The sequence below is a fragment of the Argiope bruennichi genome, chromosome 9, assembly GCF_947563725.1.
Source record: "Argiope bruennichi chromosome 9, qqArgBrue1.1, whole genome shotgun sequence".
In the NCBI taxonomy this organism is placed as follows: Eukaryota; Metazoa; Arthropoda; class Arachnida; order Araneae; family Araneidae; genus Argiope; species Argiope bruennichi.
In genome coordinates, this window is record NC_079159.1 from 76,217,422 (window position 1) to 76,289,510 (window position 72,089).

The 72,089-nt window shown below is 28.5% G+C and overlaps 2 protein-coding genes across 2 annotated transcripts in view; both read right to left on the reverse strand.

Annotated features, from left to right (window-relative positions):
- Positions 1-24,029: 24,029 nt before the first annotated feature.
- Positions 24,030-42,040, reverse strand: LOC129984721 (uncharacterized). The gene is made up of 3 exons (XM_056094664.1): positions 41,889-42,040; positions 29,234-30,328; positions 24,030-24,892 (listed from the first exon to the last, which is right to left on the reverse strand). The coding sequence occupies exons 1-3, from the start codon at positions 41,907-41,909 to the stop codon at positions 24,698-24,700; spliced, it is 1,311 nt and encodes a 436-aa protein (XP_055950639.1). The 5' UTR covers positions 41,910-42,040; the 3' UTR covers positions 24,030-24,697.
- A 21,936-nt stretch (positions 42,041-63,976) lies between these two features.
- The window catches only part of LOC129984179 (charged multivesicular body protein 2b-like), a 14,151-nt gene continuing 6,038 nt past the window's right edge, over positions 63,977-72,089 (reverse strand). The window contains exons 8-9 of the mRNA XM_056093987.1: positions 68,121-68,241; positions 63,977-64,217 (exon numbers count right to left, since the gene is read on the reverse strand). Of these exons, the coding sequence (XP_055949962.1) occupies positions 68,140-68,241 (102 nt within the window). The 3' untranslated portion in view covers positions 63,977-64,217; positions 68,121-68,139. The remainder of the gene's footprint in view (positions 64,218-68,120; positions 68,242-72,089) is intronic.

Here is a 72,089-nt window from a genome sequence, read left to right on the forward strand (position 1 = left end):
AGTGGTTTCAGAGGTGCCCAAAGGCAAGTTCCGACCTGTGCTTTTCTTGTTTATTGGTTCATTTTATGTCTTGTTTTTAAGTATTTCTTTCTTCTTTTTAATCTTTTGATATTGTAATTCAAAGCGAATTTGAGTTTTCGTTTTCAAACAAATAATGTCGTATTCACACTGATATTATTCCAAAAATTCGTTTTTCGAACTCATAGGGGTCTGAAAGGTGGAGATTCATCAAAATATCACGATAGGTGTTTTTTTTTTTTTTTTTTTTTTTTTTTTTTTACTATTACAAAATTTTACATTCATATAGTACAAAATAAAAATTCAATATGCTGATTCACAACAACAATGGTTAGCCTATTTCATTGCGAAATCGCCAAAATATTACGAATATATATGTTTTTATACATTTCTTTCAATATTTTCTGATATGTTGTTCATTAGCGACAACAATAGTATTACTAACTGAAACGACAAACATAGAATTATTGAAATTCAAAATTTAATTATTCAAAATTCAATTCATTATTTCAAAATTCCAGTAAGCTTTGAGAATCAAAATAATGGCCTAACAGTGGATGTTCGAAATTATAAGCATTAAATTTTTTTAAACGGTAAATCCTAAAAAGACATTGTGTATTATGTGAAATATTTTTCAACAAATGCTTTAGAATTTTACTAGAAATATAATAGATTGCTGCTATTCAAACGATGTATTGTTAAAAACGTAAAAATCAAAGTGGTGATGAATGAAGCGATATTTGAAGTTTCGAAGACCAAAGTTGAATTTTAAAAATAGATTGTTGTCTTTAAAGAAATTAATATTATTTCTTATTCATCTTGGTCCCATGCAGAAATTAAAAGAAAACGATGCCAAAAGGATATTTTATGATATTCTCGTGAAACTCCGAGATAGAAAAGACAATAAGGAAATGAAAGAGAAATACTGTAGAGAACATACATCTTTTTTAAAACCTTAGAGTTGGGATTTTTTTTTTAATTATTTGTCATCTAGAAAAACCTTTCATGACTTTTAAAGTGCATACACATGAGGCAATGAAATACGGATTTTAAATCTTAATTAAAGATATAAAGAAATTTTGATAACCTAATAATGTTAATGTTTGACTGATTATATTTAATAATTTTAATGATTAATGATTCCTTTCAAAATAAGGAAAAACTACTCATGGATTTTGTAAGTTTTCAAAATATATAGAAATAATGATAATTTCTTTTCTACTATTCAATTCCGATTCATTTGAAATAGATGGGAGTCTCAATGGCTTTAACAATAAAATGTCTAAACTCATAAACCACAACGTACTAACATATTTATGAATACAAATAAAGTAATTTGACTGATCACTTAGATTTAGTGAGTCTAATTCAATTTACATGTTTCTAAAGACTCCTGGCACTAATTAGAGTTAAGTATCTATAATCTGTCACAGAAAGAACTTACATGATTACCTGGAAATTACTTTTTTTTTAATCTTTTCTATAAAATTAAAATATGTTTCTAAACTCCTTTACTCCTTAATGCTGAAAGAACTTACTGACTTATTCGCTGTCAGACTTCTATGCTACCATGATATTCAGCTTTGTGACGCCACATAAGTAAATGGTCTAATGTACATTAAATCCATTGTGGCAAAATGCCCTCTCGATGCGTAATGTGGAAGTCTAGGGAGAGAAATATCAGCTTGATGTTGTCTTCCTCATCTGACCTCGGTTCAACATTTTACGAGTTCTTGCCTAAAGCAGCCTTAGTATTTCTTTAAAACAGAGCCTTAGTATAAATAAACTAAAATTTAAGCAGCTTATACTTAAACCGCAATGAAAAATTGTCTTTTGATGGATGAAAACCCATAGATTTGAGCATACTGTAATGTCTTGATCTAGACTGATCAAATAACGAAGCAGAATTTCCAGACAATCCTTTATTTTACAGCCCTATATATACAAAGAACAACTTGTTCTAATCTTGTTTAAATAAATAGTTATTTACACCTGTAGTAGGAGATACAACAGTCAAAGTCGAAGGCTTTCTTGAAACTTAGTTGTTGGTTCTTGGACTCCGATCCAAGGTCGTTGGTCGTGGGCGTAGTCCAACAGTCCGCCTGCAATTCGTTTCTTCTCTTCCTTAAAAAAAAGAAAGTCTCCGCACTTTATTTTGGCGACAATCTCAGCCTCTTAATTTACATTGGTCATTTGAGCTCTCTTTCGGCCAATCGGGGTTCAGCAATATGCTCTCTCAGCGGCGCCAGTGGGTCGTGGGAAGGTCCTTTCACCAAGAGAAGCATCTAGCATCCAGATGTTTGGACACCCCTTTCTCTTTGAAGGTACTATCAATACCTCTTGGAATAGGAATTCCACATGTGGTCTTTCACTGTAGTCGGTAATGAATAGATGCGAGACCACCCAGGTGGAAAGATCCACCATCTGGCTATCTCGAGGAGTTTAAAAAGTAACAGCGACGACACATCTGGCTGTAAATGTCTTATCAGTACTGGGAAACGGAGAATGTTACAATATATTTTGCAAGTTAGATCCTAAACAAATCTATGATGAGATCAGCAATAGTGAGATCCTCTCGCTGTTGTGACTTGAAATATGGGAAATGGTGATGCCAGCTGAAGCACTCAAATATAACAGTATTCATTATCTATTATTCAGAATTTTTGAGATATTAACCATCTTTGGCAGACAACTGGTCCGACAAAGATATTGGTTATACTTAATTCTTATTAAATAACTGATGCCCACGATTCTGTCAAGCTATCAGATATTAATATTATGTTATTTTAATAACTTTACATATATTTTTTTATTGCATACGTGAATTTTCCTAATGAAGGCAAATTCCATGACGTCATAGCGCTGTGAAAAAGTAATTATCCGGTTCACGTCTCTTCTAACTTTCGCAATATTGAAAATTCACTTTTTAATCCCTTTGTAAACTAGTTGGATATTAAATAAACATTTTTTTCCGTATCTTTCAGCAATGGAAAAAATCTTTTCACATTGATTTATTAAATATTTAATAATCTTTTTTTGAATTTCGAATCAACATTGTAATCTATTTTTGGAAATAAGACAAAAAAATATATATATATTAAAAATTCCCAAAAATCAGGAAAAATTTGCTAAATAACTAAATTTATATCAGTGAAAGAATAATTTCTTAAAAAGATGTAAAAACCAGTTTTTGCAATAATATTCTCAGAAATTACCAAGGAAAACCTAAAACTTTTAACTTAATTTTTAATCAATTAAAATTTTTGAAAGCATTATTTCTAGATGCACATTTTCATCTTCAAGAAAATAAATATATAAGCAGAATTTGATCCCTCCAGATCAAACGCTTTGATCATTATAGCGCCAACAATCACACACATATATAAAAACACATTCAAATTAATTAATAGTTCAGATATTCTTAAGACCGTTTTGTAGCTTTAAATAAGAATATTAAACAAAACGTAGAGTCTCAAAACAAAGAAAGGAAAAACATAGACTTCTTTACTGCAATTCAGAAGGGATAAAATATTACAATATAGGAATGATTTAAGTAGATCTTTAGAATATAAAGTGTATTGTTACGAATCTGTGATGCCGCTTCCCAGCATAGTTGGTTCCATAGGAGGTCTCAGAGCTTGGTGATAAACTTGGAGACTTTGGCGCCAAAATAGATTATACCCGAAACATCGAGAATTGTCCCGATCCGTCCAGTAGGAACCGAGATATGCCTCGAACGTTCCTGATTGGTTGAGAGGCTTCTAGCCCCGCCTCCTGAGGCCTATAAAAGGAGCTGCAGCTGCCGGGGAGACGTCGTGAATTGAGTGGTCGTAGTTGGAAGCGACAGAGAAGAGTAGTCGGAATCGGCGGTAAAGAACTGGCCTTCCAGAAATTAGCGGAGCAGCGACGGAGTCAAGTTAGTGCTGAATTGTGCACTGCTGTCTACAGTAGAGTCTGTTGTGTGCTGTTGTCTGCACGTCTCGGCTGAAGATAATTGTGTGCTGTATATAGTTGTCGTCTTTGTGCTGTCCTGTGTGTCTTCGTATAAATAAACGTCGTTGTTCTATTTTCTACTGCCGCCTGCTGATTGAGTGTTCTCCACACCATATAACTTTCACTATCCAAATAAACCCCGGGAAAATTCGTAACAGTATAATTCAACAAGAAAATATAACAATGGCATTATTTATCAAAGAAAATCTTTATTATATTTCAATATGCTGCAAAGACTAGTAAAATTTATCGGCCAGAGTAAGACAGCAACAGAAAATCAAAAACACACATTGAAGCTAAATTTTGCAACTTAAAAATAAACAATTCCTCTGTTGATACCAGTTCCGCTGATGGTGCTTGTCAAGCAAATTATCCCATGCGTTTAATTACTTAAGCCAATTAACGTCACTTTTATAGACTTTAATTAGTAGAGTTTTATAAGGCTTTTCTTGGAAGTGAATGCCTCGACATCACTTTAAGTTTTCTTTTCAAAGTGTGGTTTATTTACTCAAGTCCTGGAGCTCATTAATCGATCACTTTTAAATAGAAATTCAATAAAAATTACTTTAAACGTTAATTCCTTAATAGCAGCATATTTGCTTCGAATGAAAATTTTAATTGCTACTTTTTTTATTATGATACCTTTGCGACTGCTAATTGCTAAGAAAAGCACAGAAATACATTATTTTTCAACTTTTTCTTCGTTACACTTTTGCTTTTTATGGAATTTTTGATGAAATTCGTAACAATGTGAAAGTAAACTATTTGGAATCGGAAGACAGGTCAGAACGATTTGTACAGAAATATTTCGATGTCCATTTCGTTGAAATTCATCTTTCCTTTGGAAGATTTAATGCGTCACATTTATTGCAATAACACAGTTGAGAATAGCTCATAGCTCCATGAAAGTAATGAGAAGATTTCTTATATTACATTTTTTTATTACTAATTTCTAAGTAAATTAATTTATTCGCTTATTTCATGCAGTAGTGATTCCTTTAAAGTCAGTGCCCATATATTTCTTTTTACTTTTTAACTTTTTCTCAAGATTTTCTGATGTGTTACATTAAAACTTAGATCCATCGTAATGGGTAGGAAATCTGCAGGGTGGCAATTTAAGTCCTGCCACTTCATATTAACTTGAGGACGACGGCAAGTGTTGGCACAAATTTGCTATGCATGTCTTTGTATAGCCCTACATGGTCAGATCGGTTGAATTACCACCTAGCGACAAACAATGGAGTTAGGGTTCCTATGTTGAAACTGATTCAAGGTAATCATACGTTAACTACTCCGACACGGATAAAATCTGAATAACCGGACAGCACTGGCGGAAGCTATGTTTCTGTCCTAAGGGCTCTCATTGACCATGGAGCAACTCTACCTGTATTTGGTGCGTCCTGTCATGGAAAGTGAGTAACCAACTCCGCACCATTTATATAATACCAGGGCAGCGAGAACCAACCACCAAGTTGGAAGCTTTACATTACTATTTTTGAGGAGCCACGGGAAGATAATTGTAAGATAAAAATATGGACCAAAGATTAGAGGAATATATAGTTAATGAAAAGGATAGTGTCAGGCTTCTAAAATAGCATGGGCTTATGTCTCATTTAGCTATATCTCTATATGTCAAATTTAAAATATAAATTAATTTTGTTTGAAAGTACAGAGAATATTTCATATAAATCTTTAGCAGTCATTAATTCTAGCTAACCAGCTGGTCGCCAAAGGCGTCTTAACAACAATAAAATTAAAAATTTCATTTTTTTTTTATTAGCACGAATTTGAAAATGTTGTAAATTATTTAAAAAAATTTTATATTTCGTTGTTGCTCACAATTTCATTTCAACTAATAACAACAATTTTCCCTTGAGTTAAAAAATTTCGATGGAATTCGTTGAATATTACTTTTTTCGTATCTTCCTTCCGTGAAAGAAAATAAATAAATAAATAAAAAAAGATTCAGATCTTGTACTTCAAACCTCTTGAACATCAAGATACTTTTAAAAAAAGAAAAAGGAAATATAGAAATGTGACAAGAGTACTTATATTTCTAAGGGTCTGTTTTTAAGCGTCTTATCTATTTTAGTATTCTTAAAATAAGCAACTTTTATTTGGTGAAAACGATTTAAGTTTGTAGCTGATCTGTTTTTCAAAAATATTTTTCCTTCGGTTTGCTTCATTTTCTTTTTCTTTTTTATGAGTTTCTGTCTTGATGAATTTTTGGCAAAATCCAAATAAAAAGTAAGAAATAAAAAAAATATAGGAGGGAGGTATTCTTTTAAGAATATTTATATTGCTGTTTTCGCTTGAGAAGTTATTGCTAAGTTAACAAGCTAAGAAAAATATCATCTCATTTTATTTTATTTTTTTCCTTCTACTTCACTTTCAGATAGGGAGATTTTTTTTTTTAATTTGCATATATTTTCGTTTTGGAGTATCAATTTTCTGTGTTAAAATAAATCTCGTGAGTGGATTCGCTCGTATATGATTGATTATATAGCTATCTTTTTAAAAATATGCAATTTTTAAAAAAATTGCGTTTATTTTTCTCGTAATATCTATTAAAATTAACAGAAACTTTTCTGGTAAATGCCATAATCAAAAAATACAGAGGATAATTCATTCGAAACCCAACCTGCACCAAAATGGTACTAAATAATTCTTTTAATCACTCATGTTGTTTCATAAAAAGAATAAATAAAAATTCGTATTATTTTATAAAAATATCATTTTGCCTTCTAAATGTTAAATCAAGCAACATATTTAAAACATCTCAAAAATATAATTTGTAAGATTTTATATCAATTTTGGAAGCATATGATGTGTATTCTTTATTTTCTTGTCAAAGGTAAAAATTGACAGTTTTTCATAGATTATTTCGTCCATATATATATTCAAAATATTTCTTCTGAAAAGAAATATTAAAATAAAAATAAATATTATCAGCTTGAGTGACTCGTGTGAAAATGCCTCTTTTAATAACTTTTCTGACAGAGACTCATTTTAGTGATCAATATCAAGCTGCCTGTTGGTTTAAACTTTAGAGGTTTAAATTATGATAGTTGTACTTAAACCTTTAAGTTATTTAGTCATGATTTATAATGATAATTATTTGGTTCATTTTCAATCAAAAATATTTAATTTATTTTGCTTACAGATTTTTCTAGTTTTTCCATGTCCTTTTTTTTGTCAAAATAAGGATTGAAAGAAAAATCTTTCATTACCAAAACCCTCTATATCAATTTCAAATCTAATTTGGTCATACAGCTTCTGAAGTTTTCAGCACTTTTATTTTGATTTTTGAGAAAAACTGTTCTGTTTTTAGCTGGATACAGAAAATTAGCTAATATTGTAAAGACTGCCATTTGTTACTTATAAATAAAAGTACTTGGAGTAGTAATATTTTCCATTTATTGTCTTGTATAAAAAAAATGATAGCCGACAGTTTTAAGATAAATGTAAAATAATAGTTTACATATGACATGTTAATAATTTTTGGAATAATCACCAAACAAAATTGGTAAGATTTTTTTTAATAATTAGGGTCAGTTAGGGTAATTGTGAACGAATATTATAGAAATGTCCATTTTCTCCGATTTAAAATGTTCTTATGAGAGAGCAAATAGTCAATAATTTATATAAGTGTATAATCATGCGCTGGAGGGCTCATTAAACAATCTGCAACTTTTTACCCAAATTAATTTATAAATTAGTTAGTTTTAGTTATGGCAATGTTCATGATTACCCCGGTAGGGTCCCAATTACCCCGGAAAATGTAAGATAACTGAGAACTTGCGTTTTGACTTCTAATAAAAGTAATAAAATGATTTGAAAAATTATTTATATTTGAAATGGTAATAAACTATTCCTCATTACCACATCAATAATTTATTTTACCGCCCATCCCAAGTACTGCAAAATATCAAGATATTTAATATCACGATAATTTAATAGCTTCACTTTAGAGTAATTTATAATCATTCTATTGCACACTTTTTAGGGTAAATCGAGAAATGAAGCTTTACAAAATTGAAACATTATGAGACACAAGGTGAAAATGTATAAGGTATAGAAAGTTACTTTAAAATGAGCCGGCGTCCTGGCATAGGGGTAGCGCGTCTTCCCCGTGATCTGGGCGTCCCGGGTTCGAGTCCCGGTTTGGGCATGGTTGTTCTTCTGTTGTTCTATCTGTGAGATGTGTGAATGTGCCCTCCTGTAAAGAGGGGTTGTGCAAGCGAATGAGTGATGCGTGAGTGGCAAAGTCGGTCCTAGTTGGCGCTGCTATAAAAAATAAGAGACGTTCCCCTCAGGCTTAAATCACTGTCTTCGTAACAGTGGGCTTGTCAGTGGCAAGTGCCATAAGAAACAAACAACTTTAAAATGATTAAAGACTAACAGTTCAATGTAATGCTAAAATTAGAGCTCCATTCTAAGTGACATGTTTCAATCTCCAACAATTTTTTTTGACATTTACGCTGCTTAGAAAAATCTAATCAGCAATAAGATCTGATAATATAGCATTTATATAAATTTCAATAATTGAAAACTATCATTGGTATGTGACTTCGTTCGAGATGAATTTATTGAAAAACTTCCGAAAATTGTCATATGTTTGAATATTTGCATTAAAAAGATTGGAAAAAACATCTACAAAACCAAAATATACTAGTTAAATGGCAAAAGTTTTTTTCTTAATTGTGTAAAAGGGGGGGGGGCTAAAACGTGATATAAATGATAAAATTTCTAGTTGAGTGGTTTATCAAATGATTTGGTTAAAAGTTTGCAGACAGCTTAAGAAATATATTATCGAGTTCCTGAATAAAAAAATAAGCTGTATTTCTATCCATTATTTAAATATTGGCGTTCGACTGATAAATAACACGAAATTTTCAGTTTTTGTCACATTGTAAAGCACTAGAAACAGCTATAAAATATTTCTAGATGAAAAAATTGCTTTTTCTCTACTTCCGGAACTGCAGAATATATTGAGAAACTAATATATCAAATTACAATTAAAAATATGCGTTAGATTTTAATTTATGAGGTTTTTTGTTAAAAATCATTATATACCCTATTTAAGATAAAAGCATCTAAGCATGTAAAATTAAGTTAACACTAATGTAAATGTCAATATAAAAATAAGTGTGACTTCCCAAAGAATAGACTTAGAAACAAAATTCTAAAGATTTTCTTAAAAAAAACTACTGAAACATTAAATTAAAAATAAATACATATCAAATTAAAAATTCTTAAATTTATAAAAAATCGTTTTAATGTAGTCGCCAAATTTAAACAACAACAAAAAATTTGATTTAGTCAAATTGGTGATTTGCCTGTCGCTGTGATGACCAAGTATTCAGACGAACTAATAATAGTCTTTCATTCTTGTACCTTCAATGCAATCAACCAAAATATAGATATTTTTTTTTTTTAAATTCAACCATGAATGATTTGAAAAGCTGCTTTTTCCATCTCCACAGTCTCTGTTTCACATTGAAAGTATTTGATTCATTATGAGTTTTTTAACCTTTTTGAGCTAAAATTCCTTGTTTTTTTCATACTTGATGGCATTCACTATCAATTCGTTATTAATAACAATTTTTCACATTTGCTCGTTCAATTCTTTACATTTGACTCCCAAAATATTTAAAGCACATTAAAATCCCACTATCTTGCATGTAATCGGATCTGTGGCACTCCAATTACAAAGCCAATTTTTTTACCATGAAGCTACCCTGGTCCAGGCATTGCAGATCAAATATTAAAATAAAAACAATGTTTTGTTATGTTAACTTGCGTTTTGTTACCAGATAGTATTGATACTAGATATACTTTACAATAATCCTCTAAAGCAGCGTTTCTCAACCTTTCAGTACTCGCGGCCCAGGTCTCAATCATAATTTTCATCGCCCCCCCTCCACCCCCCGCTTGCAATAAAACGTATATAACAATAATGCATATTGAGTATTTTAGATTCTGTTTTTAAATTATTTTTAATTAACTGCCAAAACAAGAGCAAAAGCGAGCCAACGTTGGCGAGAAACCACATTTGGCATTTTGCAAGCGGATAGTGAACAGATGAAGCGAATGAAAGCGGGGAAAATTTAAATATTATATTTGAAATGAACGCCAAAAAGGGAGATAACGTTAAAAGAATATGAAAGTAGAAAAATTCGTTAATGAAAGTTAACCTAGACGGGGTGAGCTAAATTTAGAAACTGGGAATACACTTTTTCGAATAATAAAAGAAATAAAACAGAAGCACGACTAAACAAAAAAAATATGTTTGTGGAAGGGAATCCACACGACCGATGCCGTCTCGAGCAGGCGAAGAGCAAATGTTTCCTCATAGGAAGAAGAAAAATGTTCGATGACGCAAGTTTCAATTCCTGCCAGTCTCATCCGAATCGATCCTTCTATCTATATCGAATATATCGTGAATGTGTATGTTATATATGTTTTCGTGTTAATTGCAATTCACCATATTAAATACTTACGACAGCAGATTTATGCAGACTCGTGGATAAATTTTTAAGCGGAAGTAAGCAAGAATTAGACAATAGTCAAGCACCAACAAATACACATACGAGCGTGGCTCCGAATATAAAACCAAGAAAATATTCTCAAGAATACTTAAATTTTGGGTTTTTCAGTACTGAAGTAAATGAAGAAGAAAGACCCATGTGTATAATTTGCTCAAAAATGTTGGCCGCAGACAGCATGAAATAAACTTAAACGACGACATTTGGAAACGCTTCATAGTGAGTACAACAAACCCTTGAAAATTCTTCGAATTAAAATTAAAATCTTATAAAAAGCAAAAATTACTTTTTAAAAACTTTGTGCATAAAAAAGCTTTAATTGCATTTTACAAAGTTTCATATAAAATAGCCAGATGTAAAAACCCTCACACTATTAGTGAAGAGCTTATTTTGCCAGCAGCAATTGAGATTGCAGAAACTATGTTTGGAGATAATTTTTCAAAACAATTGCAGTCCATACCTCTTTCAAATGATACTTTTGCTCGTCGAATTGGTGATATAGCTGAAGATGTACAGTGTCAGCTTTTCTCGAAGTTGCGTGATAAATTGTTTTTAGTACAGCTTGATGAAGCAAGAGATAGTAATAAAGATGTTCATTTTATTGTCTGTGTTCGATTTTGTGATAATATGTCAGTAGTAAAACTACTTTTCTGCAAACCAATAGAACTCAAAACAACGTCCCTCGCATTATTTGCTATTTTAAATGATTTTATGAATGAGGCAAACAGTGGAATGGAAAAATTGCGTCGGAATATGCACCGATGTGCTCGGTTCAATGTCCGGAAGATTCCAAGGTATACAAGAACTTGTAAAACAAAAATCGACTCAGTGGGTCTGGATACATTGCATGATCCACAGAGGAGCTTTGGTTTCGAAAGAAATGAGTCCTGGTCTGAATATTGTGTTAACTACGGTTGTAACCGTAGTAAATTATATAAAAATGAGACCCCTGAAATCGATAATCTTTTTTGCACTTTGTAAAGACATGGGTTCAGTACATTCAGCGTTACTATTTTATTGCGAGGCAAGATGGTTATCGCGTGGGAAATTTTTCAACGTGTTTATGAATTAAGAGAAGAATTCGCCATTTTCCTAGAAAAAAACAGACCAGAGGCAGAGAATTTTCGCGATGGTTTATTTGTGATGAAATTGAACTTCTGGGTCGACATATTCGAGAAATTAAATAACTTGAATCTTTAACTCCAAGGAGCAAATAAACATATGTTGGATACGAGTGATAAAATGAATGCCTTTTTTAGAAAATTGGAATTGTGGAACAGAAATTTAAAGCAAAAAAACCTTAACAATGTTTGCAAATGTGGATGCTTGTACTAAAGCTTACAAGACTGAAGAAGAACATGTAAAAGTTGTTTTTGTAACCATTGAAAATCATTTAGCCATGCTGGCAAAGAATTTTAAAAGGTATATTCTTGATGACGACAAACTGATAGCAAGTTACGAGTGGGTTAGGGATTCATTTCATAAGACTCCCGAAGGACTCTCAATTGATGAGGAAGAAAAATTTATAGACTTCACTACAAGTGGCGAAACTAAAAGACAATTTAGTAATAAATCACTATTTGAATTTTGGGCAGGAATAGATGATGATTTTTCTGCACTAAAAACAAGGGCATTTCACATTCTATTACCATTTTCAACATCCTACCTTTCTGAAACTGGATTTTCTGCTGTGGCTTCTTTGAAGACAAATATAGAAACAGAACTGAGATTGGCTATTTCTAATATTAAGCCTTCCTTCGAAAAATTTTGCTCTGAAATACAGGCCCAAGGAAGTCACTAATAATTATTAAATTTGTTTTTAATTTAGTATGTTTTAATTAAGTAAATTTTGATTCAGTAAGTTGTTTTACTTTAATAAGTTATTAAATATGTCGAAATGTATTTTGTTTTCTATGTGTATTGTACTTTCCTTTCAGTCAGTTGATCAATTTTTTAAAATAATATTTTATCTTGGGTATTCTCGCGACCCCCCTCTAGTGTGCTCGCGCCCCCCTAGGGGGGCGCGCCCCACAGGTTGAGAATCGCTGCTCTAAAGTTTAACATTCTGAATTAGTCTTAACGTTTAATAACGTCTACGTTAACGTTTAATCCTCCAAAGTTTAACATTCTGAATTAGTCTTAACGTTTAATAACGTCTACGTTAACATTTAATCCTCCAAAGTTTAACATTCTGAATTAGTCTTAAAGACACTAGCTGAGTAAAAATGAATTTCCAGATTGTAAAGCTTTATTCTGTAACAGTTTGTTGCTATATTTGGTACTTACGTATTAACGCCACCGCAGCTACAGATCTGGCCGGTTTTAAGTGCCGCCAACTTTCAAAATTCAACATCATCTCAGCTACAGATTAAGCTCTTTATTGGCGCATTAGAGCAAAAACCACCAAATCTGTAGCTGCGGTGGCGTTAGTACGTAAGTACCCTATATTTATTTTTTAAAAATTCTTTCAATCAAATCTATGCCCAACGAAGTTTCATATTCCTCTTGATTTATTATAAGGAAAATTCTTTCAATACAAATTTGTAAATTATACAATAAAAACGGAAAAAATTGATTAAGATTTGCTTGTCTATTTTATTTAATACATATCTATAACTACTAAATAAGCTTAAACCTGTTTTGCACAGGTTTATTATATAAAACACGTTTTCATAAAAAATTTTGATACTTTTAAAAAGGCAGCAAAAATAGAATTTTTCTGCTGAATTTTCTTGAAGCTTATTCCTCTTTGCATTGTATCAAATGGTGTTAATATTTCTTTTTCAGAAAATTATTTTAATAACCCCCTTACATTATCATCTCCATCTCTTCCTGTAGTGCCCCCATTATATTTTATAACACTTTCAATCTGCCATGCACCAAAGGATATTTAGGTATCACAACATCTTCATCAAAGAGGAGGGTAGTTAGAAGCTTATATCTTCATCATCAGCTACAGCATCTTCTAGATACTAGAAAATTCAATTACTGAGAAAAGCAACTAGAAAAACTCATTTTCTAGAAATTATCGTTTGTTATATGGAGCGTAAATGGTAAACAAATGTCTTTCAAAGTCAAGGCTCGGAATAGCACAAAAAAAATAAATTTTGGTAAATTGAAAGCTTCGTTCAAGAAAAATCAGTTTAATGGTAACTCTATGATTGTTCAATATTTAATATGTTAAAGCATTCTCATTAAATAGAAGATTTTGTTACGGTGGGTGAGTACTTTGAAAAGTAGATTTTTTGAGAAATTTTATATTCTTAATGTTTGAACAGGCTTCTGTATAAACCATTATGATTTTGTTTCTCCTTTTTTTTTTTGAGGGGGGGGGCGAAAATTACACTGATTTTTGAATTTGCTTTTTTATTTTTAAATTTTATTTTTATTTTTATTACATATATTTTAATACTATTTTACATGTTTAGATGTCATTTTCTCAAATTCTAATTTTTGATATAATTTTCTTATGAAAAAAACCTCATAAATTAAATCTAATTCATATTTTTTTTATAAAATTCAATATAACAATTTCTCAATATGTTCTACAATTCCAGGACTACAGGATAAGTAATCCATTCATTTAGAAATATTTTGTAGTTGTTTTAGTGAATGTGAACACACAATGTGAAAAAAAAATGAAAATTTTGTATTATTTATCATTCGAACCCTAATATTTAAAGAATAAATAGAAATACAGTTTATTTTTTTAGTTCAGGAATTAGACGATATATTTCTTAAGCTATATCCAAAATGTTAAGCAAATCATTTGATAAACCTCTAAACTACAAGATTTTGCTCTATATCTCTTTTTAATTAAAAAAGGGGCACTTTTTCCAATTTATGAAAAAGTTTTGCCACAAAATTGGTGTATTTTGGTTTCATAGATGTTTTTTCAATATTTTTAATGCAAATATTCAAAAATATAACTTTTTTCGAATGTTTACCAAAAAATTCAGCCTGATCGTAGTCTTATAGCGTTTGCAGTGATGTTCGTGTAGAGTGTTGTATAAAGCATTTCATCGCTATTAGAAAAATAAACTCTTTATTTCACTAACAACCATCGGAACAACACAGCTTAGCACACGTATACATAGAACGGGGATTTCCCCGAGCGAAGTATTAACATAGATTGTATTAGGGAAAGTAGATAGGGAGCGCTTTAGAATGGCATGAATGAAAGATGGCGCTGCGATCACTACACGTTCGTTAAATGGAAACTCGTTTATATTTCAAGAAGTAAATTCACATTCAAGTTTTGAATGTAAGAACTACCGTTGATCAACATCCGTTTCTTTCCGTTGTACGGCTTACATCGTCTGCAATTCAATTTTTCGCTAAATTTTCTACAATATATCTCCTTCGATACGAGTAATATCAGATTCCGGTTTTAAAATCAATAAAGACAGTTGGACGTGCAAGGATTTAAGAAAAGTCTTCTATAAAAAGAAAACATAATATACGCGATTTTGACATCATGAAAACAAAAATAACAATTCTCTGTCTCTGACAGTTGAGAGAGTTGTCCAAAAATGTTGTCACATGTTACTAAGATACTTCCTCTATGTGATTGATCATCATAAAATCAGCTACTACTCCCGGCATCGACAGCAGTGCTGTAGAAGACTTAGAAGAGTTGCAATACAGACTTCATATAAGCTTTGTAATGATAAAAAGCAATTACTTAATATTTGTGAAATTACATTCAAAACTAGATTATGTTCCCTTTTAAAATATGCTACTTTCAAATAAATGCAGCAATTTTCCGTAGCACAGTAAAGTTTTGAAAGCTGTCATTCCATTTTGATTCACCCAATATATTAGCTGACGTATTTGAAAAAAATATACGAATTTCTAGAGAATGTAGTAAGAAAAAATATTCTGTGAGAATCTTAGTGAAAACAATGAAATTCAGTTTATTGACATAATATGGCTTTTTAGGTTTCAATGCAAGTTATACAGTGAAGGTTCTGGAAGAAATGCGTTGAACAAAACAAATCCACCACATATCTTTTTTTTTTTCATATATTACCTTGATTTAAATTTTCTAAATCTTTTCTTAATTTAGTTTTACTACTGAAAGAACTTTGACGTATTTTACGACAGTCAATAACTAATTATTTTGTGTTATGAGAAAGAATAAGCATCAATTATAAGAGGGTCTTTTTTTTCCATGAGATAGTGCTGCCATCTATCGTAAAAACTGTTAACCTCCTAATCATATACGTGTCTTAAAATTCTTGTAGATATCAGAATATACTTGAGTTCAAGAGAATATTGAAATTATCTAACATACGTAGCAATTCTGTTAAAGCTACTAACCTTTCAGTATAAGCTTTATTAAATGTAATTTTTCATTGACCTCAATAATCCTCTGAAAAACTGTTTCTCTGCAATTTTTACTTGTACAGATATAAAAAAAGTTTATTATTTTGTAAATTATTTGATAAAAAAAGGCACATTCTTTAAAAATAATAATTTAATCTGAAAGATACTAGGTAACAAATAGAATATGGGCCGACAAAAAATAAATCGCTAATTACTCATTGTTTAAAAGATTTTTAATTTGCTCGTAATGTTTAATCAGCCAAAGTAGGCTTGATTCTGAATTTATTTTATACAAATCTAAATATCAAGTCATGTTTTTCTTGGTTTTTATTATCGATCTCTTTTACGCTGATGCACCTTCCGTAGAGTATTGTCTGTTACCTTTCTCGGCAATTCCTCAGTAAGGTCCTTCTTCAATATATAACAGGTAACGACACTGAATAGTTCATTATTGATTCGCCAATTAACTTTCAATATAAAGAAGTCATGGGAGAAGGAAGGAAAATTTCCTTAACCCGTTATAGGGTCGTGGGAAGTATGCTTCCCACCAAATTTATCAATCTTTGTATGAAATAATGTAGGTTGGCATAAGTTCTGACACATTTTTTTACTAAGTCAGAAACTTACATGCTTCAGTTCTTTATCTCACACAAAATGATGCGTTTTGATTTGTTACTTAATTATTAATTAACCAAATTAATTAATGAATCAAATTAAATTTATCTAATAAGCTAAATGAATCCCTTTTCTTATTCTTATTTCAAACCTAGAAATATTTATATGAAACATAATATGACTAGAAAAAAAATGGCCCTTTAAAGGGTTAAGTGATAAAGAATAGTGTTGTAAAATTGTCCAAAAAAATTCATTAAATTAATATATAACCAAAAATAAAATCTTATGTTGTAACAAGCAGAAGATAGTATGCCAGCTCTCTTATGTGCATGTAATAATAAGGAATTTTTATATTTTCAAAAAAAAAATCACTAATGAATTAAGCATTCTTAAAAAGAAAGTTTGTAATAGCAAGTTTGAATAAGAAAAGTAAAAATTGATGAATTAAATTAATTGCTTACATTATGAAAAAGAAATAAAGAAATCTCTAGTTTTATCAAGATTTTTTTTCCTTCTGGTAGTTACAAGCAGTATCTTTTTTTTTAAAAAAAATTCATCTCATTGCAGTGTTGTGGATGACCTCACATATAAACAGCAGTCATGTCATTCATAATATTGAAATAATGAAAAAAATAAAATGCACATTACAAATTGAATGTTGTCTACAAAACTGGAACAAAAGTTTAATACAAGTAAAATAAATTGTAAATTCAATTGTCGCTTATTAAACATTATCATTTTAAATCATATACTTAAATGATTTTCTCATACAGTAATGAAAATACTATTTTTTTTATAAATAAGATGGCAATATGCGTGAAAGTAAGAACACGAAAGAAAAACTCCTACAATTAACGTGGATATAAATGGATGCGAATATGAATATAATAATTAACAGTATTTATGAAAGCTGCAATTAATGCAAATGACAAGCAACAAGTTAAAAATCTTCGTACAATTAGAATTTTATTATATATATTTAATCATCCCCATCCAGGAGAATTAAGAGCAGTAAATGAGAGATTGCAATCAAGTAACAGATTGTTGCTTTCTTAATGGGTAAAGTAATACTAAGGGATCGAGTTACTTCCACTCTAATGACGTAACTCTTATGGTGGAAGTTAAAGCGCTGTGATGAATACAGCTGTTTCAGTCGAAGTCTTCAGTACTAAAGTTACTCTCCTTCAGTATAAGCTTTAATTAATTTAATTTTTCATCTTCCTCAATGATTTCTGGCAAGTCAACATTTATTTAACATTAAAGGATTCAACAAGTAGGGGAAAATTCCATTGTGTTTATATCATTTTTGTATATAAATAATATGTGTGTGTGTGTGTGTGATATCTCTTAATTTTATTTAAATCCTAATTAATTTCCTAATTTTTATCTTAATTTAGCTCATATTAACTTCATTCTAAAATTTTCTCTTATTTCCTGATCCAATTACTGCTTTTTATTCAATTATTTTCCTACGCTCTCTATAAAATGGCTGATCTTGGCATTTTCTCACGCTCCAAGTAAAGGGATAAAATTCCATAATACTTACAACATTCTTCCAAAGATACCTACGATTCCTTATTCTAAATATACACATGTAGAAAAAAATCCCTATCAGAATCTCATAGTAAAATAATCGAAGGAAACATTTTGATCTCCTATTCTTGTGTCGCGATGTAGACTGACTTATTTCTTACCGCTTGTTCTTTGTATGTAAATTATGCCTCCCGCAGTGAAATAAATCAAAGTTTTAAAATTTCAAAAGTCTCTTCTATTCAGCCATGTAACTTCTAAAACATTTTTACATTTTATTTATATATTTACATCATATTATATTATTTGTGTGTGTGTATATATTCATATATATATATATATATATATATATATATATATATATATATATATATATATATATATATATATATATATATATATATATATATATATTATCAACAATGTGAAGAAAAATCAAGCATGTGTTTAAATACGGCATCAAATGTGTGTGTGTGGTTTGTGAAAAAAATCCGAGATAGCATTTGATTGTATATGAGTGAATAAAACTATTTTTGTTAAAATCCTAAGAAACAATCAAATGACTTTTGAAAAGATAAATACGTTATCAAAATGATAAAAGATGATTTTTTAATGACATGTTAATGAACTCGTGACAACTGATTTTCCTACTCAATGTCTACTTAAATGATAAATAAGGTGCAACGACTTGTCTAAAATTAAAATAATCGAAAACTTCCGTTTATCAGACTTTCATCTGATGTATTATTTAGATGAATTACCTTAAGCCTAATACGTTTTTATTCATTTTACTCTCTTTTTGAATTTCAGATGTTCCTGGTGGAACTAAATAGCTTTTAAAAAATTAATTAGTCATTTATATTTTTGTTTTTTTTTACATGTGCATATCTAAATAAAAGTAAAAATAAAAAGTTTTATTACACAGAGAAATTCAATGGAAAGTTGTTTTTTTTCTCGCTTCCTCTTCCGTATTAAATAAACGTTGAACTTCTTTTAAATAAAAATCTTACTTCCTTGAAAAAATAAATAAAGGCATTAATCAAACGATTCAATGAAGCTGTTGTATTTTTTTATACTTCGTGATTCTTTTTATATAATAATAATTAACTTTTCAAATTGGTACATTGTTTTAAATTTAAATGACACCAGTGAACCGTAAATTAAAATTATCATGAATTAACTTGAATTACAATTTCTTCCAGTGTTTTTGCTTAAAATCAAATTATCGATGCAGTTCTTTAATGTGCATTGGTAATTTGATTTCGGTAATTTGAATACACGTAAAGTATGATCGGTAAAGATGCGTCGGTAATTTGAATACTAAAGTATGATCGGTAAAGATGCATCGGTAATTTGAATACACGTAATGTATGATCGGTAAAGATGCGTCGGTAATTTGAATACTAAAGTATGATCGGTAAAGATGCATCGGTAATTTGAATACATGTAAAGTATATTTTTTCATAATTTACGTGTTTTCGTTCTATATAACAATAATTAACTTTTCAAATTTCTGCATTGTTTTAAATTAATAATTACTCATTCAACTCAAATGACGCCAGTGAACCGCAAATTAAAATTGCTATTAATTAACTTGAATTACAATTTCTTCCAGTATTTTTGCATGAAATTAAATTACCGATGCACTTTTTTGATGTAGAAATATTTGATGACATGGCATAAAAGGTTGAATTTCATATTGATCGAAAAAGAAGTAGAATTTCTAATAGTTACAGAATTGTTTTCTGTAACTATTAGAATAAACATCTTTAATGAGATGAAAAAGATATAAAGATTAAGCTAAGTGAAATTAGTACAATTCCTTAAGTATGATATTGTACAGGGTTGCGTACTTTACATAATATAAATTGTGTGTATTCATTTAAAAAAGAAAATTTGAATGTTGTATTAATAATAGCGAATTCTTATATAACCATAAACCACAAACTGGCCACTCCGACCTGACGGAAGGCACACGGAAAAGCTTGAATGAATGGACCACTGCTTCAACAACACTGCCGGGAACTGTGTTTGAGTCCTAAGGGTCATCACCGACCACGGTACAACCCTTCCCTAAGGAAGTACATCCCGCCATCAATGGGAGAAGCCAGACACCCACCTTTTTGTGTAACCCCAAAGATGACGAGAACCAACCAAGGGTGGAGAGATTCTCATCCTTGATTACATGCTCCCCATGGGACCGAATTCTTATATAAAAAGCCTAAAGCAAGAAGTTGAAGGTGCTGTGCTTTAAAAAAATAAACAAATCTAAGTTTTAGGTTTTACAAAAAAAGAGTAGAATATGTATTTTCTTAGAAAATAAGACTTCTTTCATACCACAGCATTTTGGAATTTTTGAAATAGATTTATCAGACTATTTTTCGAAAATGCATTTCGCATTCATCATTTTCAAAGTCAATAATTTTATTTGCAGTCAAAGAAAAAAATCATAAATTATTGTTCGTCAGTCTCAGAATAGCCTTAGTGTTGCTTTAATACGAGTCGTTGATATAAATATACTGTTCTAAGCTATTTTTTTATAATTTTTGATGGTATTTACTCCATTTTGCTTTCGAAAATACTTCAAAGAGAAATTTATATAATATGTGCAATGCACTTTTTTAACGATGTAATCTTTCATGAAGTTTTAGAAATTTGTGTTCAAATTTCTTTTAAGAAATGTGGGTATTCATACAAAAATTAAATTCAAGGAAAAAAATTAATTCAATGAATGTAATTATTTCATATTATAGCTCTAACTTTAAGTTTATAGTTCAGTATTGTTCTACGTTTAGTTATTTTTCCAATTAAAAAATTTATCTAAAATAAGTTTTCCAGCTCAGAAAATTTTTCTTAAGTATTTCTGGTTAAAAAACAATATTACAAATCAAAATTATAAATAATATATTTTTTTATTGTTTTTCAGTTATTTTGTGTTTTTATTTCTTAATATGCCTTCTACTTTTGAGCAATTCTTCAATTATAATTGTAAGACTCTATGATTGAATTCTATTGATTTTTAGAGGCCATGGTGCCCTAGTGAAAATCTTAAGGGGTTCAAATTCGAAATCCGATTCCATGAAAAATACATCGTGCATGCGGGCTTGGCGCACTCAAAATCAGACATCTTTGGTCAGATGACTTCCCTTTGCCATGGTACGGAAGTTAGGAGAGGAGATGTCCTCTCAGGTATCAATCTTCTTGCGTACAGCCGACCACCCCGCCTCCACTGAACGTAGCAGTATCGACAGGATTTGTTGTGGCCGACTGCTATCTTGCCATTACCGATGCCATCCTTGTATTAACCGATTTGTCAAACTGACATTCTCTTCGAGGTAATTGGTCACAAAGTGGTCAATTACTGCCCTTCTTCCTTATCTACAAACACTCAAATAGTTGGTAAAAAACTGACACTTTTTGACATCACGTCTCTCAGGTATCATCTTTGTTGTCTGATTGAGGTTCAAAATACCACGTCCATCCTAAAATAACCATAGTATTGATTCCAAACCAGACATTAATATAAGTACTAAACTATTGATTGTTAAGTTTCGTAGAATGAGGTGTCGACACAGTAATTTGGAGGATTATTTACTCCCTTTCAGTAAAACCATCAAACAAATCCTGTCGATATTGCTCTGTTCAGTTGTGGCGGGGTGGTCGGCTGTACACAAGAAAAAAAAAGTAAAATCATCAGTTCGTACCTGCGATGCTACCAGAAGATGGGTTAAAAGCTAAGGGCACTAAATATGTACCAAGTGCTCTCTACTAGAATCCAAAACTAATGTGATCTTGAATAAAGAAATATATATACATTGCAGAAGATTCGAAAGTTCTCGTATTCATTTCCCGCTGATCAGAAATAAAAATCTATTGAAAATGAACTGGCGTTTATCCACTTTTAGCTGACCATTCCAGGTCTTGAGTAGGAGAATTTTCTCAAAATTAAAAATAACGATACTTATTGATTTTCAGTATTTATCAAATTGTTTAATATTCAATTTTAGTATTTCATAATATCAGTAGATAACTTAAATATATTTTCATATGGTCATCTGAAATTAAGTTAACTATTTCGGATAAGTATTATATTTTGAACGGGAGAACAATCCCTCTGAATTACCACTAATTTCTTCCTCAATTCTTATAGAAAATCCTCAATATCATTGCAGAATATTCTCACGGATTGTTCTCGATTGTTTGTTTTTCTGTTCATTCTTTGTTTCAAACCTCCAAAGCGCGTTTATAAATTAATAAAGCTTGTTAAAGGATGAAATAAGTTAATATTGTTGATTTACATTGGCGTGTAAAAGTTTATTGCTCAATTAAATTACAAAAAAATAAATGAGAATTCGTGCTATTTTAAGCTGTTCATTTAGACCGCGGCTGACATTAAATAATTGAAGAAAACAAGAATGTGAGGAGAAATAGTTACATATCGTGATTCTGTAAGAGAAGAAGAGGAGAGGGGATAAAAAAATAAACAATTTACAGGTAGACCGGGATAGCCTGGTTGGTAGGGCGTTGGATTCGCGTTCCTTGGGTTGCGAGTTCGAACCCTGCCGGCTAAAGACTCTCCATGTGTGTGGTGGGTGGTGCACGTATCAATTTGTCGTGGTCACAACGTCTTCCATGTCGAGAGTAATACCACTGCGGGTACTGGATCAGGAGTGATCGTTCTCTGATTCACGTCTAAATTACGATCTGTGGATGAGAGAATGAAATGCATGAATGAAGTCCCCCCCCCCTAAAAGGGTTTGTGACGTGTGTGTAGCTAAAACGTACTCTTGGCCCGAGATGGCGCTATTGAAAAGCAAGAGACGCACCCTTGGCTTAAAATCACTGACCCCGTCAGTGGGCTTGTCTATGACAAGTGCAATTAGAAACAACAATAATTTCCAGATATATATTATTTAATCATATATCAGAAAAATGCTTTCAGATTATTCATGATTATTACAGTTATACTTTACAATTATTTCTATCGTTGATACTTTATTATATTTTAATATTTAGATTTAAATTAATTGTTTTAACCCTTATCATTCATTGAAAATGATAGGAAATAACACTATTAACCCATTGGTATCTGAATTCATTTTGTTAATAAAAAGCAGGTCATATTTTCTTTTATTTTGCATATTTTTGTAACATTTATATAAATATTAATGTATGCATAAATTTCATATTTATTTTTAAATAACTGTAATTTTCAAAATTGATTAATAAAATTAATTGAAAAAATTAAATCATATGTCAATTATGCAACACAACTAAAATTGTTAATATTAGCAATTGTTTCATTCGCATTTCAAGCTGTGTGTGTGAATGTGTGTGTGTGTGTGTGTGTGTGTGTGTGTGTGTGTGTGTGTGTGTGTGTGTGTGTGTGTGTTTAATAATTAATAAGAATAACTGCCATTAAGAATGCTCAGTCAATGTGATTGATTGATTAATACTTTCATCGGTTATTATTAATAATAACAGATTGATATTACCAGCAACATATACATATTTACACCAATGTTTTCTTCAGTAATAGCGATTGTGTTGGATTATTCATTTCATATGAAACTTGTCGACGTCAATGAATTCGCACAAAATCTCATACGATTTACTGCCGAAACCAACAATATTATGTCACTCATTTGATTATTTTTTTCGAAAATTTCTTATTTATTTTATTCTTGTGAGATTTTGAAATATTCTCGATTTGATTTGATTTGAATAATATTCTCGTCTCTACGGCGTTTTTAGTTAAATGTTTTCAAATGGAAATGTTGTTAAGTGATAAACTTGATAAAGTAAAAAATCTGTGCTCAGTCTTTGCAAGTTCTAATATATACCATTTGTATTCTAGGAAAAGGAGAAATACCGCACACACTTATTATAAAAATTTTATTAAAAATAATCTCTTACATAACATTGAACATACAATCGGTTTTTCATCACCGTTATTACAAACTATGTACAAAATATACAGTATGGAATGAAGTTGAAGCATAATGAAACAATTTTTGAATTTGTATATGTATAAATGAATTTGTTGTGAAAATACATGTGCATATAGAATTATGATAGTGCTATATCTCAAAACTCCAAAATCGAATTAACTTGGGTTACCAGGAACATACAGCATAAAATAGTATGGACTTATCTATTGATTTTAGATGCAAGATGTGGTCTTAATTAAATTAATCTGTTTAATTCTTATGATATCAAAACAATGCAATAAGCCAACAATTCAACAACTACGAGTATTTGTATCAGTCGATGATATCCATTAAAGAAATCTGTTTGCTTTCTTCGACATAGATTGTTTTGAAGCCATGTTCTGGGTATGACTCATAATGCACTACCTAAGTTCTAAGTTATTTTGTTCAGTTGTATCCCAGTAGGTTATTTCCGTGATGAAATCTTCTTTTATTTTATTTGCAAATGGTTTTGAAACCACATTCTGGGTATGACTCGTAATGCATTACCTATATTCAAGTTATTTAGCTCTTTTGTATTCATGTTGATTCTTTCTGTGAAGGATTCTTCCTTTTTAGGCATAAATGGTTTTGAAGCCATGTTCTGAGAATGACTCATAAAGCGCCTCTGCATTACGAGTTATTCAATTCAATTATACATTTTGGTCGATTATTTTTGAGAAAGGATCTTCTTTCTCAGGCATAGGTGGTCTTGAAACCGTGTTCTGGATGTGACTCGTAATGCACCACCTGCAACTTGCCCATAGGATCCACGTAGCTGTAAGATCCTTTGACCAGTCCATCTGGACCTCGCTCCTCGTATCTGGCCATTGGATTTTCAGGATCTCCGGTATTGTAGCCAAACTTATAGGCATGGGGGCCAGTTGTACCCTAAAACAGGTAAGAAAAACAGAGGATTATCAAACTGTAAGAGGAAAATATTCAGAAAAAATGAATTTAAAAATGTTCAATTACAAAAATTTGCAGCCAGCAAACATAATTTCATACTTTATTCGCCCTATTTAGACCAAGGGAATCAATAAGTCCCATCTGTCAGGAAATATGTTCCATCTGTGCTTTTTTTAGTAATCGAATTACATCCATGTAAATGTACAGATCAACAAATGATGGACCTATTGATGAATATGGCGGAAAATTTAATGTGCCCACGGTTTAGATATTAAAACTATGTATGATTTTATATATATTTAACTCGTTTATTTACTCCCAATTGTACAAGTAGGTTTTTATTTGAATGAATTTCGTTCAAAATTTAATACAAATTACGAAAAGACCCATATCAAATGCAACCATATGTGCAAAATCCATACACCATATTTTCAGACTAGAAAAGTCTGAAATGTGGATATTTGTCAAGATCCTGATTTCGAATTTTTCGACAGTTAAAATACTTTCTCTTTGTACACTTCGAATACGAAAAAGCAAAAAAAAAAAGTTAAAATCTTGATACCACGGTAAAATTGGCACTACTGAATGATTTGAAGGAAAAAAGGCATAAAACTTTTTTTTAAAGGAATGTTTTACGACAGTTAATGAAAACTTTGATAAATAAATATATTTAAATTTATTTTCTTAGCATTTACAACTTGCTCTTTAGCAAAAAAAGTGTATGCATTCTGCGAAGTTTTGTTCTCGTATTATCCATGTAATTCTTAGTAGGATGACATTTAAAGCTGCACTTTGTAAATGTGGTTATTTTAGTTGATTTTATTGACTACATGATATTTTATTTTAGATAAATCGATTGAGACATACTGTATCTTCAATCGACAGGTTAAATTTTTCTAAAAAATGCTTATAGAATTATATCCGAGAGGAAAATTACCGAATATATTTTGTAAATTTAATTTTCAAATAAAAGAAAAAAGTTTGAAAAACTTCTGAATCATCAAAGTTAACCAATAAATTGTAAAACTTAAAAATTCAGTTATAATAGTTCAGTTGAAAACAATTGAAACTGCTAAAGAAGTATTTTGTCACATTTTCATTAAATTTTAATCGATTACATAAAAAGTTTTAGTTTCTACGTTTATTTTATCTTTAGTTTAATCAGTATTTAGTTTCAGATGCTTAGATTTTAATTGTCTTGGAATAGGTTATTAGAAATGTAAAACTTCGGGCGAGTTTGTAAATGACTCATCTAGCTCAAAGGGAGTGGAAATTGTGTGTTGGGGGGGATTGAAATTTTCATTTTGCTATAACTTTCTTAATATTGAAGATAGAAAAATAAATCCAATTATAAAAATTAGCGCCTCATTAAGATGAACAACTTTTGTTCCTGATGTTTTTCGATAGCTGCAATGTTTTAGAAGTTAGGGGCAACGTTTTTCAAGCCCTAATTTTGACTATTTCTGACATTAACAGTTTATGTTGTTTGTAACTTAGATGTAAAGGAATGCCAAGAGGGATATTTTTTACTTCATTTCAAGGAATTTCATAAACTATCGTGTTTCTTTATAATAACTTCATGCTAATTAGAGAAAGGGCTTTTTATATTCAAATGCAAGCTTTAGATTGGAAAGTAATACATTTAAAAATCGTTTTAAATAATATATATATATAATAGCATTCTTGTGGCATTTGTAAATGAATGAATCTAGTTAATACCTTAAGAATAAAAAAGAAAAGAAAGATTTTTAAAAAGATGCGTTTTTCAAATCATATAAAAAGAAATCGTTTCTTATTTTTCTCTCGAACTTACTGGAGCGTAAACCCGATGATCTCTAAAAAAAGAAGGAGTTGAAACACAAATCTATACGAAAATAAATTGTGCTCGGTTTCCAGTACACTTGATTACTCTCGCGTTTACATTTTATGAAGAGCTGTGAAAGAGAGTGAAGGTTAACTCGATTTTGTTTTTCTCACATTATAAACCGTGACCACGAACACGGTTGTTTGTGCCTGTCGGAATCAAGAGTTTTTGTTAAGTCTTCATTTTTGCCAATTCAGACGAAATGTGAATAAACTTAGAAGAATTTATTATTATTTTGTATGATATGAGGCAGTCAAACAGAGATAAATCTGAAAAGAACTGACGAATTTTTTTCATATAAATACTTTCCTTCTTCCTGCACTGAAAGTAACAGGAATTCGTCTGCCATATTTTAGAATTTTCATTGTTTTTTTAATCGTTTTGAATGTGTTTTTTTCGATCTTTTAGAATTTTGAATACCTTTTCGTTGATTTTTTTTTGTATACTTATATTTAATTATATTCGCTTCTGGTTTGCAAAGATGAAATTTTGCAATCATTGTTCCATTCATTTCTTAATACACTCGAGTTTAAAACTTTTGCACATTTGTGCATTCTTGATGACAATATACTATTTAAATATTTTTAAAATTTCATTAATTAAATAAAATTTTGATTTCACAAACTTTTCAGAGAATATTTGTAGAAAAAAAAATGATTTGAAGATCTCACAATATTTATAATAATGAGCTTTCGATTAAAACATAAAAAGCAAAAAGTAATAAAAGATTTTATGTTATCTGCTTTCAGAGAAAAAATAAATGATTCCCTCGTGAACAATAAAGCAATAAAGCAATTTCAAACTGGATTTCATTATTTTGATCTATGGTCAGATGTCCAGAACACCTGAACGGGCAACCTTCTTTCCTAATATACATGTCATGATCGAAAAGAGGCTTGATACCAATTATTTAACACGCATCAGATCTAAAACTTTGAAGGAGGGTTGTTTTAATTCAGTCTCAAACGCTGTGTCCCTTTATTCCAATATCGAGACTTCTAATTAGATCGCCATATCAAGGAAATTTACAAAATAGTCGTTCATGACTGTTTGGAAGTATTAATTAGAAAATGAATTGCAAATATCGTTGCTTAACAAATTAATGTGCCTATTTCAATAACAAACAGGAGAAGTTGAATTTTTCTCTATCTCCTCTGTTTGGATAATTTTTTTCTCACTGTGAGCATGTTATTATACATGATATACGAATGTGAAAAAAACTCGCCTGACACATTATTGATTGAAATAATAATTATTATTTTTCTTTGTATAATTCAGAGATTTCAAACAACTGAAGTTTCTTGCTAATCAATTATATTTTTTAAGGAAACCCTTTATAAATATTTAGAAAGATAGAAGAATATTGATTTTGGAATTAATTACAAATGAAAATATTTCTTTCGGTTAGCTAGATGTAAAAGGCAAATTCCTTTAAATTTAAGTTACTATCTGGCTACATAAATTGTTGATGTTAGAAATAGTCAAAATTAAGGCCTGAAAATTACTTTTCTGCTCCGAACTTCTAAGATTTTGCAGTAATAGAAAAACTTTAAATATAAAAGCTGTGGGTATTGATGAGGCGCTAATTTTCCTAATTGTATTTATTTTTCTATCTTCAATATTAAGAAACTTATAGAGAAAGGAAAATTTCAACCCCCTCCCACCACCATCATTCCAACTTCCTTTGAGATAGATGGGCTATTTACGCACTTGTCAGAGATTTTTACATTTCTAACAACTTATTCCAAGTCAGTTAAAATCCAAACAAATTTAATTATTATGTTCACAAGATAACACGGGCAAAGCGTTATACTCATATAAGCTTATTTAATTATTACTATACTCAATTAAGCTTATTAATTCCGTTTTATTCTCTCCCGGGAGACAGGCATGATTATTTACAAGCAGAGACGCGGACAAGACACGTCTGCCACAGCGCGGTACAAAGAAGAAGTAAGGAAGGGAAGGGCGAAAAAACGATCATTAGTCTTATACAACATGGGATTTCCAGCCACGTGGCGATTGAATACACGTGTTGCTCTTTGACAAGGGCAACGGAGGGATCATTTTCACTTAATACGTAGAATACTGATTGCGCAGCAATTTTTACACAGCTTCAGTTGAATTAAAAGTGGAATGAGATCAGGAAATAAGAGAATATTTTAGAATGACTTTTACATGGGCTTTTTATTGTCATCACAGTTACTAAATTTGGTTGTTAATCGAAGCAATTGCAAATATCTTTTTAAAAAATTTAACCATAAGATGTGACCAGCAAAACCTTGTATAAGCATCTAATTAGATTTTGAATAACAAAGGAGCTTTCGGGATTCTTTTGTTTCAGAATAATTGTTAAAAAGTTCGAAAATGAAATCAAAACAGGAATTAGAATAAAAATGTAGTAACAATGCTAACAAATATAGAAAAGAGAAAGAAGTTTACAATAAAAATTTCCTTACCTGCTCATGGAACTGCTCTCTGACAGGTTTACCATAACCAGTGGCAGCAAGATAATGTTTATTTTCATCAGAGAAATGTTTTGGTTGTCTCTTTTCTTTATCCCAGGATTTGGTTGTTATCAAAGGTTTTCCACGGAAATCCTCTTCTTCATCATCGTCATCGAAGGGTGCTCTGGCTTGCGATTCTGAGAACTTCCTTGGGGGATACTTTTTTGGAAGCTCTCGCTCCAGTTTTAAAGGTCTGGAAGAAATTGAACTTGATGTACTCTTCGAATTTTGCTTGCTGAAGGTCGATATTGATGGAACATCTCTTCCATTCGATTTAACGGGTACAGATGATCTTGGGTACGTCTTTCTTGAAGGTTTGGGTATCGGTTTGCTGTGTGGTTCATGATAAGGTGCTCTAGTAAAGGTTTCTGCAGAATAAGCAGGGTCAACCAAAGGTCGTTCAGGTTCATCTACTACATGTCGAGGAACATAGTCGCCGTTGTATTCATCGTAAGGTTTGGATGGCGGCAAAGGTTTTGATCTATATTCTGGTCTAGAATCTTCAGGATATCGACGTTTAGGGTAATATAAATCATAATCGGATAGACGAGCGCGTCTACTTCGTCCTGCTGGTCTGGATCGGGGTTGGTCGAAGTTTGGATCTGACGCCCCAGCCATCAAGTCTTCTGGAAAAGGCTGGCTTACTTTTCTTGATCTGGGGAAGGTGTTCATTGACTTCTTTGATAATTCTCCGAAGTATTCTTCTCGTTTGTGGTACCTATCCATTTTGGGTGGTGAGTAAAGGGCATCGTTTTCCGGTGGGGGTTTCTCAAAGAGGGAGGAGAATGTGTGAGTCTCATACCCTGAAGTTTCTTCCCTGGAATCGTAATCTCTGGGATATTCCGATTGCGAATTCGAATAATCATCTCGATGTCGAGTTTCTGCAGGTAGGTAATCCTCTCTAGTTGCTTCATCATGACGAGATGTCTCATCTTTCGAAAAATATTCTTCCGAATCTAGTCCAGCTCTGCCGGATAAACGTAAAAGATCAAGGTATTCCATCGGATAGAACCCATGAACACATTGGGCAATCAAAAGGAGAAGTGCCTGAAAGCAAATCGATGAAAACGTTATTTACAGTCTTTTACAAGAAATCTTTTACACTGTCTTACAATAATTTAAAATTACATTGATGCTCATGCGCTTAAAAGAAATTATCTGAAATAAAGTAGTGTAAAATGAGATAGATACATTTAATTGCGAATTTACATGAAAAATTTATTGCAATTAAATTAATTTATTACATAATTATGCATATTTGTATCCTTGGTTCCACATGAGAGAAGCCCTGCTATAGGAAAGAAACTTCCGGTATGTGATTGATTTTCACTTCCTATATAGGTAAATTAAGGCGAGTTACCTCTACTTTCAAGACAGAACTTTCCTACAGAAGGAGTTGCACTTACGGCTCTAGATGGCTGTAACTTCCGTCCCCCATGCTGTTATTTCCATTATTCAAGAACTCCGAATACTCGTTGGCAAAGTAGTGGTAACTTCTTTGTGATTAGGGATACTGGAATCCTTATCATTTTAATTCATTAGCATGCATTTTCAGGTGTATTTAGAATTTTTAGAATTACCTGAAAAATCTTCTTCTTCTTTTTTTTTTTTTTTCGTAACCATTTATTTCTAATAGTAAACTTTTAATAAACAATTTTCAGATGCAAGCGCATGATTTTAGGTAATTAATTTTAATTAAAATTTAGTAAGAAATTGTATTTAATAATTTTTTCGTACATACGACATATACTTACATAGGTTTTTGATTAATTGTGATTAAAAAATAAACTATGTGGTCTCGCATACTTTCAATACAGATGTTAAGGGATAATATAAGAAACAGGGATATACAGCAAAGCCGTGAGCTCTACGGATACCCAGATATTTAATCTTGAAGTTCCGCACGTTGATCTTTCAGTTGATAGTTCGTAGTTCAATAAATAAAACCAAATACGCACATTTTGGACTATTTTTCGATCAAGAAATTAAAATTAAAATTTGATACAGAATTATGCAAGGAATATAAATAATTTTAATAAAAAGATTACATACAAAATTGCATTTACCTAAGGCGTTGGTTTTTGAGTTATTGTAATTAAATGCCAGCAAATCTATTTACAGATTTTGAAATTCTGTATCAAATCTTTTACGTTTGGCTTTTTACGTTCTGTAATTACTACATCCATGTTCAAGTGAGCAAACTTACATGACATGTTTTCCTGTAAATAGGTCTCGCTCGAAATTCCATTGAAATTCCATTCCAAATTGTATCCATCAAGCTTAACTTTGCTTTAAGCTATCGTTTTCACAAATAGAGAGACATAATTCCAAAGAAATATCTTTTTTAGTCTCAGAGAGATTTGAATGTGAGTATTTATCAAAATCTCAAGTTTGAATATATATATATATATATATATATATATATATATATATATATATATATATATATATATATATATTGACGATTACAATACTTTCTCATTCTATATTTCGTATACGAAAAAAATAAAAATGATTCATTTTAGGGTTAGTTAAAACATAAACAATTCATTTGTTTTAAAGCCATGTATTCTAACTATATTAATTTTAATTTAAAATATTTACCATACATTTACAGTGTTATGAGGCATGCTTATACGAAAGTCATTTTATTAACTATGGTAATCTAATGACACTTAATGCATGGACTTTATAGATCGCTGTTTAATCAAACTGATCTCTGTTTAAATTTCTTCGCTTCTCTTACCGTGCTAGAAGTTTCAGGCCTGTTTCTAATCTCTGGTTCGTTATCGACATTGTTAATATAAATGGACAGATGTGTAATTATTGTTATGCAAAGCTAGACATTAATTTTCACAAATGAATGAATTTAAATGGGGGCTTTTAAGTTAAGCTGCTATCATGAAGCGTGTTTTGATTAGAGCTTAGTTGGATGGATATTACTGTGGTCAAGTAATTTTCGGAATTGAAGAGGAAGGTTGCACAATATAGTTGATTCCAAAGTTTGTATTTCGTGTATTAATTATCCAGAAAAATATATAGGCGTTGAAATCAGCAAATTAATAAAGTTCTTACTGTTTGTGAATTCTAAATAAGTAAATGCATGAATTTAGAATTGTATTGAGGTATCTATAGTGATGGATATTATTATTATTACAAGAATTAGGAATTTTTGTTGTTGTAGAAAAATAACAATATTTATTTCTAAAATCTTCATTCATTTTTTTCCAGAAATTTGCCAATTTTTAAAAACTATTGATTTCTGAATGTTTAACAATAGATTTCATTATTGCTGTGAAACTTAAACTTTTTTCATTGTTTAATCAAATATTAAAGAAAGTGATTACGTTAAAAAGTCGATTTTTTTTGCGTAATTATGGATATTTTAATTTAATATTCGAACAAGTTTCTCTATAAAACCGTTAGAAATTTGTTCCTAAGCCTGTTCTTTTGAGGTGTTACAATGATTTGTATATTTACATTTACATACGTCTTAATGTTATTTTGCATCTTTAGATGCCATTTCTTCAAATTCTAATCTTTGATAGAATTTTCTTCTCATAAATTAAAATCTAAGCGCATATTTTTTGTTCAAATTTGGTATAATAATTCATTAATATGTTCTGTAGTAAAGAATAGTTTAGTTATATTAATGTCCCGTTGTAAAGCAACACTAGGGCTAATTTGGGACGGACCTCGTCATTTTGAACCGTGGCCAGATGACGAGGACGACACCTCAGCTGGCACCCTTTTCTCCACATTAGCGGGAGGACGTTTGGCATGACGGATTTAACGTGCAACAGACCCCCTTACACGACGTTTCTTCGGTGGAATCGGGTCTCGAACCTGAAACCCTATGGCTCAGAAGCCGAGACCTTATCACCAGACCAGCGAGGCCTCCTGAAGTAGAGAATAAATAATCTGTTCCTTAAAAAATATTTTAGTTATTTTCGTGGTTCACAATATGAAAAAAAAATGAAATTTCGTGTTATTTATCATTTGACTACCAAAATTTAGAAATAATGTTTATTTTTTTAATTTAGGAACTAGATTATATATTTCTTAAGCTATCTTCAAAATGTTAAACAAATTATTTTATAAACCTCTAAACAAAAAGATTTTTATTTTATACCTCTTTTTAGCCAAAAAAACATCCTTTTTAACAGTTTTAAAAAATGCAACTTAACTGATATATTTTGGTTTCTTAGATGTTGTTTTCGATCTTTTTAATGCAGATATTCAAAAGTCTAATTGTTTTCAACCGTTTTAAAAAAATTCAACCCGAACATAGTCGCATACCTTACTTTCTGTGAGTTTCTCCCACTGCTCAAAACAAAACTAAGAAAGCAATATGCCGTTTTATAGATGTGTAGTTTATTTGAAGAAAAACAAATTGTAATCACAGTATCATGAAGAAATATAGATGAACTGGATATTTATATTTTTAATAACACTAATGATGTCATAAGACTAAACTCTATTATATAAATAATAAACACAACAAATATTAGTCTATTAATCTAACCTAAATAAAGAATGTTAACCCCTTCACATACAGTGACATGTCTGACAAGCGCATCGAATTACTGAATTTTTGGTTTTAAGTCTGCAATTAAGTGACATAATTAAGTTGCTAAAAATTCCAAAATAACTTAGAAACGCTTCAATATCTCAAATGCACCCTTATATTATTATAAAAATCAAAATAACATACAAGTACAAAATAGGTTGTGTCATCTAATTAGGATTTTAAATAATTTCGTATGTGAAGGGGTAAATAAAACTGAAGATTACTGTGTATTAGTAATTTGGAATATTAACAGAAAACTATAGAAACAAAATTAATAAAAGTTTGTACTATGATATATGACAAATATAGATATTATTAGTGAACTTTATTGGTTTTAATTATGTAAATTTAATGTTTTAGAAAATTATCTTTTTTTAACCGAATCAGTTTTTATAAACAAGTGAAAGAAATTTATGTATCAACAGCTTTTTCAAGTGCAACGGCTAATATTTACTCACTTTCTTATGACAGACAAATAAGTTAACACAAGTCAATAAATGGACCTTTGTTAAACATAGGTGGTTTTAATTTTATAATTAATTGTTATCAAATAGAATTTAAATTATACTAACGAAACACAAATAGAAAGGAACTTACATACGTAAAAAAAAATAGGATTTTCGACCAGGAAAATTTTTTTAGATATTTCCGATAGAAGGAAAATATTAGGTTTAAAAAATAAATTAAATTATTTCCATTCATATAAAGTAATTAAACTCTAAAATTTTCAGAAACTTGATTTTCTCTGAATTTAACAAAATTAAATAACCATAAACAGATTCTTATATTGAGGCAACAGACAATCTTCTAAAAAATTTATATCTACACGATTTTTCGAAAAACTATTGTAATATAGAGGTATTAATAAGAGAGTTTATATATATATATATATTAACAGAATTTCTTGACTGCAAATATTTAGGCTTCTTGATTCATTCCTTTGTTTTTCTCTCCATAGATTTTATTTTAATTCAATAGATGGCGCTGTTACTTTCAATTTACATCGTCTGATGACGCTTTGCTTTGATCAAGCAATGTGGGCGTTTCAGTCTTACACGCGGGAAATATCAAAGTGCTAGTTTCACCTAGGTAAGACAAGTCTTCTCCTTTTAGTTTTTACATAAGTCTTTTTAGAGCTCAATTAATTTTAACTTGTATATTTAGTTTCAATTCCTAAATTTTGGGTTTTTTTATTAAATGAAAAGTTTGGTTTTTAATTCTTGATTGATGTTTTATCTTGTTATGTTCATATTGATGTTTATATTACTTAAATATGTTTATAATGTTGTGAGCATCTTGATTTTTGTTTTAAATCTCTTGATTGATGTTTATATTTCTAAAATACAGATACTTTATCTTTTCTGTATTTATTTCTAATTTTTCCAAATGTTCAATTTTTGATGCTTGATTTTTTTTTTTTTCTTTTATTATTGTTTAAATTTAGTTATCGTTTAGTTTGTGTAAAATTAGTTAGATCTTCGGGTCTTAATATTTTTGAGTCGAAAGCCAGGCCTCTAACAGAAAAATCCTTGTTTTGAAGGCAATAGTCTTCAAATCGGGTTCATTTCTTTTATATATATATTTTCATTTATATTCCAATTTATTGATTCACCGTAATCATCAGTCTTATTCAATATTCTTATGCTTTAGATAATTTCATTTGTACTTTAGATTTAGCAGCATTGATGCATTCTGAATGCAATGTCTTTTAATTAAATAATTGGTTTTTTTTTTTCTTATAAGATATTTTTGATAAATTTCTTTCTTTAAGTTTGATATTATCCTTATTGCTTTCTTCTATTCTATTAAATTAAAAAGATTTTAATTTCTGTCACAATTTAATGCTTAAAATATTCTCTTAGAAGAATCAATATTAAGTTATCCAGGAAAGATTTAAATAAAATAACACAACCAATATGTCTGCAAACAGCTGGTTACTGATATCGGCTGGATTTAAATAATGTACAGAATGTAATGTACATCTCTAAATTATAAATATAACTTATACCTGTTATCTTAACTATGTTCAATTTATCCAATACTACAACTTCGCTTGTATACGGCATGCTACAAAATATCGGTCACGTTCCCATATTGAAAATAAAAACATAAAAATCGTACAAATTATAAATACAATTGAAAGAAAGAGGTCAAAGAATCAATTAGAATTGACAGTGAAGAATAAGATGAATCTGTAAAACCAGCCATCGGTCAAAACAGCGATATTAAAGAAGATAAAGAGCACTAAACTTCTTAGTTGTTAAACAATTGTTAAAGAAATTATAGGAGAGCTGTCTGGTTTTTCAATGGATATTTGTAGAAATGAAGAAAGAAATAAACAGATTATGAAAAACATAGAAGAAGTTCTGCGCTGTTGACAGCGCAGCATTTAAAGGGTTAAATCAATTATTGACCTAGACAAATATCCATTTTTAAAATTTTCTTGAATGAGAAGTAAACAAAAATAATGTATTGTAATCATCAAACTCGAGATTGGACGGATCTCCACGTTTAACACATTCTTGGATTCGAAAAACTCATTTGTGAAATAGTCTACTTATCTATCTGCGAACCTGTGGACTAAACGGATGAAATCTGATATATAATCTTAACTCCAAATTTGAAAAATTCTACGAAATTTTGAATAAAATTCATTCAGAATGTCAAATGTCTATCCAGTTATCTGAATACAAGTTAACATGATAGCTATAAAACGCAGAGGTATATGTAGATAGGTAAAATTTTATTCTCAAATTTAACGTTTAAACCATAGATTCGAATTAAATTTTGAGCTGTATTTTCCAAGTTGTTGATCGTCCGTTAGAGTATACTTCCGTATGTACACAAATACAATAATTTTGAGCTGTATTTTCCAAGTTGTTGATCACTCTTTAAAGTATACTTCCGTATGTATACAAATGCGATAATTTACTGCTTTGGTAACTGAAATTTGATACGCGATTTTAACATTTTTAGATTTTTATTTAATTTTGAATCAAACCTATCCAATGGTTTACCATCTGCTGGTCTGTTTATTTGCGTGCATTTAAACACAACTCCAAATGAAAAAAGTTCAATTAGTGTACTATGAAGCCCAAAATTCTCATGTGTGAGATTTTAAAAATAAAAATCTGAGCACTGTTGGTATTCATAGCCTTGGCCAAGATCCCCAAGATTTTGGTAAGGGGGGGGGGGTAATACCTTTATTACGAAGTATACGAGAAATTTTCGGGGGAACCAATGCCGCAGGTTAGAAAAATGTTATCATGTAACCATTTATTAATATTGAATAAAGGTACTTTTAATTAATGTTTTTCTTTGTAATATTTCAATTAATATTTTTCATTCCCTTTAAATTGCAATAATTTTCTTTCAGATGAAAAAATTTTAATTGGTCGAAATCGCATTATTTCAAGATAACAAAAATCGCTTGTATTTCGTATAAGAAAAAGGAAAATGAAATGGTTCCCAGCTGGGCCGCGGTGTCCAGGTGGTAAGATTGAATGTTCGAAGCTTTGTGTTTCGAAGTTCGAATCTCGATTCCACTGATTCGTTGTGTATGTGGACTTGATGCGCATTAAATCGGACTTCGTGAACCAGATGTCCTCCCGTTGGTATGGTGCGGAAATTTGGAGAGGAAGTGCCAGCATAGATACCTTCCTCGTTATATAATTGGGGTTTAAATTCATACGAAATCCACCCCAAAATAGCTCTCGTGTTGCTCCCGAAAGGGATATTAATATTACTGAACTAAAATTATTATGGTTTCTAAAACAGCAAGCCACTGCACATTTCCACGTATTACATCTGCATACGATAACTAGTATTATTTGATGGATTTCACCCTGCTATAAGTTGTAAGGAAAAATCTTCATTTCCCCATAACTTCATACTATTAAAGATAGGAAGATAGTTGAAATGAGTTAATTCATCCAATTATTATAAAATTTTATAATAGTTTCCTGATAGATAAAATTGTTTAGAAGTAGAAAAGTATTTTTCAAGCCTCTTAATTTTGACTACTTTGTAACACCGATTCCTTAATGGAAAAAGGACATTTTTTACATTCTCTTTCGTTTTCGTTCATTAATTTCAACCTTTAGAAAATTAGAGGAAAATGGCAGAGGCGATAAAAAAAAATTTCTACAGCTAAAAAAAAAACACTGTTTTAGTCTCCTACTTGTTCAAAGAAATTGTTTTCCATGCTACGAACCACTGGATCTGAAACTATCGAATTTAGCAAGTAGCTACTTTTTGAAATGTAGGTTCTTACCAAGAAAAGTTAATTCAAAACAATATTTTAATTGGACTTCTTGAATAAATAAAACAAATTTGTTTTGATTAATTAAAAATAATTGGAAATTTAACATTTTCCTGAAAAACTTTCTTATACCATTTTAAAATTTTAAAAAATGAGCTTTACAGCAATATTAATTTTATTTCTATAAAAAATTAGTTTTGATAAAATTTTAAATGTGTTTTTAAGTATATTTTAGAGCTAAATTTCATAATTTGATTTACTAGATTTAGAATATTTACGTTTTGGCAATACTAAACTAATTTTTTAAGTGCTTGTTATCACTGCTGCATAATTAGAAGCAGAATTTTTAATGAGAAGCCTGATATATTATCAAGATATAATGTTTAGAAATAGAGATTCGAATCTCTGTTGCTTTTTTTTCTAATACTTTAAATCCAATGTTTTTAATAATTTATGTCGAAAAATATACTTTGACATGTATTAAATTTTCCCTTAGTTGCAAATTAATGATAGGAATTTCTTTCAAATTTCGTTTTTCCTTTTAAGCCTTTAGAATAGATAAGGTGGCCATAAAATAATTTTCTACATGGAAGCTTCTACAAATAAAGCTAATGAATGGAGATGAGATCTAATCTCATATGTAGACCGTGAAAAGCAAGTAAAAATGAATCTCGGGTGAAAAAAGCATTAAAAGCCGCCGAAGCAATATTTGTACTAAGCACACTAAGATTTTGTTCAGCACACTAAGAATGATACATATGACCCGAAAGATCTTGATGTTGATTAGTTTCTAGGAGTAAAATGTAAGACTTTATATTTTTTGTTTGAATAGCAATAGAATTTTGTTTAATATATTTTCCGTTTGCTCATTATAATTATTGATCTGACAACGAGAGAATCCCACCACTCTTTGTTAACTTATGTGAATAAATTATTTTTGTAAAATTCATCTCCCATATCTTCCACAATGCAAGCATTAAATTTAGGTTTCAGTTCCTTACTTTTAGCTGTAGATGGCTTCAAACCGGGAAAATTTGGAAGTTTCAGTTTCTCAAGTATAAAATTTTAAAACGATTTTTTAATGTTAACCACTTAAAATTCAAAAATTTATTTAATTGAATGCAAAATTCAACATAAATCAGGAGAATAAGTATTGGAAATTGCTATGATGTTGATTCCCAAATGCAGATGTTTGGAAATTACTAATATAATGATTTTCTCAAAACAAAACGAACCTAATTCTTATAAATAATAATAATTTCTGTCTTTAATAAATTTTAAAAAAATATTCTCCGAAATTCACTTCGGTATAAGAAAAAAGATCATACAATATTGTACAATTACTTTTAATATCGTAGAATATTACCATATTGAATCCTCTTCATGGTATGCCGTATTGTAATATTAATATTTTGTCAATATTTATAATACAATATAGTAAAATGTAAAACTCTCTTGTAATAATAAAAGAACTTAAGTGCCTTTTTGTGAGTTGGCTGTCTACAGTATAGTAATTTTGATCTACAGTTACTAAATTAGTTGCATATATACTTGGATGGAGAAGAATATGCATATCAGAACAATTTTTTAGGAAATTTTAATAAGAATATTAAGTTACTAAAAATTGAGATTTTGGTGTTTTTTTCCAGATAATTCCAGAAATACTATATATAAATTTGGCATTTATTTTAAAATTTTTAAAAAATTGCCTTTTTAATTATATCAATTTAGCTGTCGTACAAATTTTTCCACGTAATTGGCAATTCTTTCAGATTTGCATAAATTTTAATACTATATTTCATTGTTGCAATGAAATTCAAGCGTTTGTATCCTTTTACTCGTGTCATTTCATTCATTGATTTCATTGTTATCAGGTATTTAATCATATGATTTTCTTTCTTTGGAAATCTAAGAAAGAAAGATTCTGTTTATTATCTTCCCAGTTTACGTAAGAAAATAAAATTAAAATCTCACGAAAGGCAACATCCCTTTTAAATATGGATTACCCGGACAGTTACGATTTTAATGGAGCTGCAATATCATGGGACTTCCGTCCATTAGAGAAGTTAACAAAAGCAATAAGAATAGACACAATATCATGGGACTTCCCTCTATTATAGCATGACACGCAAAACCGTGAAAGTAATCGTTATTTTAAAATGGAAGAGTATATGGGACAAACAAACTCATAATACTTTATATGAAATTCGTCCTTCAGTAAAGATTCTTAAAATATTATTACGTACATCAAAAAAAAATCAATTATATTAAATCGACTTAGAACTGGACACACCAAATTGAAGCACAAATATTTGTTCGACTCAGAACCCCCCCCCCCCCATATGTTCACATTGTCATGGCCATTTATCTGTGAAGCATACACTTGTGGAATATCCCTCTTTCAACCAATTTAAAAGAAACTGTTTTGGTAAGAACAATGTAACTTTAAAACACTTGTTGGATTGGAACCTCAACTAAAATAATTTTTTCTCTTAAGGTGTACGTACATACTTGAAGATTTTTTTTTTTAATTTTAACTTTAAAAATCCAGTTTTTTTACAGTAGGTTATAAATATATGTTTAAACTCATTTCAGTGAGAAAAACCCATATTACACTAATTATTAATTAATTAAATAATATTTAATGAGCTAATTATCCTATTTTTTGAAACATGATATCTTAAATTCTAATTTGTACAGACACGCAATTCTAGTTCGAAAATATGCCTAATATTAATCTTCATGTTGTCTGCCTCAAACAATTTATAAAAATGTATAGTTTTTTTTAAACAATTTTTTCATCAACGATAAATAGAAAAAAACGAGATTTTTTCTGTCATTTTAACTTTTAAAAAGCTATTAAAAATTTATTTCTATAAATATGACTTTGATTGAGGCACAAAACATTTGCTATTTCATACAGATTATTTTGATATATAAATAACTGTATTTGGTTCATTTCTTGTTGAGTTATGATTGTTTGAATGAAGCAACATAGTAGAAAAATATCATTCTTCATAAAATGAGTTTTAAAAACACCTTAACTAGAGTTTTTAATGAAAGCACCTCAAGAAAAATAATTATAACTCGAGAAATATTTCGAATATTGACAACATTTTGGTATCGTTAGAAAGCTAAAGAATCAGAGAATATTATTTAGCAATAAAAAAAAAGATTCGATATTTTGAACGATTTTCGAAGTTTCAAATGTGTACATACACCTTAAGAGATATTAGAATTGAAAAGCATATATGAATATTTTTAAATTTTAATTTCATTTTTTCAAGATGAATCTTTGAACAAATCTTGTGTTTGACGCAGCATGGTCAAAAATGGCGTTTGCGCCTTAAAACCAAGCCAAACTTCCCTCTATCAGAAAAGTTTACAAACGCAGGTGTAAGGTTATTAAAATATCATGGTTTCAAATGCATCTTGCCAATAGATCCTTAACAATACTTTAAGTGAATCATGAACAATTTATGCATAACAGATTTAAATTGAACATCATCAATATCGCAGTGTATCAGCTGGTTGCCAAAGACAGCTAGTATTGCATAATTTATAATATCGTCACTAATAGAAATATTAAACAAAAAAGTTTTCACTTGAAAACCATTCAACAATGATTTTCAAGTTATCTAATTTCAAATAACTTTTTTCTCTATGAATTATGATAATTCAATATTCAATATGCTTTCACCACAAGTGGTCCCCATTGATAAGTCGATTCCCGAGCCGATCCACTAGAGCGGAGAATGAAAATAGAAAGGACTCACCAGCAGTTTTTGGAATCCCATTATGTGCACAACCGAGTGTATCGACGTCTGCTGCAAAAAGAAGCTACTGATTGAAAAAACGTTCCTCTTTAAAGGCCTGCAGTCGGTGGCATCTCTGGCCTGGAATCGAGGCCAGCAGCTCGATCAGCCAACTGGAGATGGGAGGCGGATGAGGAAAATTCGTACGAAAACACTTTTTCCACACTTTTTTTAAGGGAAATGTAAACATTCCCGCTTCTTGTTCCATGTGTATAACAAAGTAAATGAAAATAAAGGGAACTGCCCTCAGACATAATGGTTTAATTTGTATTTTTAAGTGACGTTGCAGTTTAGAGACACAAACTTCATGGCAAGAATATACCAATTTTGAGAATGCATGAAAATAAATTTCTTTTTTAATTTAATCCATTTCATTGAATATTTATAAAATGATAATGCTTTTATAGTAGAATTTAATTTCCGAATTTTGCTGGCATTTTTCTATTATTTGGCTTAAATCAAATGAGGCAAAAATCTGGCTTAAGGTGCAGTAAGACCTTTATCAGCTAAAGCAGACCTCGAATTTTATTTAAATGTTAGATAGAAAACGTAAGAAAAATTCTTAAATTTAATAGATTTTTTTCCACAGTTTTATAAGGCATTTATTTAACCTTATAAATTTTAAGAGAAATAATTTTCATTAATTAAAATATGTATATTAAAAAATATATGTATAAATTGTCGAAAACAGAATTTGCTTATGCGCTAAGCTTTTCTGAAAATCGGCGACCTATAAACGTTGAAATAATTTAATCCTAAAGATCATAACTTGATAATCATGCATAGGGATAAATATTTTATTATGTTTACTGGAGTTATGTAATTTATTATGTTGTTAAAACATGATAACGCTTTAAAAAAAACTTTTTTAGTATATTTGCAAGCATTGAAAAAAACGTATACATAATAATGCTTTGATTTTGAATGATTTTCTTTTTTATATGTGTATAAGCATATGGGGAAAATTTCATATTGATACGATGAACCATTTTTATTTGATCCTGCACGTAAGCTCTGAAAATGTAGTATTGAGAAAAATGACTTTAAATTATATGTTTCTAAGTGAAAAGTTGTGAATTTTACATTTTTTTTACTGTATCTTTTAAGGTGTATGCACACACTTAAAACTTCAAAAATCATACAAAATATCGATTTTTTTTATTGCTTGATAATGTTCTCTGATTCGTTAGCTTTCAAACGATACCAAGATGCTGTCAATATTCGAAATATTTCTCGAGTTATAATTATTTTTCTTGAGGTACTTTCATTAAAAACTCTAGTTACGATTTTGTTAAAATTCATTTTATGAAGAATGATATTTTTCCACTATGTTGCTTCATTCAAACAATCATAACAAGAAATGAACCAAATACAGTTATTTATACATCAAAATAATCTCTATGAAATAGCGGATGTTTTGTGCCTCAATCAAAGTTATATTTATAGAAATAAATTTTTAATAGCTATTTAAAAGTTAAAACTACAGAAAAATCTCGCTTTTTCTATTCATCGTTGATGAAAAAATTGTTAAAAAAAAACTATATATTTTTATAACTTGATTGAGGCAGACAACATGAAGGCTAATATTAGGCCTAATTTCCAACTAGAATTGTGTGTCTGTACAAATACTCATGCAACATCAAAAGAATATTAAAATAAAATCATAAATATATCAAATAAAATCATAAAATATGGAAAATGAAAGGGTTAAAGGTCCGATAGCTCCTTAAGCATGTATTCTCATTACCAATAGGAAAATTAAATGTTAACTTCCACAAAAGGATAACAGATACACGAAAACTCAATAAAACGATGACATAAAATATTTACAATTAAAACCGTGTATTATGAGAGAACTTGACATTCTTTATTTGTTATGAATTAAATACAAATCATTATATTAAACTTAAAAACAATCATTGGAAATAAATCTGAATACAATTCTATTTCCTTAGTTTACTGTAGTTTAGGGAAAAAGAACATAAGATTAAATTCGATGGGTTTACTCAAAAAGAAGTTTGCTCAGAAATATTTATAATCTACACTTGATTTTGAAATAGATTTAGGTGATAATTAGATTAAAATGTATCTATTCTTGCACAAAATATCATATATATATATATATAATAAATATCTCTCTTTTGGTGCAAGTTAAAGGAAGAAATTTAAATGTCTTCAAATAAAAGTAAGGAAGTAATATCTCATTAAGTCTTTTAAGGGAATTAAAACATTCATGATTTGAAAAGAAAGTAGTATTGCGAGAGTCAATGCAAAGAAAATTAATAATTTCATTTAGTGTAAAAAACTATTTTCACAAAAAAAAAAACTGATATTAGAATATTAAGAGATTTATGAAGACAAATATCTGGCGAAAATTGCATATTTCAATATGATTTGACCAGCAGAGGGCATTTGAGTCAACTTGATATCCTCTAGAACAAAATCTTGAAGATCGCTCTGTACCCCCAACTGCTCATTTCTGAGAATAGAAAAGTGGGAGAAAAAATACATTAAGACGAAGAATGGTACAATTCTCCATATGTGCACCATGTAACAATACATTTAGCTGGAAGAGAAACATTTTAGAACCAAAAGAGAATTTCTTATTTGGGTTCTAAAATAAGAAAATTTGTAGGAAGAAAGAAAAGAAGGAAAAGGAAATTTAATTTATACGTGTTTGAAATACTACGTTTACATCTGCAGGAATAGACCGACCGATAAAGCAATCAACCCTTTGAGAGATTAAATCGAAAATTTGTTTAAATTCTAACAATTCTATTCTAAATTCTAATTTACAAATTTAATAATAATTTCCAAGTATTCCTACATGGACTCTGTCCCATTTTTAGTAAGTTAATCACAGGAAAGAACATATAATTACAAAAAAAAAAAAAAAAACGAATTTTTATGTTAGGGGAGGAGGGTTCTAAAACGCAGATATTTATCGAATTCCTAAGATGATTTTTGAACATTTTCTTTATAGAAACTTCGTATATCAGAAGATAAAAGTAATTAAGAAAAATATGCGTAGAAGAAAAAGATAAAAATAATCAATCAATTAAAATTAAATAATAAATTTTAATTGAATTTCATATTTTGTCACTTCCATTGAATTGTTTCACTTTTTATGAATTTCAAAATTTTCCTAAAGAAGATCTGATATAATATGAATTACATAAAAGCTTTGATTACGATTTGAATTTGCTAATGGCTCATTGTAATTTGTTTAATTATTTATCATCATATACACGCATAACATCTCATAAGATATAATTCGTCTTCACGTTTCGATTAAGATAAGAAGGTCAAACAAATCATGCAAACGTGTCCTACATTATAAATAATTTCGCTCATTCGGCAACCAAAAGATGAACTCAAAATTGCATTAAGTCAAGCGTTTAATCAATCAAATGAACGCACGACTTAGGATTCTATTTTTAGGATTAATTCCTCACTAATGTATGAAAATGTAAATGGAATGGGTCTTAATTTTCTAATATTGATGATTACCTAAATTCAATCACTGAAATTTAAAGATAAAATATTAAGAAAAACTTACACATTTTATTGAGTTTATAAATTTATTATATTTTACTTTGACAGTAATTCTTATTTTGTGATTGTATATTTTTCAGTCTTTAAACTAGTGCTTATATAAAACATTTAGTATGTTCTATTTACTTTCTCCTACAGGTGTTGTAGACACCGGGGGGGGGGGGCAGAATGACATTATTTAATGATCAATCCAACATTATATATTTACAAAACAAACAAAAATGGATAAAGAAAAAAAGTGGATAAAGATAGTAGATAAATAGAAGTGGAAGAATGCGTGTAAATAAAGATTCGAAGTTAAGAGGTTAATTGCAGTCGTATATAAATGAGAATAGATGATTTCATCCATTCTCCACACATAAAAAAATGGATATTTCAAATATGTCATCACAGAAATCGGCTTTATTTGGTAAATTTTCATCTGTAAAAAGAATACAACCCAAGACATTTAAAATGGACTGCCAAAGCAGAAGGAATTGCACAGATAAGAAAAGGGAGGCAAATTAAAGACAGCAAGATACTGAAGAAGAAATACAAATCAAGCTGCAAGCAAATACTTAAGGAAATGCAAAATAAAGACAGTGAGAAATTAAAAAGGAGCAGGAGCTAAAAATAGAAAATTAAATACAAAATATTCCTTATTCATGCATATATATATATATATATATATATATATATATATATATATATATATATATAATAAAGCTCAATGTGTGTGTGTGTGTGTTGGCGCTCTACAGGCCAGGTCATTTGACATACAGCTATCAAATTTGGTACATGTATACCTTAGAGGTCGGAAATGTGCACCTGGGGTCCCTTTTTTTTGAAATTTTAACTAGAATTTTAATTATTAATTAAAAACTAACTTTCCCGCCAAAAAAATCTTCCATTTTCCCCACCGCCAACTTTTCCGCCAAAAAAATCTTCCATTTTCCGCACCGCCAAATGATTAAGGCATCAGTATTTTTTCTCCCAACAGTCATGAGGCTACAGTTAACATTTTTCTGCGGATTATTTCAAACGTTTCTGTTTATTTTCTTAATGTTTTATGCATTTAAAATTAAACATTGTTAATTAATCCATGTTTCAGATTCATTCTGAAGTACTTTTGAATTAAAATAACACAGAATAAAGGAAATTAAAAATGTATAATCTGCATAGCGTTACCCCAACTGGCGTAGAAAAATTCACGCATTTGCGTTACCGGAGCTGGCGAAGAAAATTCACGCATGCGCATTCTGATTGTTGCCATGACAACCGTTATCAACGGATGATTTAAATTATTTTTAGGTTAATTGCATGCTTTTGTTAGTAAATTGTATTTATGTTAGTTATATATTTTTTGTATATGCTTATAGTTTTAAGTACATCGTTTTTTAAGTAGATTTTTTTAACCTGTTTTCAATGATTTAAATTATTTTTAGGTTAGTTGCATGCTTTTGTAATTAAATTGTTTTTATGTTAGCTATATATATTTTTTGTATATGCTTATAGTTTTAAGTACATCGTTTTTTAAGTAGTTTCTTAAACCTGTTTCCGACCAATTATTTTAAACGATACATTTTATTTTCTTAAAGTTTGATGCATTTAAAATTAAACATTGTTAATGAATCGATCTGTTCATGATGAATCTGAGAAAATTTTGTTGACAAATTCTTGAGATATTACATAACTTAAGAAAGATATTCTTTAGTGCCCATAAAGTTTAAACGCTCAGTGACTCTATTATCAGTAATCATATTATTAAAAAAATTGCTTTGTTTCAGTAAAAAATATTATTATATTAATTGCAGTTTAGTCATTTCCATTTTAATTTTAAGCATAAATTCTACCGGAACTAACAGAAAATTAGAGAGATACATATTATGTTATGGCTGGAGGACTTAATATTATTATGAGTGAATTACATGACTATCAAAATTTGAAGCTTTAAAATATTTGATGAAGAAGCTATTAAAGTAGGAATTACATAAAATATTTAATTATTAAAATTTTAACGAGCATTAAGATTGGCGAACCGGCTGGTCGCCAAAGGCGGCTAGTATATATATATATATATAATATAATATAATATAATATAATATATAAGCATTATTTTATGTGAAGCAGAAGGCAAGTTCGAAGACATTGAAAAGACTTTTGATAAGTGACGTCGTTTTATTTCATATAGGAGAACCACGCACGATTATTTACAAGAAGGCGCGGACATGGCACGTCAGCCACAGCGCGTCACAAAAAAAGAATTCGGGAAGAAGTGCGAAATAAATTATCCCTTGTCTTATATAACTTGAGATTTTGACAGAGAAAATATTATTTTGCAGTGCTAATATATTATTAAGAATCTGATAGGGATTTCTGATGCATGTCAATCACAAGTAAGGGAAGTACAGGGATCTTTTAAAAAAGAATGTGTTTATTGGACATTTTTCTATCCCTTCACGCAGAGCGTGTGAAAGTGTCAGCGTTTAGTTTATTCAGCAATTTTATAAAGCTTCTCTTGAATTAATTAATTAGAGAAAGTGGAATTGGATCACGAAATAAGAGAATATTTTAGAATTAAGTTACTATGGGCTAAATTAAGATAAAACCTTGGAAATTAATTAAATTGAAATTAAAAGTTTAAAATATCATTACATATATATCATATTCCAAAGGCAACGAAACAATGAATTATTATAATTTCAAATTGTACCTTAGTTAAATAATTTTAACCTCAAACAGTTTTTTTTATAAAAGTGGCCAACTTTGTGTTTATTCCAGTTTAAAAAATGCAGTTATGAAAAGAAATGATAAAAAAATCAAGTATCAGTAAATGTTTTTATCGTTTACTACTTACTCACTGACTAAACTCTCAAAGCCTGGGAAAATCTGACAAGAAATGTGAGAGTCCTTGAGGATTAATGCATTTTCTACGGAAAAGAAATTTTTTTTTTTTTAGATATTTTCGAAATAATTTGAATATCCTCATAAAGTAAATGGCGAATTCTACTCTAAATTGAAATTATTTCCTTCATTTACACAATCAGTTTGTGATAATAAATGTTTGCTTAAAACTTTCCAAATTTAAACTTTCTTCTCAAATAAGGAACGCATTAAAAATCGTTTCACATGATTGAATTTTTGAATTCAAAATAAATTAATTTATGAAAAACAGTGTTTAAAACATGCATTTGTCAATGTGTTAGAATGGAGAAATATTGTTATTTCATTTTGTACTTCCTAATTCAATTTATGATCCATATATTTAAAATAAATTGAAAAATTAAAGAAGCCATTCCTCAATCTCTGGTCTGATTTCTTCAACTTTTTAAATTCATATGATAATTTATAACTCCTAGATAAGTTATCAATAGTTTTTTTTTTCATCCCTTATCTTTCAATTTCTAGAAAAAATCCCAAAATAACTCCTTCATTGTATATTATTTTTAAAAAAAAACCACGAGGATGTTCCCCACAATCCTGCTGCGGCCACTTTGCATTGTATAAAAGCTCATGATATTTAAATACAGCATCAATAGTTATTTACCTCCGGAATTGTGGAGCAGTATACATTAACCCTTTCTAGGGCCGTGGGAAGTATGCTTCTCACCAAATGTATCAATCTTTGTATGAAATTATGTAGGTTGGCATAAATTCTGACAAATTTTTTAGTAAGTCAGAAACTTAGATGCTTCAGTTCTTTATCTCACACAAAATGATGCGTCTTGATTTGTTACTTAATTATTAACTAACCAAATTAATTAATCAAATTAAATTGATCTAATAAGCTAAATGAATCCCTTTTCTTACTCTAATTTCAAGCCTAAAAATATTTTAACATATGACTAGAAAAAAATGGCCCTTTAAAAGGTTAAAATAAAACCTTAACATAGCATCCAGCCTTAATATTGAATCTTCTAATTCTATTCACCAATTATTTTTGCCACTTTGAATACATGGCTAACGAATCAGAATGTTCATTATTTATTAATAAAATATAATTTAAAATGGTACAGACATTTTGAGTAATCAAATGTAGTTCATAAAAATTGCTTAACATTATTAATGATATTAAAATGCTGGATGAAATGCTAATCCTCAAAGATGGTTAATTAATAATTATTAATATTATAGCCTCTTAAAGCCAATTTTTCTCAGATTCATTACCAGATAATGCAAACCAGTATGGAATCAAAGTTTAGTTCATTTAATTGATTAACTGACAGTTAAAGTTTGAAAATATTCAAATGGTACTGTCATCGAAAATATAAAAAGATAAAAAATGTAATAACTCTAGTATGTCAAGAAATTGAATGTAAAATCAATTAAAAATTCCATTTCTATAAATAGAAATAAAAAAAAATGGCGAGAAAATGCTCTCATGCTCATAGAATCATTGTACTTCAAATTTTGAATCCAATGAGTCAAAATGTATATATCTTAAATGTACACTCAATTCTCTTCTTTATGTAATGAAATTAAGTTTAAAATGTGCTGCACTGCGTAAGTGCGCAAAAAAGTTGCTTTGATAGCGCTCTTACTGGTGTCTGAAATTCTTCAGTTTCTGAAAGAAAATATTGATAGGAAATTGTTCTTGGTTTCAAAAATTTCTTCCAAATATGTAAAAGAACTGTTCTCACGATTTCTTTTATTCGTGATTTGTTTTAATGCTCCGCTTTCATACCTATTTTCAAATTCTAAGGTCACTGTAAAATAAGTTAAACAAAAAAAAAAAAAAGATTTGCGAACATCTTTTTTATTCAATATTACTGAATAGGGCTCGGAATAGGAATGGAATCATGAAATAAATAAAATCATTGCTATCTTAAAATTGCGGATGAGTAGAAAAATTCATTATCACTTTTAGTTTAAATTTAAAATTTTAATCAAAAAGTTAAAGTTTAGATAACAATGATCTATTAATCACTGAATTTTCAATTTTCAAAGCAGAAATAAAAGGTAATAATGAGGCTGTAATGACATGTATAAATACATCTTGCAGAAAAAATAATGTTCGTCACTATTTCATGAGTTTTATTATCTCTTATAATTCCTAATTTTGATTAATGTGTTTTTAATATATACTATTTACATTGATGACAAATTAATCTCATCAATTAAGGATGACAAATTAATCTCATCAATTAAGGATGACAAATTAATCTCATCAATTTACTTGAAATACATCAATTAAATTCATTTAGTTTAAAATGAATTGCGATAATATCAAGGGGGTATTATAGTTAAAATTATTCTTATCTGCATTATAATGCAAAAGGTCATGAAAACGTCACATAAAACTTCCAAAAATATCCACGAAAATTTCGCAATTAATTAATTAATTTACTTGTGTATATACATTATAAAAAAATCGAATCAATATTTAAAAAAAAAATCCTTTTAAATCAAAATGGATTAACTACTTACCACACTCTCAAAGTCATCAAAATTAAGTCAAATTCTGAATTATCCTCACTATTATGGATTCATATATCTAGATTAGCATAGTATTGAATAGGAGATATTATGTAATATACATGGATTATGTCAGCCAAGACACCCTTGAATACGGTCTTGAAAGCAGCATGGAGACACTGAATACTCTTGGAAATCTCCACACGTGATCAAGTGCTTTGATGCAGGTCTAGAGTTTCATTGAAAAGATGGATAAAGGAAATTATTGATCTAGATATCTATTCAAATCGAGTGCTTAGGTCTAATTAATATTAGCTACCTTTGGCGACCAGCTTTTACACCCGGGATATGAGTTTTATTTAATTTCAATTAAATAGTGTAGTATGGATATTTAATAATTTCAGAACTGAATATTCAATAATTGCTTTAATTTTAATATTCATTAATCCGCCAAATTATCAGACATGAAATCAATTTTATTTTAGCTGCCCTAAATTATATTATTCATTTTATACATGAATCGTTCTAATAAAGTCTTCTTTCTTAGCTTTGAGCAATGCAAGAAAATCACGTGATTTAATATTCGATGAAATTGGTTTGAATTTGAGAGTAACAATATAATCTATTATTAAAAATTTGGTTTAAAAAAATTTTAAAAGCCAAATTTCGAAAAAAAAATTACATGATTATTAAATTGGTATCATTAAAAACATAATTTTTTTTAGATTTTAAAATAGTATAAAAATTAATTTTATGCTTCAAAAATTACGACAGTCATCGTAAAAAAAATCAAATTAATTTTTTATTAATTAAAATTTTAAATACTTTTTCCTACGTGCATATTCTTACCCTCTAAGGTATATATGCACCAAATTTGGCAGCTGTATTTCAAATGGTTTGGCTTGTCAAGCACCATCACACACAGATTATTATTTACTAGTCGCCTTTGAATACTAGCTGCTTCAACTGGGATTTTGATTATCTTTAATTTCAATTAAATCGCTTAGATATAATTTCATATCCATGACACCATAATATAACCAAATCATCCGAATTTATGGCTCTTGGTGAACCTTCATAGAGTTTCTTAAATATATCAATAATTTGGCCCAAATCCAAATTTGTGTGCCATCATTCGAGACATTCTGATTTTTCGAGCGTTTGATGTTGTTTAAGATTAGTCTGCATCAAAGTTATCTACAATTTTTTATCACAATCCATAGCTTAAATTATTTTGGAAGTTCAATTTAATTGTTACCTATCTGCATCAGTATTTTTCATGAAATAAACTCAATTCTATAAACAAAATAATAACCTGATAGCTTTAATAATCCTAATTTTTAATATCAGATTTTAATGTTATTAGTAGATAATTTGAATGACAGAAAAAAAGACGTTTCTGAAAGTTTCAAATATTTTGTTTTGATAATTTTATTCAAAGCATTTTAATTAGACTATTTCAAATATTTTGTTTTAAATTTTTACTTTGTCGTTTACAATATATATGTGTGCGTGCGTGCGTGCGTGTAATATATATGAGAGAAAATACAGTAATTGCCAAAAGAATTCGACTTTGAATTTGACGAATTTCTACCTTTCAGATCTCTCTGAGTTGGAAGAGCACGGTTTTAGAACTATGCCTGCCTATCGATTTTAATACGAAAGTTCAGAAAATTTTTGAGCTAGATAAATGAAAATTGGTATATAATCACTACACTGGATTTGTAGATACCATTTAGATTTTAAACGAAATACATTCAAAAAAAGTCTGCCTATCTAAGGCAATTGAAAATGATAACTACGAACATTAAAAGGCTAGATAAATGAAATTTGGTACACAAATTTAACAATTAAAGTAGAGATCCGTATCTAGTGTTGAATCAATCGCCAAGGGATCAACATTCTGTACTTCCGCAGCGTGTAAATGCAATCAATCTCAAACATGACAAGTTAGATAAATAGAATTTGGTACATAGTTTCAGCATCTTAATAGTTAGGCCCTTATCATATTTTGAAACGAATATGTAATGGAGCTGGTTATTTGTCAGTAAACTCATTAATATGATAACTCAAAATATTAAGATTTGGGAAAATAAGGTTTTTTGCACCTTTTTAGAATCTAAAATAAAAATATGTATCAAATTCATCAATGGTTTATCATTTGACAAATGGTATTTGATATAAGTTTTGGCATCTAAAGTGTAGATCCCTTATCATATTTTAAACTAAAAATCTCAAAAGATTGTCCATCTATCAGTATGCTCATTAAAATAACTCAAAAAACGATTTGGAAAAATGAAATTTTTTTGCATATTTTTAGCATTTAAAAATGCAAATTTTTATCAAATTTTGAATCAAATCTGTCAAGCGATGGTCATCTTGTCGGTCTATATCTTCTCATACGGAATCAACAAAATTTGTGCTCATTAGAGTGCAAATGTACTTAAATCAACGGAATTTGTGCACAGTTTTTGTATTTAAAGTGAAGGTTTTTATCATATTTTGAACGAAATATATGAAAAGATTGGCCATCTTTAAGTGCGCTTATTAATATGAGAACTCGAAAAATGAGGATTTGGGAAAATGAAATTTGTTGCATCTTTTTAACATCAAAAAATGTGCATATCTATCAAATTTTGATTCGAATTTGTCAATGGTTTGCCATCTGTCGGTTTGTACTTTCTCAAGCATTTATACATAACTCAAAAACACAACTTTGATAAATTAAATTTGGTATGAGATCTTTCGTTTACAACTCTATTTTATACCTTGGTTTCAATTGATCGGGGAAAAAATCATTTCAAAATATATTCTCGGTTTTCTTTACTTTATTATGTTATACAAAGTGCTAATGTGTGACTTTGAAAATAAAAATCTGCACATTTGAGGCGTTTACGGTCTTGTGTATGGATCATAATGTTATACAGGGGAAGAAAGGATAACATTTTAGTAGATAATATGTTTCAAAACAACAAGACAGACACTCTTTTTTTGTAGTTACGCAAATGAAGAAATGTTGTGTACTATTGAATATAATTTGATTTTAAATGTTCTTCAACTATCTGTGATGAATTTTCTCAGTACATTAATGATCCTTATATGAATCGTAAGATTCCTAGCTGAACAAAGATTCATATATGAATCATTAGATTCAAATATCTAACTCTAAAGAAATTATTCCATTTATAGATGCAGTAGTTGCAATGCTGATGTTGCTCCAAATAGTTTGAAAGAATATCAGCATTAAAGAAAATCTTTAACAGTTTATTTTCAACAGCATTCTAAAAGTTTTTATTTTTTATTTATTTTTTCTCTCTTATTCATATTCAAATAATTTGAAATCGTTGTAAATAAGTTCCATTCGCAAAAATGACGAAGTTGTATCACTTCATCCTTACTTGTCTTCTTAACTGATAAATAGATTTATTGAAAATAATTCAGAAAATAATTCAATTACGTACTCACTGAGCATATTATTTTTTTAAAGTGTTCTACGAAATTTTTAATCCCAAAGAGAAAAGAGAAAGTGAAAAAAAAAATCTTTAAAAAATTTAAAGAGGATATATATTACTAATAAACATGATTTTTTTTAAATTTTTTTAATATTGTCTCAGCTGTCATAAATTCAGTCTCATATTAGAGAATCTCCGTATTACCTTTATATATTATTATATAATGGACACATGGACAGACAAATGGGCTGAGAGACTCCTTATTCATGGTTTTGTTCTAAAAATGCACAATAATATAAAGTTACTGTGCAAAAACTACATACAATTTTTTCTATTTCGTTACAATTTTCACTTACTGTTTTTACACCTATGCAAATATATAGATTGTTAGAGTCAACTACTGATGAATTTCGGTCAAAATTTGATGCTTCTTTATAATTTTAACGTAAAACTCTTATTCCAAATATTCTCCACCTAGATTATTATACTTTTGATTTATCATGTTCTCATCTATACAAAAACATAAATAGACAAACTTACCGATGACGAATTACGCTAAAAAAAATTGAACTTATTTTAGCGCTAAAAACTGAAAAATTGAAAATTGATTAAAATAAAAATCACAGTTTTTTTCTAGAGATTGTATACTGCATTGGATCCATTTCAGTAGTTGCATTTTTGAGTTATCATAATCACATACAGGCAGAGAGACAAACATAATTTCAAAATTGGTTCTATCTTTGCACTCAATATTGGCATTCAATCGTTGCACTCTAGGAGGTCTAAAACATGGAAATTCAACAAAATCTTGAGTTGGAATTTTTTGGCATTAATAGTTTTTCGTAACTTCTTATATGAGAAAGGAAATAAAAAGTTTTTATTGCAACGGAAATAATAAAATATCAATAAACTCATGAGCTACACAATATATTAATCAAAACGGAACAAAAATGGCTAACCAAATGGCTATAAATAAGAACAAAATCCTCATTAAGTCGCGCCGAAAATACTGAAACAAATTGCGATTCTAACTTAGTAGCTCTAAAGCACAAATCATAGACCAAAACTGCTCAAATGCTAGTCATCGTTTGCTGTTATTGAATCAAATTCTGTTTTATTATCTACAAATATATACAATCTTTAAAATAAACAGAATTTTATTACCCACATCAAAGCAAAACAGCGTGCAAAATATCGTCATGGGCCATTCTTCTAAGTCCAATCATCACTATCATTGAACTTCACGCGTTTCGCATCGTTGGCTGGGAACTAAGAAATTGCGAGCTCGCGCCCCTGGCAACTCTTCTGCAGGCCTCCCTAGAAATAGCTTAATTTCATCAATACGTCTGCACGCTCAGTTGAGTTGAAGAGACAGCAGAAATTGAAAGTGTAGCCTGAAGGATAAAGGAAATCAAAAGTGTGTTCTCTCTGTTTTTTTCGAGTGGAGGAAGTCTTAAAAAAAGAAAGATCTCCTCGTTAGAACACCGAAAGACAGTCAGTACCGAAGTGCTTTGATAAGAATAGATCGAGACAGAATATATAGAAACCAATTTTTGATAATTCTTAAGTATTAGAGGATGCTGAAGTCTGAAAATAAGAGAGATTATGACAAATAAATTTCTCTGGCTGGGAAAGATATGTTTTCCCTCTTTTGTAATTGTGGATTTAAAGTTTTATAGATATAATAAGATTCGCTTAATGCTATTTTTTGTGTGTGTTTTTAAGAAATATCATCCTTTGTAAATACTTCAGAAGGAAATGGAGTGAAATATTGTATAAAAGAAATTTGGAAAATGTCTCAATGACTTTTCAGTTATCTTGTAAAATGAGTTATAAGTTTTTCATTGATTTCTTTTTCCTTAAATCTCACATAGGAAAAATTTAGTTTTTTCAAATGTTTAAGAAGACTCATCTTCGTTCGTTTTCTCTGTTAATTCTCTAACAACATAATAAACTTCAATAATTGATATTTATTTAAATTGCCTTTCAATATAGTATTATTTATGCAGATATGAAAAGTTTATTCTTTACCCAAAAAAAAATATTCTCTGTTTAAAATAAATACTCTACAGTTTTAAAAAAACTCTTATACAAATAATATTGCCAAAAGAGAATATTTTAATAATTTCAGAAATTAATTAATTTATATAAAAATTTAAAGAAGATTCAAATTTCTAGTCCGAAATATAGTAGAAAATATTGTTTTATTCCAATCTTTATTTAATAAATTTTATTTTTTTATTATTATTTGCTTTTAATTATATAACATTGATATGGAAACAAAAAAAAAATCTTCTCAGCAAGCCGGAAAGCAAAAGTAGATTCCTTTACATCTGAGTTACTATCTAGCAACATAAACTGTTCATGTTAGAAACAGTTAAATTTAAGACTGAAAATCACTTTTCAGCCTCTAACTTCTAAGATATTGTATTTATTCGAAAAACTTGCAATATCTTAGAAATGCAAAAGTTTTTCATCTTAATAAAGCGCTAATTTGGCTAATTGGATTTTTTTTTTATCTTTACTATTAAGAAAGTTATAGCTAAATGGAAATTTCAACTCCCGCCATTTCCTCCTCTTTGAGCTAAATAGACCATTTCCAAACTCATCGCGATTTTTACATTTCTTACAGCATATTCCAAGTCGGTCAAAATCCTAGCATATGTATAATATATATATATAATATAACTTTTGAACGATGAGTGGTTTGGACTCTAGGGACAGTGATCGGTAAAGGACAGAAAAACGTTTCCGGAAGTCTTGTCGTGAGAACCTTTGCATTCGGTAATCTTCCTATAGGAATCTACCTAAAAATATTCATTTACGATAGCTTACAAATCGCTTGCGTACAAATCCAATTACTAAAACAATAAAAACTATTATTATAAAATAGACTTAAAAGGCTTCAAAATTAATTAAAATAGAAACATTATACAGAAATAAAAATGTTAAATTGCAAAGTATATTATTAATAGTATTTGTAGTTAAAAATGGTACTAAAATGATCATTTTATGTGATATTATGTTTGGGAATTATTGAGAAAAACGTAAAAATTTATATTAATATTTAATGAAAAATTTGAAAAGCTCTTTGTCACTATTCATCAAGTAACAACGTGACAAATTCAGTAATACTAAGTTAAGCCGTCTGCCTTATAGAATGTTTTAGGCGATCTCTTTTTTTTTTATCATGCATGTCACATTGTATTATTTGTATCCATTTTAAGATAGCAATAAGATAGGTACTAAAATAACCATTTTATGTGATATTATGTTTGGGAATTATTGAGAAAAACATAAAAATTTATATTAATATTTAATGAAAAATTTGAAAAGCTCTTTGTCACTATTCATCAAGTAACAACGTGACAAATTCAGTAATACTAAGTTGAGCCGTCTGCCTTATAGAATGTTTTAGGCGATCTTTTTTTTTTTTTTTTTTTTTTTTTTTTTTTTTTTTTTTTTATCATGCATGTCACATTGTATTATTTGTATCCATTTTAAGATAGTATAATGAGTATTATAATGTAGAAAAAAATTCAATATGCAAAAACGTAATGAACACAAAAAAATCAAAATAATTAAAAGAAAAAGAATAACTCAGTTAAAAAATAATATTAAATAAATAAAAATAAATAAATAAACGTAATAAAAAACTCACCTGAGATGCAAGATCAGTCAGTTTTGAAACGAATTAAAATTTAAATAAAAATAAAATATAGATTTTTTTTAACTGTTTGCAAAATTCGGAATACAAAATATTCGAAATTTTAGGAATTAAACAAGTTTCAAAAAATAACTCCATTCTTTTGACGAAAATGTTTCTGAAATGCTGCTCATAATGATAGTTTGGGATCTTCGATTCGAGAAACACTTCCAACACAAAACATAATGATAAAGTAGAATATCTTCTTATCTAACGTATATAACCTTCAATGAATAATTTCGAAAACTTATAATAACAAAATTCTTTTTATTTCAATCAAGCAATTGAAGTTTCTATTAGGTATATTTAAACAACATTTAAGTATATTTGTTACAGAATATAGTTTAGCCTTTGTATAACGTTTTATGTTAAAGTGCATCAATTAGATTCAGTTCAAACGGTTACAAATTTGAAGAAAGTTTCAAAACTTTTGGAAGCATCAAAAATTTAAGAATGCCTTTTAACCCAAATTAAAACAAAAATGAAAATATCTCATATGAACCAATCAAAATGAAGACGTCAGTTTCCAGACAGCATTTTTATAACCATACAAGTACATATTTAAATGTAATCACACGTGAAAATTATCTTATCACTTTTCCAAGTGAAATTTCTAGAATAGTTTTATAATATACATATCTGTCGAAATATCATAATCAAGATCCAATTTGTATTTAAATGTAGAAACACAATGTCTAAAATGTTTAAATTTCTGATATGTTTCTAAATTATATTGCAACAGAATAAAGCTTGACTTTACGATTAATAAATGATTTACTCACATGCTCGGTGCTTGTAAAAGTCCCGGTACAAAATAATTTGAGAAGTTTTCAGTAAATAAAGCAATTTTCGTTATTATGGTTGACAGATAATAATAAAAACCACTGATGGTGGGGTAGCACAGCTACTGTATTTATGAAAAGATCTCATATGGCATATGTACAGCGAATGGACAACAAGGGGGCATTTTGATATATTTATATGTAATGATATCTCTTAATATAATTTAAAACCTAATTTAATTTCTTCATTTTTATCTTAAATTATCCCATGTTAACTTCATTCTATAATGATATCTTATTTCCTGATCCAATTTCACCTGTTTTATTTAGTTAATTAAACACGCGCTCTACATAATTACTCACTTCAGCATTTTCTCACGCTTAGAGAGAAAGGGTGAAAATCCTAAGTACTTTTAACAATTCTTTTAATGATACCTAAGATTCCCTTCCCTAAATCTAAAGGTGTCAAAGAAATCCCTATCGAATTCTCATAGTAAAATCACTGAAAAGTCAAATTTCCATCTCTTTTGCCCTTGTGTCACGATATAGACTGACTTATATATTACCGCTTTTTATCTGTACAAATTATGCCTCCCGAGTTGAAATAAATCGAAAAGTTAGTGTTTTTCATGGTCATAATTTTACAAATAAAAAGAAAAACAAAATGTGAATTATAAATATTAATTTTTCTCAGCACTTTTGGCGAGTAGCTGATTTGTCCAAAATATTGGTTTTGTGTTTAATTTTAATTAAATCTCTTTTGCATAATTTTGGTATACATGATTCCTTCAAAACATATTTTTAAGCAGTAGGTCGTTACTGCTAAAGTTGTATTTGTTTAAAATCTAGATTTGCTCTATTTAATGTGTAAATAGACTTTTCTAATGAAATCAAATGTCATGATATATAAAGCCATTAAATGCCCAATTGAAAGACACATCCATTTTTTAATTCTTCGTAGCATTTCTCAATACTGCAGTTTTCTTTGCTTTCACATTTTTCACATAGACTGGCCAGAAGGCAACAGAATGATCTTTAGATAACAAAATCTTTACAGCCTTGGCAGAAAATCTTTTGATTAAACTTTTAATAAAACAATAAAAATGATTCTTATTTCATTGCAGCAGTAGAAAATTTATTTTAAATTTTGCATAAAAATATTTAAATTTTTAAATTAGAACAGAAATTGCTAGAAAATGACACTGATTTTATTAAAAAGATCTTTATTTTTTAAAAAAAACTTAACAATTTTTATAGAATAGTATCATCAAAAATTATTGAAGCAAAACGGTAAAATCTTGTTAAATTTGTATTTATTTACAAATCGAAAAGGATTTTTAAAAAATCCTTTATAAACGTTCCATCAATTGAATTATTTCAAAATCATATTACTGGCTACATTACGCAAAAATAATTTATCTACATTTGTTTGATAATTAACTCAAACAATAGCATTTAAATTCTTAACAGAAGATAGAATCATTGGCTTTTTAATTTTTACTAAAAGGCATTTTATTGAAGCTCTAACTATCAATACATAAAACTAATTGAAGCAATAACTTTCCAATACATAAAACAGTATATATGTAAAAATTGTAAAAATTATTAAAATCAAACTAAATAAGTATTGTATTAAAACAATTAAATGCACAAAGAATCATATTAAATTTTAAAGAATTCTTTTTAGGTAATACTCCTTTATATAGTCTGAAAATGTAATTATATAATATTCCCTTATAAAGATATGAAACTCTTAATATTTTACTCTTAACTTTTATAAACGTAATAAATAATACATTCCTTCAAAAATTCTTTGAGAAAACCAAATTCTGTATCGATAAAAAGTTGAAATTGTTTCACTTAGGAGCAATAAAATTTCTGCTTAATTGTAAGTGAAAAAAAAAAAAAAACTTATTTTACCAATTATTTATTCTACAAATTTAATCATATTAAAAAAAACCTTTATTCATTCGATAATTCTAATGATTTAAAAAAAAAAAACGAAACACATGGATTAAATTTAAAAAGAAAAATTGTATATTTATTTTCCTCTACAAACACGTGTCATGCATTTTCAAATTCCCCATCGTTTCTCTAACATCAATTCCCTAAGATTGTGCTGCCATCTGCTTTTCATTTCAGCATCTAAATTGCTTTATTCAGCTCAGTCAAGTAGCAGTGATGTTTTCAAAATTAAAATAATCTCAATTAATAATAAAAGAGATTGTGAATACGTGTTTGTTAGTGCTTTCTGTATAGGATAGACTATTTAACTTGAAGCTACCCTATTTAGCCGAAAATTACTTAGAAAAGTCAGAATTTTCATTTTGGGATGGCTTTTTTATAAGATTTTAATTAAAATTTAATTTAAAAATAAAGCGAACTTTGTGATTTTCTCCTCATAACTGCCAAAAATATAATAGCATCAATATAAATTTTACAGTATCTTAAAACTCAAAAAAAAAAAATAATAATAATCTCTTTGATGATAATACTAATTTATTTGCTGTATTATCATTTTCCCCCCCTCTAATATTTGCCATTATTTTTTAGCTTTTTGAATTTCGTTGCTATAAAAAGAATAGTTTTCATTATTGCAACGAATATTTCAACTTTATTTTATTTTTATTTTTTTCGGCGATGAAAGTGGGCTTCAAGAATAGTGTTATTCTTCCATGAAAAATAAGTTTCCGTTTAAAGTATGTTTTTAAAAACTTTTGAAATTTTATTATACTTACAATTAATATTTAATTTCATAACAAAACAATTTATTTAAATGAGCTCACTTTTAGAAAGTTTTAGATAGAACATTTTTACATTACCTGAATTGTAATCGCTTCTATTTCAAATTGAAACTCATATTTTCGGCAAGACGATTGAAAATTAGAAAGATGCATGAATAGATCGTCCCAAGTCTTCAAAAATAGTATATATTATATGTCTATCAAAAATTTAAATTTAAAAATACTCTGGTGGGGCAGCCAATAAGAGCAAACTAAATTTTTAAAAATTAAATGACAAATTCAAGAACCATTAATTTTTGTAATGCAGCTTGTCGCTAAAGGCAGCTAGTACAAAATGATAAAATATGGGTAAACGCCTTAATCAAAATCTAGTCCAGATTATCGTACCCTCCTTATTTATTATGGTATATTGATTTTAAAGCTATAACCTGCATCCATACACTATATAGAAAGCATTTTCTAAACTAAATGCATAGATTCCAAGGGTCTATCTATAGACTATAATAGCAAGGTAAAGTAATGAAATTTCTTTCTCCTCCCTCGCTAACTTTTATATATGTCAAACTTAATATTAAGAACTTGCTGAAGTCCAATGTGCATGTGGTTTGCAAGGTTTAATAGAAATTTTACTTTGAAATTTCATATTTAGAATTTTATTTTTATTACATTTAGATAATAAAGAAGTTGAAAATATCATAAATTATTTTTATTAGATTTTTTTTTTATTTCTTTGTATTAAAAAAATCAAAGACCAAAACATTAATATTTAAAAATTTGTTGAAAATGCATGATGCCCCATGTTGCAATATATTGAATCTATTTAATTTTCAGGATAAAAAAAATTTTCAGTTAAACTAACACAAAAATCGATTACCTCTTAAATCGATTTAGAAAAAGGCATATCTGCCTTAATGAATAGATAGAAATATTGTTTATATAAAGTAAAAAATTCTTTAAATATTGTTCTTGCTTTTTTTCTAATAATGAATAATTTTTATAAAATGAAATGAATAAAAAAAATGGTTTACATATTTAATTAATTTATTAAATAATAGAAATAAAATGAAGACTATATGAAGCATATTGTTATACTGAAAAAATTCTCTGTATAACTTCTGGTGTATACATAGAATGAATGACACTTTTGCTTTGAAAACACAAAAATATATCTTTATTGATAATTAGACTGTAATATCAGAAATAATGTGTCTTTTAGCTCCTCTGGTCATAAATTTGTAAATGTTGAGCAATTTGGCTCAATCTTTTCTCAAGCTCAACTGATATATTAGATCAAATTTATATAATTTATTATAAGCTTTATTATAAGTGTATCCATAATTTTGCTTCATCAGTAGAAACTACACAATCTAATGAGCCTCAATAAATAGCCCCTATTTTTATTTTTAAAATGTGTTTAAAACTTCTTCTAATATCTCTTTACTCAGTTTTGATGATCTTGCCAATTAAGCTAAAAATCTTTCACAATTTGTGAAATATCAAATGAAACTGAAATCTTTTTGTGATATAATCCGAAGACTTCTGCAGTGCAATTCGAAATTGACAAAGAAAATTAGTGTGCATTAATTAATTAAATGCATATGCAAATAAATTAAAATAAAGGTCATTGTTTCTTAGTGAAAAAATAAACTTTTTTCAATGTTTTTGAATAATTGGATGTACAGCAAATGAAACATTTAATCCATAATTTTTTAAATTGCAAAAGTTTGCATCATATATATTTTAGGTTAACAGAAAATTAAAAAATAATATTTTTTAATACTTTTTACTGTCTTACTATAGTTTTGTAATAGATGATTCTACATTAGAATCATCTATTCCAAAGGAGAAATTTGAACTGTTAATCCTCTTTATATATATTCTATTTATTTACCATTTGTATGTTAATTGACTTGTATAATTTTATTATTTATATAAATGTATATGCTTTATATAATTAAACTAAGTAGATTTGTTCTTTGATTTCAAAAATAAAGTTTTAAAATTAATTTTACATTCACTTTCCAAAGTGCAAGAGCATTGAAATTTTGTACACTTGCATGTTCCCAACTATTAATATTTTTAAAAATTTAATTAACATTTAGCCAATTATTAGAATTAAATATGAATTTCATACTCATGGCACAACTAAGAAGTGAAACTGAAAAAAAAATTCTTATCTATATACCATAATATTGAATAATTTAAAGCTAAAGAGTAAATTTACTGTTTAACAAACTAAACAAGTTTTTAAAAACAATTTTATTGATTTATTATTTACATAAATCTAGTAAAAGATTTTTGTTATAAAAGAATAAGGTTTTTAAAATTTTTTGTTCATGTTTTCAATAAATGTTGCATCTAAAGTAGGAGAATGAAAGATTTTAAAGAATCAAACATTTATTTTTGGAAAAGTATGTACAAAGAATAATATATATTTTTTAATTGAATATATTATATTTCATTCTTACAGCTGCAATTATTATTTCAAACAGATGCAATACAATCATTAAGATGCCTCTTAATTTTAATGGTCCTTTCATCCAAATCCCTTTATGTTGCTTTCAGAATTCTGTCTCAAAGGCACAGGGAAAAAATGGACTTTTGATTAATATATAAGAATCTGGAAACTTGTAGCAGCATATTGATTAGAGCTTCACCTAAAACAAAAGAGAGAGATAAAGTAAAGAATTATATAATAAATCAAGAAATACAAAAAGTAATGTTTATTAAAAATAAAGATGTGCATGCACGTTGGTGCTCACCAGATCCGATTGTTTGACCAACAGCCATGATATTTGGCACATATATATCTTAGAGAGTGAAATATGACTTCAGAGCGGGTTTTTTTAAAAAAAATTGTAATTAAAAATAAAGCTGAATTGTGTCATTTTTCTGTAATAGCATCCAAAATATTGTTGCATTAAAATAAATGTTGCATCATTTCAAAAAGTATCTTCTTCATTATACCAATTTGATACTTATGAATTTTTCTTGAAGCTTGGCAATTTTTTAAATATTTTTTTGCCTAATTTTTATAAATAGAAATAAATTTTGTCTAAAATTCAAACAGTTTTTGTTGTTTCATCAAACATTTGACAGCCTGATTTCTTTTACCATTGTTGAAAGCTAAAGAAGAAGGATTTTATTTAATGTCTATGTAGTTTAGAAGACAGGCTTTAAAGAAAAAATTGTAATGTAACGATTGAACCTGGCATATATGCTTTTAATAGACTATGATGTTATGGGGCCAGTTTCCATAAAAGAAAGATTCATGTAAATAGAAAATATATAAGACAATTAAAATAATGTAGTTTTAATATCCAACAATTTTTGGGAATCATGGACATGAAATTAAATCTTAGTAATTAACATGAAATTAAATATAACCAATTATACCAGCGAACCAGTTGTTCGTCAAAGGCGATTAGTAAAATAATAACTTTAAATGCAAAATCATCATAAGTACAGATACAACTGTTTATTGTACACAAAAAAAATTTTGCAATTTTCATCTAATACAATTATTACATGCATTAATTTAAAATAGTTTTTTGGATCATAAATTTTGACTTAAATTTATGAATGGATTTTAAATATGGTCGTTAATTAAGATACATGAAAGAATATTGTTAATGAATTACATACTAGTTTAGTTTCAATTATATTACTGCCTTGTTTTAAAATACTACAAGAGTTATTTTGAACCATGAGCAGGATAATACCTCATACAGCAAACACTTCTTCAGAATTATATAATAATATAATAAAATATATCAATAAATACCATTCTTAAAAATTTTATTTCACCTATATGCACATAGGAAACTACCAATATAATAATGGTAATAGTAAAAATGAAATGTAAATTAAACAAACAACATTATTCACTTTAGAATTTTTGCTATATTCTCAAAACTAAAAAAAGTGTTATCCTTTTTAGATATTGTTGCAAGAAATAAAATTATACAAAAGAAAAGTCGGAAAGCAAAACATTTTACAAAATTTTTATCTTTGTAAGTTAAGGATCATTTATTCAGTGTAAATTTACAATGAAACCAAAAAGTTTTTATTTAACAAATTCCAATAAAAGCAAGGCTAAATTGAAAGTATGTAGAAAGATATTTTAATACTCTCCTTAAATAAAATACAAATAAAAGATTTTAATCAGTAAAAATCTAAATTGATGAAAGTAATAACTTTGAAGAGAAGAAAATAATATATCCTTTAAAATTTTATAATTAAATCTTAAAATATGGGGATGGAAAAAATTATCACATGAAGACTATATAAAGAATAGTCAAAAGGAGGGATGGACAAAACAATCAGACTATAAAATTGGCACTAGTTGAATTTAAAAATAAATTAAAAGATTAATGCTTCAGAAAATTAAATAACTTCCTCATTGGGATTAAAAGGAAAACTAAAATTTTCCAAATTATCCATTTATTCAGAAGCCTCAGATTATAATTTAAAAATCTTATATACTTACTTCCAATCCATTTCAAAAAATAAAAATTCATGAAATTATCAACTGGAAAAGATATTTGGTATTTTGGACTTAACAACAAAAAAAAAAATCTTATACTGAACATATACTTAGGAGTGACATGTGCCAAAATAAAACCCTTGTGCATACTTGAATAATACACCTTAGAGAAAATTTATTAAGAATAAGTACATATTTTTGCATTCAATGCTTAAAAAAAGTAACTATAATTTTACTAAGGAATAATTTTTAGTACTTCAATTATTGATCAGAAAGTTACTCTAATGAAAGTATATTGTAATAGTAAATTCATATTGTTCATTGAATCTTCATATAAAAAAAAATCTCTTATCAGTATCACTTAAAGCTCTAATAAATCGGCATATAGAGCCTTAATAATGCATACAGAATGATGTCAATATCCGAAAGAAAACTCACTTCAATTATATCAAATATAATGAATGAATTGAATTGCAAATTATAAATAATTCAATCATTCAGAATATTGAACATGATGAAGACACAATAAAATATCATGTATTACCATAGACAGAAAAAAGCCAAATAAATTAATGAAACATATATATTTAAAAAAAAATAAATAATAATGCATATCATATGAAGATTTTGCATTAATGTCCATTAAGGAAAAAATAATTTTCTAATCAATTTTATGATTAAATTATATCTCCCACAAAGAAAAATTAAATAAGTAACATTATTATTTAAAACTATACTTGATTATCAAAATTTAAAAATAAATTTTTAACTGTCTATAACCAAAATAATTCCATATTTAATATTAAAGAACAAAAATTGTTTCTTTTATAACTTTTATAAAAACACATAAATGAGCATTATTGCATATATTTTTACTAGATTTTGAAAGAAATCTGATAAGAATTATATAAACATAGAAGATTTTATAATTAGTACTTAATATTGTTACAAATCTGTAATTTTGCTATCCGGCACGGCGTGCTGAGCTTGGCGACTATTTGGCGACTTGGCGGTGAATTTGGCGAGTTTGGCGACTAAATGGATAATACCAGAAAGTTCAAGAAGTTTCATGATCCATCCAGTAATAACAGAGATACACCCAGGTACACCCTGATTGGTCTGCAGTTTCTAGCCCCGCCTCCAGGAACTATAAAAGACGAGCACTCTGAAGCTGGAAGAAGTCGTGTGTATCGTCAGAAGGCGGGTGTGAGAGGAGTCGGAGTCGCCGACGAGTAAACAGATTTGAGAGGATCAGACAGCAAGCAAGCTGCTGAACTATTAGAGATTAAATGCGCTGCGTCATTACAATTGAGTGGCGGTATTTGTAGCAGAAGAAAATTTTTGTAACAATATTTTATCTATCTAAATTTTGAAAATTTCATCTAATTTAAATATTCATCTATCAGAATATACTTGATTATAAATATTTTCTTGCAATGTAAGTAAAGCTGTTGATGCAATAAAAGCATCATATTTTTTTACTGTCATTTGACAAACAAAAAACACTGGGATGTACAACATGGAAAATACTTTTGTGTCAACTTTCATCAAAATATACAATATTCTAAAACATTACACCTTTAATATAATTTAATTATTTTAATTTCAAATATATATATATATATATGAAAATACTTAGAATTCTTTCCAATGGCATTACAATTTATACTGATAAAAAAAATCTATAATGAGTTTATTTTTAGTAAGGCAATTTTAAGTGAAAATAAAAAAAAATTATTATTTGCTTTGCTTACAACACCAAAAATGAACAGGATTCATACAGATCAAAATTTTCCAATGGAAGAGATATTAATAATTTTACTATGACTGTCATTAATAAACGACTTAGCAAGTTTACCCCGCATTCTGGTGATTGTGAGTAGAAATTGCATATTTTAAACTTATTATATATATTGATTGCCAGCAGATGCTTAAATATCCACCAATTACACTTTTATATATCTTTAAATAAACTTTTTTTTTTTTTTTTTTTTTTTTTTGCATTTGGTGAATTAAAGGCTAAACAAAATTTTGTTTTAATTTATTAGGGAAACATGGATTAAAGAATTATTACCTCTGATAAATACCCTGTACTATGTTCTAAGCTGAGCCAGCTGCCTTTCCAATTCATCATCAGTAGCAACTTTACTGGTTTCACCAATGGCATCTCTACTAACCAATGGTGCTTTAGACATCTAAAGATATAATTTTAAAAAACTGATTAATATAGAATAACCACAAGTAGATTATACTCATGATTTAAAAAAGAACAAAGAAAAATTAATAAAATAATTTTCGATTACAGGATAAAGTAAAGAAAATACAATCACATATTAATTATCATAAATTGACGTTTTGGAATCTGAGAAGAATTTGGTATATTAAATGTATTTAATATAAATGTACATGCTCTGATTGATCATAATTTAATATGCATAGAATGTTGGTGAGGATGGAAATAAATGTTGAATTGAAATGCAACAAAACGAAAAATTACAAGGATTATAAACTGTTTTCAATTTATATGATTTTGTTCCCCTCTGCTGACGAACATGCAAAGCTTGATTTTGTCTGGTTTAGTTATATCTGGATTTTATAATTTTATTTATTGGATGCAAGAGCATTATATTGACTGTATTGCATGAAATTAAGAACATATACAACCATCAAAATTTTATTAATTTAAAATATCTTATAAAACAAATACAATCAATCTTACTAAATCAATCAAAAATAATATAATTTTAATACTAATTTAAATGATTTCATGTAAAATAGGAACAAACACATCAAATAATGGATTCAAGATTGTTAGTAACTTATTATTTGAAAGAATAACAGAAAAGCAATATCCATAACCGAAGAAGGATGGAGAGTTTTAAATAGGAGACATATTTTATTCAGTGAACAATCTTTTCCTTTATCAATATGTACAGTTTCATTACTAATTGCATAATTGATTTGCAATCTTCTATATATGCATCAAATTATAGCATTCTTAAACAAATGAGCAAAAATTAAATCAATCCCTGTAAGATTCAATATAAAAATTAAGTGGAATCTATAAACATTTCAAGTGTTCTAATATATACCCCCAAAGTTAATGTGATTAAATAAAAGAATAAGTATAAGTGTTGAATTAACAAAGAAAATTTACACAAGTGAGTTGTCATTAAAGTTCTAAAAACTAAAACTTAAAAAAATATCCATTCAGGACAATTCAGTCCCCTTTCATTTATTTTTCTTTTCTTTTAAGGAACAAGAGCAATTTAAAGAAAAACATAAAACCATATAGAGTCATTGAAGAAACACAAATAATAGCGGAAAGGCGACATTCAAAATGTTCTACTAAAAGTTATGCTTTGATTTAAGAATTGCTGCACTTATAATTAATAAGAGTATATAAATAAAAATGCTTTATTTATAAATTCATACCACTTTTGGGATTCTTCCATAAAACTTACACAAATATAAAGACTTTCATTTCAATATTTTTTATGAGTAGGAAAAAAAAAAAAACTTTTCTTGATTTTGTGGATTTTTTTATTAAGCATGATAGTTGCGTTCACTCATATATCAAAATCATTTTCCTTTTGCACTCCAGACAAATACAGAAATTCCCTAGTAAATGTATCTGAGTATATTTCATACAGTAACTGAATATTCTTCAATGTCATTTTGAAAATTTATTTTAACAGGAAATCAAATATTTGCTTTTCTCTCTCGGCATTTTAGACAACAGATTTCAACTGAACAACAAAAAATTCCATATAAGAAAATTACTTTAAACTTTCATTACAGAAAAAGCAAACAATGAATGAAATTTTAAAACAACTAACTTTTTCACTTATTTACTTAATTAACCTTTTTCCCCCACAAAAAGTTTGCTAATTTTGATTCATGCACTGGATATGTACCATTCAATTGTTGATAACAGCAAATTTTACTAAAATGTTAAAGAATCCCAAAAAAAGTAAGGAATAAATAAAGAAAAGAAGTATAAAGAAGTGTGAAAAGCATTTTTTTAAGTCTCGTAACATGTTGACATATTTTAGATAGTTGTTGGTAATAGGTAATTAAATATATTCTGTTTACATAGCTTTCTAATGATTCAGTACAGTTTAGTGATATTTATCTAATTCAATTAATGTGTGTAGTATCACACACTAATATACAATAGAGTGTGATCCGAAAAAACGAAACAAACTATTAATTCTTTAAATATTGCACTTATGCATTTACTTCTAATTATAAAATTTCATTACAGAAGGTGAAAAATTGTATGAAAACATTTTAACTTTTGTAGAGGTTAATTATATAATAGTATTAAAAAAAATTAAAGTTTTCATATCTTCCATGGAGCAAAAGTTTTAATTAGTAACACAGTTCTCTTACATTCTTCTATGCATGCAAGGTTTTATATTTATCTATAAATTCTGTTCTATTTGCAGATGTATGCTTATTTTTAAATTTAGAAGGAGTAATCACAAGTTCGAGATAAACATTTACTTCAGAAATGCAAAGTTATTCAATACAGAAAACTGTCATATGCAAATATTTATCAATCATCATTATCTCTCATCATGCTAATCACACATAACATTGTTCATTTTAATTAATCAATAATTTCTACTTCAATTTCATAAGGAAGGAGTGAAAAACTGAATATTTATTGGAAAAGTACTGGTTTGCTGAATAAGCAAGTAAAATTCTTAGATTTTAATCATGCAATTTTTAATAGAATGTCATATTTCAGTAACAAGGAATGTTTCGATATGCTCTCAATTTATGCTGCATATGATTGTAAATATCAGTTTAATCCTAATAAAATAAAAATGCAGGATTCTTAATTCCTGAAAGCACTATAGAACTCCTTTATGGAAAGGAAGGGGATGGAAAAGGCACTACACATGTGATGCAGAAATTGACATTTTGGTTTATTTTTCAAGGTATCTTCATATTAGAGTATGAACAGTACGTTAGAGCTCCACATTCCAAAAGAAACAGTGTAGAAAATATTTCCATGGAATGTTGCATCAATGTGCAAGGACAACTACATGATCAACATTAGTATTTTGCAACTGGATCCTGCCTCAAGTAAAATCAAATCTTTGTCTGAGGAACAAAATTTGAATAGAAATATGTTGCTTTAACTGTAACATAAATATTAATTACTAAAAATATCAATTTTGAAGAAATAAAAATCTATTTTTTCACAGGAGTTTTATTATCAATGGCAATTTTCAATAAATATGCTATGTGGCAATTTCAAAAAATTTTGGGTTGGTTCCATTTTGTTCAACAGTACACTGAATGGCAACCAATATGTTTGATTCTTTACTGATAAATTCAAAAAGCTTAGATTCAAGTTACAAATGATGTTGGAAGAATGCAGTTTTTTATAGGTAGAGTGTTCATTTTGAACAAGTTTTTAAGTTCTTCAATTAATGTATTTTTCTTTTTATTAAATGAAAGTTAATAAATCTATTGTTTCTTAATTCATTCCTTCTAAAAATATTTCTTAATGTGTATATCATGACTGAAAATTACAAAGAAAATGCCACTCTAACAGTGGTCAGTCTGGTAAAATGGTCTATGTCAACAAATTTCCCTTTTGTCTAAGCAAATTTCAGATAGAGGCAGGAAACTTCATGTCCTTATTGATGAGTGTTAAAAAAATATTCTATTTTTTTGTCACATTTTCACTATAAGAGCCACATAAAAATTTTATTTTTTGAACTTATTATCTTCTCTACAGAAGACAAAGTATTTTTAAAAATTTAGGTATTTAATGATTTATTATTTATTTATTATTATTTTAATTTATTATATTATTTAATTTTGTTATTTATTTAATGAGACTTTCCAAATGGAAGTTCTAATCGCAATAATTAAGGAAATAAATGCTTGTTCCGCTTTTTGAGGACACCCTGCATATATATTAAACCATTGATTACTCAGTTATATTGATTCACTTCATATTTTAATTAAAACAAGAACATTACAATAATTGATATTATTTTTTTTGGTAAAAGATTCTTCA

Excerpts from the sequence above, each read along its gene's own strand:
- LOC129984721 (XM_056094664.1), bottom strand. The coding sequence starts at position 41,909 with ATGGGATTCCAAAAACTGCTG. Across the intron at positions 30,329-41,888 it reads TGGGATTCCAAAAACTGCTG|GCACTTCTCCTTTTGATTGC; the intron begins GTGAGTCCTTTC and ends ATTTGCTTTCAG. Across the intron at positions 24,893-29,233 it reads GAGAGCAGTTCCATGAGCAG|GGTACAACTGGCCCCCATGC; the intron begins GTAAGGAAATTT and ends TACCTGTTTTAG.